This window comes from Vulpes lagopus, chromosome 8 (genome assembly GCF_018345385.1).
Source record: "Vulpes lagopus strain Blue_001 chromosome 8, ASM1834538v1, whole genome shotgun sequence".
Classification (NCBI taxonomy): Eukaryota; Metazoa; Chordata; class Mammalia; order Carnivora; family Canidae; genus Vulpes; species Vulpes lagopus.
Window position 1 is genome coordinate 65,846,997 of NC_054831.1, and position 72,089 is coordinate 65,919,085.

General features: G+C 36.7%; 2 protein-coding genes across 5 annotated transcripts; one reads left to right on the forward strand and one right to left on the reverse strand.

Annotated features, from left to right (window-relative positions):
* Window positions 1-8,891: 8,891 nt before the first annotated feature.
* On the reverse strand, window positions 8,892-33,866 carry ENKUR (enkurin, TRPC channel interacting protein). Of its 3 annotated transcripts, XM_041764891.1 has the most exons (6): window positions 33,627-33,742; window positions 31,312-31,437; window positions 26,292-26,437; window positions 22,324-22,547; window positions 18,523-18,669; window positions 8,892-10,140 (listed from the first exon to the last, which is right to left on the reverse strand). In XM_041764891.1, exons 3-6 carry the CDS (start codon window positions 26,398-26,400, stop codon window positions 9,967-9,969), a joined length of 654 nt encoding a protein of 217 aa, XP_041620825.1. In that variant the 5' UTR covers window positions 26,401-26,437; window positions 31,312-31,437; window positions 33,627-33,742; the 3' UTR covers window positions 8,892-9,966. The 3 variants fall into 3 exon arrangements, with proteins under 3 accessions (XP_041620825.1, XP_041620822.1, XP_041620824.1); XM_041764888.1 differs by lacking the exon at window positions 31,312-31,437 and having other exon boundaries at window positions 33,627-33,866; XM_041764890.1 differs by lacking the exon at window positions 31,312-31,437 and having other exon boundaries at window positions 33,619-33,748.
* Window positions 33,867-34,353: 487 nt separating this feature from the next.
* Window positions 34,354-43,979, forward strand: THNSL1 (threonine synthase like 1). 2 transcript variants are annotated; one of them, XM_041767540.1, is made up of 3 exons: window positions 34,354-34,577; window positions 40,261-40,432; window positions 41,629-43,979. In XM_041767540.1, exon 3 carries the CDS (start codon window positions 41,677-41,679, stop codon window positions 43,906-43,908), a length of 2,232 nt encoding a protein of 743 aa, XP_041623474.1. In that variant the 5' UTR covers window positions 34,354-34,577; window positions 40,261-40,432; window positions 41,629-41,676; the 3' UTR covers window positions 43,909-43,979. The 2 variants fall into 2 exon arrangements, with proteins under 2 accessions (XP_041623474.1, XP_041623475.1); XM_041767541.1 differs by lacking the exon at window positions 40,261-40,432.
* The last annotated feature ends 28,110 nt before the right edge of the window (window positions 43,980-72,089 follow it).

Below are 72,089 nucleotides of genomic sequence, written 5' to 3' on the forward strand. Positions count from 1 at the left end.
TCTGAAAGAATACTAGAAACATAAGACTAAATGATGATAGAATAAATGTATCTTTTACAAAGAGCATGTTCTGCTGAAGGCCCTTGGCTTACCGTTTATTTTTTTAGAATTCTCCATTTCATTTAATTTTTAAAAGCACAAGGTCAATTGTCATCAATTTCTTGGCTCATACTGGAGTAACTAGAAATTGTGAACACTTAGAATCTTGGCACATTCTTTATTTTACTTTGTATGTTATAAAATATACTTAGGCAGAGTCTTTTAGGCTTTACTACTGTATTTTAATTCTCTAAAGGGTGTGTCAAGGAGATTTTTTTTTTTTAAGCTTTGGGTGCATTACAAAACTACAGTAGTTTAATGCTATAGTAAGTTGGCAATCCAAAATCTAAGATAATGTTATAATTAATAATGCTATAATTTCACCAGTCTCACTTGTTTATACCACCCATACCCTGTAAGGCACTCGGTTTAGTGCTGGACATCATATTACTACGTGGGTGGCAACTGCCTGTCATCTCAGAAATTTTGATGAAAAGCCAAGGAATTTGTTTGAAAGTATTTGTCCAGATGAAACCACATGTGGCCTCCAGGGTGCTCTGGGCCTGAAGCCTAAGCCTGCTGGCTACGTAGAGCCACAGAGCTCATCCAGAAGAAAATTTGATGTCTCCTCAAAGCCAGTAAAGATAAAAGAAACCTGCATTAGTCCAAAACAGCACAGTTCATGTGTGGGAATTGCACAAGATTAGGGTTTGTCCTTTTTGTTGGCCTCAGAAAGGCCAGGGAATAGAAAGGAAAGTAGGCAGCTGCTGAGTCCCCTCTGTTGTGTTGTTTTCCTCCCTTACAAGAAACTTTGGACAGTTAACTTTGTCTTGATTAACTTTATTAGTGAATAGGGGGCCTTGAGCATATAATAGCAAACTCTGGCTGTTGTGTCCACTTAGGTGATACAGCCACATCATTGGAACAGAATCCTAGGAAAGTTAAGACTTGATGAGCTTTCTGTGCCTTAGAAAGTTCTGATTTCTATTATTGGTGATTGTACTGTATGGCACATAAATGATAGGAAATATTCTTGCTCAGACTAGAAAGCCATAAAATTGTCACTTGAACTGTCATAGAAGAGATACCACTCGCTTAACTGCCCCCTCGAGGGAAATTGGAAGAGTATTGTGGTAGGTTAACTGCTCCTTGTTGCTTTTATCAAGATATGATAAGAGAAAAGAAGTCAAGCAGGGGCCATGAAGTTTGCATGGAGAGATGGAAGTGAACAGATTTGTGTTTAAGGAGGGGTTCTTGGAATGCAGCTTGCAATCTAAAGTCCAAATGTGTAGGTCTCTGGTGTTAGAAAATACAATCAGAAAAGAAACACAAAACAAAGGGAGCAGTAGACTCAACAGACACTCTACCACTGAGAAGATGAAAGCAGATCTCAGATGGTTGCAGTGAACCAGGTTGGAAAATTCAGTATCCCTGGCCTCTCCTCCATCCAGAATGTATGCATAGGCTTAGTGAAGGTCAGTAGAACCATTGCTTTCCTGATGTAATCCACAATGTTGTTGGTGTATGAGTGATACAGAATGACAAGACAATAAAAAATCTATTCCTTACTTGAATGCTTACACTGGCCTATGATGCCTTTCTTGGCAAGAGTCTTCTGATTCCCACAGACTGTAACAGAAGGAAATTGTCTGTCAAACTAGAGTAATTCTACAATGGGTACACATATGATTGTTTTTATATTATAGGTATATATATGCATAGAATATTATTTGGAAACTTACACAAGAAGCTGGTCACAGTGTTTGCTTCTGGGAAGGGGGATTCAGTGGCTGTAGGAAACAGCATAGGGAGGCTTATCCCATTTGGGTAAATCGTGGGTCCATGTATATACATCACCTATTCACACACACACACAGCAAAGTAAAAAAAAAAAAAAAAGTTTTTAATAAAATAACCAGGGCACATACCTTTTGACCTAGTTATTTTTTTTCCTGGGAATGATTTCCTACAAATATAATCAAATGTGTGAAATGATGTATGTTTAAAGTCATTAAATTGTAGCATTGCTTTTAATAACAAATATTAAAAACAACTTAAGTGAAATCTTAAATGTCCATCAGTGAGGCACTGTGAAGTATATTATATATAGCCATACAATTTACTATCACACATCCACTAAAAGAAATCAGGAACAGTATATATTGATAAAAATGAACTCTACAATATCACTAACTGAGAGGCAAATATTACATACACTCATTTGAATCAACAAAATGAAAGGAATATATATGTATATATAATATGTGTGTATATATAGTTATGTTTATTTTTATGTATACATATGCATACATAAATTCCTTTGTTTTTATAAAATATTTCTGAAAGGTACATAAAAGTTGATAACATTGGCTATCTCAGGAAAGGAAAACTTGGTGGCAGAGGTTCGGGGGTGGGATAGATATATTTTATTCCAAAAGAATTCCACATCCATATTCCATATCACTAACAACATTTAGGTAAGTGTATATCCTTGCTTGATAGACAACATTCATTTGAGTGCCTAAGTTCAGGCATTTAAAATTTATATATAAAACATATATATACATATATATAATATATATAATATATGTATTACTCATCCGACCATTCTTTTTTTTTTTTTTTTAAGATTTTATTTATTATTTATTCATGATAGGCAGAGAGAGAGAGAGAGAGAGAGAGGCAGAGGGAGAAGCAGGCTCCATGCACCGGGAGCCCGACGTGGGATTCGATCCCGGGTCTCCAGGATTGTGCCCTGGGCCAAAGGCAGGCGCCAAACTGCTGAGCCACCCAGGGATCCCCCGACCATTCTTTATATAGGCAGCATCCTGTAGAATAAAAAGTGTGATTCTAAAGGCCATATCTGCATGTACAATTTTAAAAATTAATATATGCGTGGGTTTTTTACACCAATCTTGTGAACACAAGTATGTTCAGTTTCCAGGGATAATTAACATCAACTTAGTCTGTTGCTAATTTCAGTTATTTCTCACCAAGTACATTATGAAGAAAAAAATGCTCCTAATACTTTTGATGTCATTCACCAAGGAATGAATGAATCAATTGTTTATTGTAAAGACAAGATTCTTTTTCTATGTACTTATCTTTTGGCCACAGACATTGTTCTGAAAGCGTAGAGTCTGTGGCATGGTTGGAGAGAATGTTCTTCTATAATGGAACCACTCTTTCTAGTCAAAAGGACGTATTCCATTTCTTTTTTAAAATTTCCCTTCCTGGGCACCTGGGTGGCTCAGTTAGTTAAGTGTCTGCCTTCGGCTCAGGTCATGATGCCAGGGTCCTGGAATCAAGTCCCGCAGTGGGCTCCCTGCTCAGCAGGGAGTCTGCTTCTCCCTCTACCCCTCCCTCTTGCTCATGCTCTCTCCTATCTCTCTCAGATAAATAAAATCTTAAAAATTTTTTTCTCTTCCTATCCCTGTTCCCTTCCCTCCTCTTTGCTCTCCCCTTCTTTCCAGCTTTCTTTCAGTCTAGTTTCCTAGAAAGATCATTTATTTAAAGTCCTTAGACTAAAGAAGACCTTAGAGGAGTTGAAAACCTCAAGTGACTACTATTAGTAAAGTTTTCATCTAAAAAGACCTAAAAACTAGCAAGAGTTTTGCTTTAACATCCTTTCCAGTATGTCAAGTGGCAGATGGAGCTGGTGAGTATTGGTGAAAATCATCAGTTCTGGATCTTCTAGTGATTCTATGGGCCCTGATGAGTTTAGGGACCAAACTTCTACATAAGCTAAGTTGAAAATAGTCATATGCTTTTAGAGCGATGGACCATCGAAAGTGGAGGGAGGGTTGAACAAAACCTACTTCAGTTTCTTCGCTTTACAGATGAGGGGACTAAGGTCAAGGGACACAGTGACTTCCTAAAGAGCACATAACTTACTATCAGAGCCAAATTTTTTTCACCATAGCAGGTCTCAGCCAGGAAGAAACAAATCCTTCAGAAAAAAAATATCTTGCTCTTTTTTTTGCCCTTATCTGTGCTTGTCTTTTACTTGAAATAACCAGTGTTTATGAACAAATCACCCTCTGTGGGCTACTAAGAACTTGGAAATGAGAGAAGTTATATTGCCCTCTTAGGAGTTAATTGTGCTATTAACAGCAGTGGCCATCTTACCTACCAAAAAAAAATTCCTGGAGCTGTTGAAAAGCATCCCTCACTTTGGTGATTAAACTGTTAATGTGGGCTGTAATAACAGGTTAAGTCACATGTCAATGTTGTGACATTGGTCAATGATATTAGCATATCTAGAGAGATAAGAGGATTTCAGCATAAGAGTTTGAACTGCAAATATAAAACAGGAGCAGGACAGCCAAGGTAGGAGTTGACCTGTATCCTGCTCAGAACAAGGGAGAGGAAAGCCCAGCTGGGGTGAGAATTTCATTCCCATCATCAAGCATCTCCCTTGGGTGCTTCAGTTTTGCATTTCCTTGGCCTCCTGGTTTTCTTCTGACCTCTCAGGGCACTCACTCTCTCATCTACTTGCTCCTGCCTGCTCTCCCATCTGACTTCTACATAGTAGAGTCATTAAGACCTTCATTGTCTTCTCACTGGATACTTTGTCCCAAGGTGATCTCATTCACTCATGCTGATGAATTCCCAGATTTATAGCTCTATCCCAGGTCTCTTTTCTTTTCTTTTTTCTTTTTCTTTTCTTTTCTTTTCTTTTTTCTTTTCTTTTTTCTTTTCTTTTCTTTCTTTTCTTTTCTTTTCTTTTCTTTTCTTTCTTTTCTTTCTTTCTTTCTTTCTTTCTTTCTTTTCTTTTCTCTTCTCTTCTCTTTTCTTCTTCTTCTTCTTCTTCTTCTTCTTCTTCTTCGAGAGAGAGAGAGAGAGAGAGAAAGAGAGAGAGAGAGAGTGTGAGAGAGAGTGTGAGAGAGAGTGATAGAGCTCATAGAGGGACAAAGGGACAGGGAGAGAGAGACTCCAAAGCAGGCTCCATGCCCAGCAGTGCAGAGCCCAACACTGGGCTCAACACAACCCTGAGATCATGACCTGAGCCAAAATCAAGAGTCAGATGCTTAACAGACTGAGCAACCCAGGTTCCCCTCTGACTCAAATTTATCTATCTATCTATCTATCTATCTATCTATCTATCTATCTATCTATCTATCTATCTATCTATCTATCTATCCATCTACCTACCTATCTATATCATCTATCTCCAACTAGATGTCACAGGATTGTCATAAATACATGTGTAAAAGTCTATTTATATATCATCATCATTTATCATCACCTATCTATCTCCAACATCACAAGATTGTCATAAATGCAAAAGGCCTAAAATTATATTATTGATCTCTTTACCTGTCCTCCCCAGTATGGTCCACCTTTAGATTTCCCCAACTCAGAAAATGGCATCTCCATTGCCCAGCTGCTAAAATCATCAATTTGGTTGTCACCCTTGAAATCACCCTCCTCCTCTCCTTTCATCACCTTTCAATCCATCACCAAATGACATAGTTACATATATATATAAATTCATTTCTTGAAGCCAACAGCTTCACTTTGTCTTCACTACCACAGTCCTGGTATATGCCACTCTCTTCTTTACCTAGAAGACTATGATAGATCCTAGTCTCCCTCCATTCATTCATTCTTCTACTTTAATCCATGTAGTAAATAATCATTTAAAAATAGATTGTATCATCCCTCCTGTCTGCTTCGAACATGTTAACGCCCATTGCTTCCCTCTTCATCTTTAACTTGAATCCTTCTCCCTTCTTGTACATTCCAGCCCCAGTGGCTGCCTTCCTCCTCTGGGCTGAGGGTTTCCTGTCCCAGATCCTTATCCATCTTGTTCACTGTGCTCAGAATTATTTTCCTTCCACAATCCTTCTCTTCCCAATCACTCTCAACGTCTATTAATTCTTCAGTATATTTTTAAGTGTCATAGAGACAGAAAGGAGAATGGCAGTTGCCAGGGGCTGGGGAGTTACTGTTTCATGGGTATAGAGTTTGTTTTATAAGATTAAAACACTTATGGAGAAAGATGGTGGTGATGGGTGCACAATACATTGAGTGTGTTTAATACCACTGAACTGTACACTTAAGAATGGTTAAAATGGTAATTTTGTTATGTATTTTATCACAATAAAAAAATTGCTGTTCAGTTCAGGTGACAACTCAGACTCATGTGCCTTTTAATTCATGTGCACCAATCTCTGAGGTCCTGAGAACAGTGAATCTGTGCACTCTTAGACTTGAGGTAAGGGCCTGGGCACGTTAATTCACTAATAAATATCACCCATGAAGCTTTGTTGGAGTCAACCTTGCAAACCCTTTTTCCTTAGTGACACTTGGCAGCATTACTGACTTAAGCTTATCTTTTTTGGGGGAATATCTGTGTGAGTAATTCAGAAAGTATTGCCAAATTATTGCCAGTTATTAAAGATAGCATCTTCCAAATGCAGTTATCATCTGCATGTGCCACTAAGGATATTAGCCAGACTAGGGCAATTTCAGGCTAGGACTTCTAAACTGTTCAATCACATCCTTTCCTGCAACTGGATTTTATAAGCTTGGGAAATTTGATTGACAATATGCTAATGGGTCCAATACTTTTGGGCAAAACAGAAGTACTACAGAATTGAAGTGCTATTTTTTTTTTTTTGAGAGAGAGAGAGAGAGAGCTCAAGTTGGCAGGGTTGGGGGGGTGGGAGGGAGTTGCAGAAGGAGAGAGAATCTTGAGGAGGCTCCATGCCCAGTACGGAGCCCTACACAGGGCTCAATCCCACGACCTTGAGAATATAACCTGAGCTGAAACCAAGAGTCGGACACTTAACCAACTAAGCCACCCAGGGGCCCCAGATTCTTGGATTCCCAGATTCTTGGATTCCCAGATTCTTGAATCTTAATAGATTCTTGATAATAAACGTTAGCAATAAATGTATTGCTTTTCTACATGTCAGGGACTATGCTGTTATATACATATTGTTTCATTCCATTCCCATCCCAACTCCACAAAGCATGGCTACAGGTTATCAAACCCATCTTATAGACTAGGAAAACATATCTTACAAAGATTTTGAAGCAGTTAGTAAGTGCTGAGCTGGGATGTGAACCCAAGTCCACCTGACTCCAGTGCTTGGGCTCATAAGCACTAGAAGAGATGACCTTCTCCTGACTTGATCATGCAGCTAATTGCTGTGTTATCAATTGCTTTGTTTAGTAGCCAAAATCCCTATCCTCTGAGTCTAGTGTATGTCATGATAATAATGCCAATGGGTCATTAAAATATATGTTGGGACATCATTAATTTATTCAACAAAGATTTTTTGAGCATCTTTTATATACGAGCTATGAGGAAGATTCTAAGGATGCAGAAGAAAAGATAGTCCCTTTCCCCCCAGAAGCTTGTAGTTTTGTGAGAAATGGCAGATAATCACATACATACAATACAGTATGAGCAATTCTGGAATAGGACAGAGTCTGAGGAATCAGAAAGGGGTGTCAGAGAAATGTATTGTGATCCAACTCTTGAAGAGAAGATTTTCTCCAGGCAGATATGCAGGAAGAATAAGAAAAGGGCAGAGGAAACAATGTACAAAACTTTGGGGGTGGGGCATCAGTATTATAGGAACGCCCATCACAGTGGGGAGGAGGGGAGCATTTCAAAGAACTCAACCCAAAGAGTTCACAGGCAATGGGCCAGAACACATCAGATTTTTATTCTAGTCAGAGCTCTTTTAAATAGGAATAAAACTCAAGTCAAACTAGATACAAGAATGAAGTTTGACCTTTTAGACTCAAGTGCCTGCTCCCAAATGACTGTGGTCTCTTAATTCACATCCTCAAAAAAGAGAATCTGATCAGTCACTGACCAGTCATCTGAATTAGGTGTCTGTCTCTCCTCTGTCTGGTAGGGTGGTGTGTGTGTGTGTGTGTGTGTGTGTGTGTGTGTGTGTGTTGTGAATGTAGGTGGGAAATTAGTACTAGAATTTTTAAAGGTTAGGATCCCCTGTTAGGTGGAAGCATAATGTCCCAGGAATAATGGATGGGAGAGGTTCCCTAAGAGGCCTATGGAATGAGAAAGGCAATGAAGTCAATCTAGCATAACACTGTGGGCCATGGAGAAAAGTCTATTCTTTAGTAGAAATTTACAGAAAGCAAGAGAAAAACCATCCATTAAACCCACAAAGATATCATTTAAGGCAACTCTCATTCATGACTCCAAAACATAACAATCACAAGGCTGAAATAACTGGAATATTTTTTGCATAACTACTGATTTTGAATTATTTAAGAATGAGTATGTATAGCAATCATTTCACAAATAAAATACTAATCTAAACATCTTATCCTTCATTGTGGCAGATAAGGGTGGCTGTACCAGCAGAGCCACTAGACAAAAGGAGACTTGAGTCCCTGAGTGACTGCCTGGAACACAGTACCCCCTGCTCCATTCATATAGGACAGTAATATAAATGAGAAATCTATGTTTATCAGGCAAATAAGATTTGGGGGTGGTTTGTGTTTGGAGGTAGTTTGTGGAACTAGGGTTTCTGACTTAGAAAATGCAAACAGGAATGACATGCACCTTTTCTAGATTTGACCTGTCCCTTCTCCCTGAGAACTCTGGAGAGAACAAGGCCTGCCACTCCATAACCCTGGGTCCTTGAGCAACTGTGTGCAAAAGAGTTCCTACTCATTTATTCATAGCATGTTATTATTGTACATTTTGGGGTTTATTGTTACAGCTATTAGCTTACCCTAAATAGCAAGCAACATTCTGGATAATCACTATCCTTAGTTTTATATCTGCTCTAAGGTAATAAAAAATACAGAAATGATTTTCATAAAAAGATGTGAAAAAACTTTAAAGTGAGTTTTCAAAAACATTTGTATATAACCATTTTTATTTAAAGTTTTTCTACAATGCTCTCAAGTTCTGTTTGTGTGAAAAAGTTTTTTAAAATGCCATTTTTTATTGTCCATAAAAATCAGTGTAAGCAGCAGATATTATTGCTCTGATATTTTATATTTTGTGTTTTACTGAATTTCTCTAATTTAAAATTTCACACAAGGATATTTTCTTTTTAGACTTTCCTTATATGCTCATTGAGTTGAAGACAGCTCTACTCACAAAAACTCATTGCTTGATAATCTAACCTTAAAAGTGGAAACTTTAGAATTCACAAAATAGATACATAGGACCAAAAAGGAAAAGTAACAGCCCATTTTAGTGAAACACACATAGTGAATTATGGAATAAAGCATTTTGATTAGCAAAGTTTTTAAAAGTCGGTATGGTATGCCCAGAAGAAGGCTCTTCTCTTTCATCATCCTCCACGATGCATTTTATAAGTTGTCTTCTTGATTTTATGTTACTTTCTTCATTCCTCTCCCTCCAAATGTAAGCCTTTCGGCAGATTATGTACATGGAAAGCATTTGCAGTTGGGAAGAGCTGCAAATGACATGCACTATCAGAGTGTACGTGCCGTTAAACGTGTGGGAATATTAAGCAACATGGAGAAAACACTGGAGTAGTAAGAAAGCATACACCACTATGTGCAATTCAAAATATTTATCCATTTTTAATGTTGTGTTCTTTGTATCATGCAGTGCAGAATCTGAAGTTCTGAGTACTGAGACTTTATTCTTCAGCCTCCAGAAATTTATATTCATGCAAAACAAGTATGTAAAAATAATGGATCACACTACAGACTGGAACACGCCACATCCAACTTTCCTTTATATGTGGAAAACCTAATGCTGTGTTAAAAAACAAGTTTTCTCTCAGGTAAGTAGAATAATTCGATGACCCTTGAATCATTGCCTATGCATTTTGGTAAAGACTATTTGTATTCTCTTCACAGTATTTTCCTCTTTGAAAAGCAAAGTTTCATTTTGATCCTTTCCAGGGTTTTTTTTTCTCCCTATGTTAAAACGACTATATTTTAAAAAATCTATTATTACTTATTGGCAATATAAATAATTTTGTGCTTTTCAATAATGCTGATGTCATGCTCCAGCTGCTTCATCTCTTCTTCCAGCTTCTGCTTGCGGATCTTCTTTGGGATGGAATCGATGAATACCGAGAGGGACTGGAACTCCTTATGCACCTCTTCCCAGTTCTTCTTCAGCCCCTGCAAATGGTAATGAGAACCATAAATATTAGGTAACGGCAAAAGCAATGTAAATGGTTAAAAAAATAGTGTCCTTGTGAAGAAAAATGTAAAATAGGTAAAAGAAACTGATGAAAATAACTTTACAAAACGATTATGTATGTATCGAGTACTTGGCTCCAGGCACAGAAAATATTGTGCAGAGGCAAAATCCTGTCCTCGATTGTGTGCTCAGTTCCCAGAGGGAGTATTTATTTGCTGTTTTTAATGTTACCATTACTGTTGTTTTTGCCATTAAATATGCATATGCAGTTACGAGTAGTGTGAAACTAAGCTCATGGCAAATGCTTTGGTAAAAACAACTGAGAATCCGTGTCCCCCCCACCCCACTATCACCCCCTCCCCAAGAGAGACATGTTTTTGAATAGGAAATTATTTCTTTAATAATTTTAGTTTCTATATTTAGAATTTTATTTTGAACCACTATCCCCATTCATCAAAAGACTTGATTTGGACTTGCACGGCATATTTGCTTATATGCGACTAAATGGAACTGCACAAAATGCCAAAATTCAATTTAACAAGAGATGATCCTTTGTGTATTTTTTCAATATATTAGAAAGAACTCTTCATAGAGTCAAGGGGTCTATACTTCTCATTAATGTATACCAGAAATGACTGGGATGTCATTAAATGTAACCCGCATGCTAATTCAGTAATGTAGTTAATGTTTTATATTCTCAGAAACCGACCAATTCAAAATTAGGGATCTCTAAGGAGCAATAAAGGTTATTTTCATCTGCCTATTCCCCATTTCTTATCACAGTGACTAGAGGTCTCATTGACAAAATGGGCTGAAACCTCTAATTGAATTCAAGCAATGAAATTTTTGCAAAATTAACACTTCCTGTTATTCACTAAGGGTACACAAATCATTTCTTTTACATAAAAACAAGAAGTCAAACTGAAAGTAGAATTTAAAATATTACCTTGAAAAGATGGTCCTTGAAATCCATGGCTATATATTGAGGTGTAAGAGAGGATTAGAAGTGTCTTATATAATAACACCTTTCTAATAAGCCCTCATAGTACAAATTTACCTAGTAGAAACTTCTGGAAGATAATAAAATTTCAGTGGTTTATTCCTATGCCTAGGTAAAAATTATGATAGGGATAGGGCACACTGTATGTACTAGGTTGGCTGGGGCAAAGGGGAACAGAGTTTGAACTCTTATTGAGTGAGACTAGAGGAAAGATTTAAGGAAAGGATAAGACAGGGAAAATACCCAGGTTACATTTTGAAAAGAGGAGGATGGGTCAACACAGTTCTTAATAGTGTATGAAATGTATTCCAAAAAGATGTCCTCAGAAGAATTCTTTTTTCATAGCCTTTCATTATGAAATGAAAAATATGTTTCCACAGTGCTCCACAGGGGTGCCTACTGCAGAGAGGAAATCTATGCATTTATATACTTTCAAATATCAAAGGTTTTTCATAGCTACTTGAGTGATATTTCCACATTACTTGTGGTCACAGCAGCTACACTCTTTCACTGGAGCCTTTATCTTTTAAAGGATAGTTTGCTTTATCTTCCAATGTGTACAAAAATGTTTGGATCAAAGTCAACAGGCAGGAATGGGAACTAAATGTAACCAATATATTATATTGAAATAGCCTCTCTGCTGTTTTTAAGACTGATTTTTGTTATTTTATCTAAAAAAATCTTTTATTCATTACAGGAATAGTCATTTTCCTTTTTTTAAAAAATTAGCTTTTCATTTCATTTTTTTTTTATTCTTAGTTTGGTAAAAGCTTCAAATAAGGGAGAAGCAGTCATAAAATAAGTAAGAAGTGCCTTAGTTCCATGCTCCTTCTGTATCCACCATACCCTCATCCATTCTCTGCCTTTTTGTCCTGCCCTGGGACCAGGGCCAGGGTGTTGTGGGGTGGCGGCAGGGGTTCATCCTTGTAGGTTGGCTCCTCACATCATCCCCCAGTTCCGTTGCCCTCTAGCCACAGAGTTCAGCACTGGTGGGGGCAGAGAGAGGTTGGGGCATTTCTTCTTCCTCTCCCTTGACATTTCCTGGACACTAGTTCTGGCTCACCTGTCTGTAACTGCAACACTGCTCAGTGGCCTCTCTTCTAGGCTCCAGATCTTACCAGGCTCTGGTAACACTATTTCTTGCCTCTGCCCCTCGAGCCTAGGGTGGTGATGGATTCCCACTGTCCTTAGACCTGAGGTGCTTCATTGTTTTTTGTTGGTTCCCTTGGCCCTGCTTTACTTCTGTAAATAGTTCCTTCTTAAATACCCTTCAGAATCCTGGCTGATGGTGCCTGCATTTCTTGCTGGATCTCTGAGCTTCCTTTTGTTACTTCCATTGCACCTGTGTACAATGTAGTGGGAAAGCACTGGCATAGGAATTGGCCAATGTGGGGTTTTAGTCCTTTTTTAGCTACTAGATAATTTTGCGACCAAGGGCAAATGTAAACCAAACTCTGGTTTCACTGACAGTAAAGACTGCATTTGTCTTGCTCACAACATTATCCCCTGGACTGGATACAGAGCCTGTTCAAGTGAATGAATCGATAAATGAACAAAACTTAATAAACTTGCATTTTATATCCTCATATGTAAAATGAGAAGTGTGGAATCGTTAGACTACATGATCCTCCAGGTATAATGAGACAATTATTTTATGAAGAATGAGCAGAATGTGGCCTACTCAGGAACATACAACTATATTGTCATAGTGATGTGTGCAACTCTTAACCAGGGAGGGAAACATGATTCAGGGCTTCTCAGGAGCATAGCTGGTGGCTTTGTTACCATGGCAGCTATATTTCCTGGCTAATAAGGCATATAAGGAAGGGTCTGCTATTGTCCTTTCAAACTCTGCAGTGACCATATTAGGAAACCGAGGACTGCTTATCCACTATAGCCAAAAAGACATGGGACAGAAGAGCCTTTCCTTCTGAGGGAAGTTCTTCCTCTCTTCTTCTTCTTTTTTTTTAAAATATAACATTCTATCAGTTTCATATACATAACATAATGATTTGATATTTGTATACATTGTGAAATAATCAGCGTGAGTCTAGTTACCATATCACTGTACAAAGTTACAAAATATTTTTTTCTTGTGATAAACACTTTCAAAATTTATCTTTTTAGCAACTTTCAAATATATGATACAATATTACGACTACAGTCACCAGAGCATACATCTCCAGACTTATTTTTATAAATGGAAATTTGTATCTCTTGATTTCCTTAACCCATTTCATCTACTCCCCAACCTCATTTCCTTCTGGCAATCACCACTCTGGTCTCTGTGTTTATGCTTTTTATTTTGTTTTGTTTGTTTTTCAGATTCCACTTACAAGTAAAATCATATAGGATGTCTTTCTGTGTGACTTATTTCACTTAGTATAACACACACACACACACACACACACACAGAGATATATATGCCACATCTTCCTTATCCATTCATACATCCATAGGCACTTAGGCTGCTTCCATATCTTGGCTACTGTAAATAATGCTGCAGTGAACAGAGGGAGGCATATATCATTTCAAATTAGTGTTTTTCATCTAGATAAATACCCAGAAGTGGAAATCACTGGATCAATTGGTAGTTCTATTTTTAATTTTTGAAGACATTCCATACTGTTTTCTGTAGTGGCTGCATCAATTTACATTCCTACCCTTTTCTCTACATCATCACCAACACTTGTTATTTATTGTCTTTTTGATAATAGACATTCTGACAGGTATGAGGTGATGTTTCATTGTGGTTTTTAATTTGCACTGTCCCAATTAGTGATGCTGAACTTCTTTTCATGTGCCATTTGGCCATCTGGCTGTCTTCTTTGGGAAAATATCTACTCAGATCCTCTGCCCATTTTTTAATTGGATTGTTTGAGGGTGTTTTGTGGTGGTGGTGGTTATTGCATTGCATGAGTTATTTATATATTTTGGATATTAACTGCTTATCAGGTACATGATTTGCAAATATCTTCTCCCATTCAGGATGTTGCCTTTTAATTTTGTTGATGGTTTCCCCTGCTGTTCATTTTTGTTTTTGTTGTGCTTGCCTTTAGAGTCAGATCCAAAAAAACTATTGCCAAGACTGATATCAAGGAGTTTACCACCTCTTCTAGCAGCTTTATGATTTCAGGTTTTACATTCAAGTCTTTAATCAATCTTGAGTTAATTTTTTGCATATGGTGTAAGATAATGGTCCAGTTTCATTCTTTTGCATGTGGTTGTCCAGTTTTCCAACACCCTTTTTGAAAAGAGTGTTCTTTTCTCATTGTATATTCTTGTCTCTTTTGCCGTAAATTAATTGACCATATATGCATGGGTTTATTTCTGGGTTCTTTATTCTTCCTCTGATGTATGTGTCTGTTTTTATGCCATTACCACACTGTTTTTTTAATTACTGTATCTTAGTAATGTAGTCTGAAATCAGGGAGTGTGATGCATTCAACTTTGTTCTTCTTCCTCAAGACTGCTTTAACTATTTGGGATTTTTTTTTTTTTGTGGTGCTATACAAGTTTATTCCATTTCTGTGAAAAATGCCATTGAAATTTTGATAGGCATTGAATCTACAGATTGCATTGAATCTGTAGATTGCTTTGAGTTATGTGGACACTTTAACATTATTAATTCTTTCAATCCATGAACATGAAACATCTTTGAATTTAGTTTGCCTTCTTCAATTTCTTTCATCAATGTTTAATAAGTTTCCTGTGCACAGATCTTTCACCTCCTTGGATAGATTTATTCCCAGGTATTTTATTCGTTTTGTTGCACTTGCAAGTGGAATTATTTTCTTAATTTCTGTTTCTGATAGTTGTTAATGTATAAAAACATGACAGGTTTTTTTGTATTGATTTTGTGCCATGCAACTTTACTAAATTTGTTTACTAGTGCTAAGAGATGTTTGGTGGAGTCTTTATATATAAAATCATATCATCCACAAATAGTGAGTTTTAATTCTTTTCCAATTTGGATGGCTTTTATTTGTTTTTCCTGCCTAATTGCCTTGTCTAGGACTTGCAATACTATGTTGAATGAAAGCGGTGAGAGTGAATATCCTTGTCTTGTCCCTGATCTTAAGGAAAAGTTCTCAGTTTTTCGCTCTTCAGCATGATGGTAGCTGTGGGCTTGTCATAAACAGCATTTATTATGTTTAAACACATTCCATCTATATCCACTTTGTTGAGAGTTTTTATCATTAAACTGATATTGAATTTTATCAAATGCCTTTGCTGCATCTATTGAGATTATCATATGGTTTTTAATTCATTTTATTACTATGGTATATCATGTTGATTGACTTATGGATATTGAACTATCTTTTTATCCATGGAATAAATCCCACTTGATCATGGTAAATGATATGTTTAATGTACATATGAAACATTGAAATTGGCTTGCTAATATTTTGTTGAGGATTTTTGTATGTATGTTCAACAGGGATATTGGCCTATGAATTTTGAGTGTATACAGTGTCCTTGTCTGGTTTTGGTATCAGGGAATTCAGGCCTTGTAAAATGAGTTTGGAAGCATTCCTTCATCTTCAATTTTTTGGAAGAATTTTAGGAGGATAGATGTTTAAATCTTTGAATGTTTGGTAGAATTCATCAGTGAAGCCATCTGGCCCTGAAGTTTTATTTGTTGGAGGTTTTCTGATTACTGATTAAATCTACTCACTGTACTTGGTCTATGCAGATTTTCTACTTCTTCATGATTCAGCCTTGGAAGATTGTGTGTTTCTAGGAATTCGTCCATTTCTTCTAGGTTGTCCAAAATGTTGGCATAGAACTGTTCATAGTAGTTTTTTATGATAATTTGTATTCCTGTAGCATCAGTTGTAACTTTTTCTCTTTCATTTCTGATTTTATTTATTTAAGCCCTCTCTTTTTTTCTTAGTGAGTCTAGCTAAAGGTTAAATTGGTTTTTTTTTTTAGAGAATCAGCTCTTAGTTTCATTGATCTTTTCTAGTCTTTTTCGTTTCTATTTCATCTATTTCCACTCTAATCTTTATTGTTTCCTTTCTTCTAGAACCTTGGGCTTCTTTTGTTCTTTTTCTAATTCCCTTAGGTATAAAGTTAGATGGTTTACTTGAGATTTTTATTGTTATAAAATTCCCTCTTAGACTGTCATCCCATAGATTTTGGTTGCATTTCTATTTTCATTTGTCTGAAAATATTTTTTTAAACAATCTTATTTATTTATTTATTTAGCATGAGTGGGAGGAGGGGCAAAGGGAGAGGGAGAAAGAGAATCTAAGTGCAGAGCCTGATACAGGGCTTGATCCCACAACTCTGAGATCGAGCCAAAACCAAGAGTTGGACACTTAACCAACTGAGCCACCCAAAGTATTTTTTCTCCTTTTATTTTTTCATTGATGCATTAGTTGTTAATCAGAATATTGTTTAATCTTCATATGTTTGTGAGTTTTCTAGTTTTCTTCTTGTAATTGGTTTCTAGTTTTGTGCCATTATGTTTGGAAAAGATGCTTGATATGATTTCAATCTTCTTAAATTTATTGAGACTTGTTTTGTGGCTTCACATATGATCTATCCTGGAGAATGTTCTGTGTACACTTGAGAAGAATGTGTATTCTGGTGTTTTGGGATGGAATTTTCTATATATATCTGTCAAGTCCATCTGGTCTAAAGTGTTGTTTAAAGCCGAGGTCTCCTTATTGATTTTCTGTCTGGATGATCTATCCAGGTGTCTTTCCCTGTTTTTCAGCATTGGTTAGATATAAAAACCTGGCTTTCACAAAAGCATGTACTTTTTAAAAATGGTAGAATCTAAACTGTAGAGAGATAAAGTGGGAGAAGGAGGGAAAGAAAGAGGAAGAAACAGGAAGAGGGAGGAGAGAGAGAATGGACCAAAACCCAGTACTCTCTGAAAATGACATCCAAAGTCCCACCTCCATGTATACCAGCCTTCTTCCTTTCTTCTGTCCAGCACACACATATAAATATCTGTGTTTATAATGGGCACTGGGTTAGATATGAGGGAGACTTCTTTCAACAAAAAGACACAGTCCTTGTCCTTAGGCCTCTTCTGCTGTCTGGAGTACTCTTACTGTGCAGTGTAGAGCCCCGCTAACAACATGTACCTACATCATTCAGTGGATACTCTGTCTTAGCACCTGATAAAACTTACAGTCTCTACACACACACACACACACACACACTTATATCTACATATGTACATCTATACTTATTACCTTACATTCATTATATTACAACATTGTCTACAGTAGAATCTTATTTTATGCCTTTTTTAATATTCTTGAGGCTTAGCATGATAGTCTTTGCAAAAGAGGAATATAGTAAATGTTTACTAATGATTATGACATTGATAAATGTTAAGAATTTATAACAGCATACAAATACATTTTCAACAGAAGTTAATGTGGAAAAAATTTTCTGTTTTTTTAAAAGGTCACTAGAAATGACTTGGTAGAAATCTTTTAAAATAACAAAACAAGAATAAAGTACCATTTTTACCTCTGTAAGATATAGCATGATTATAGAAAAGTACAGTTAGGTGCTTAATAAATACTCTCTAAAGATGATGACAGAGCAACCCTGCTCACATCCCCCAATATTCGGGTAAAAGTCTTACATTAAACACCTAAGGTCATATATCTTTAGGCCTATTTAACTCAAAATAAGGAAAATATATTTTAAAAACTCCTAACACTTGGATATTTTAAAATTTGGACATTTGGTTTATAGGAAAGAAAGAAAAGTTGGTCTCGGAACAGTTTCAATTATTCTAGAGCTCCATCTAGTGAAAAATATCTATTTTATGGGTATTGTTTTTGAAAAATTCAGGAACATGACAATGAAATAAAAATGCCTTTTTGCTTTCCTTACACATGTTCACAAAGGAGAAGGTGGGCTCTTTACAGCACTAACTACCCCCAGGAAAAAAACAAAGCTCACAAACTTGGAAACAAAATATTATTCAATAATTCCTTTTTTTAAAAAAGATTTATTTACTTATTCATGAGAGACACAGAGTGAGAGAGAGAGGCAGAGACACAGGCAGAGGGAAAAGCAGACTTCCTGCAGGGGGCCTGATGGGGGACTCGATCCGGAATCTCAGGATCACGACCTCAGGATCACGACCTGAGCCAAAGGCAGGCGCTGGACCCCTAAGCCACCCAGGCGTCCCTCAAGAATTCCTGATTACAACTTTTGCTCTCCTCAAACAGTCAATGTGCTGTACTGTGAACGTTGCCATAACCCAAAGAGAGTGTTCTGATTTCAAAGACAAGGTACAGGCTTTCATAATCATTGATGATGGGCTGTTCTTTCAGAGATGTTCTAAAGAGCTACATATGAATATAAATTATAGAATACTTACCTGAAGAACCGCCTCCCTTTCTTCATCAGAGAGCCTTTTCATAGCTGCTTTCCGAAGGTTTTCCTGGATATAATTATCATATTCTTCTTGGGCTTTCTTTATTTCCTCATTTCGCTTACATATATATTCAGGTGTGACACCATAATCCTTATAAGGATTTTTCAGAAAAAAAAAATCAATATCCTGAATGCAATCTTAGCATGTGTACATATCAACTAATGACAAGGAGAAAAAGAAATGTTACCAATTTAAAGCCTCGGCTCAAAATATGGCAAATTGACAAAATTCAATGTTTGTTTGTTTTTTTCTTTTACTATTGGGAACTAGTTGATTCTCATCTTTTAAACCATCTGAATTGTTACTGTGGCTGCTTGTTTGTTCTCTTCTGAATGTTTCCAGCACCTGTTCCTGGCTAATGACTGTCCTTGCTTTACCTCTAAGAGTTAGCTTTTCTTCATTTCTTTTAGGTGCTTCAGCTTTTACCTTTACATATCCTAAGTATCTTAAGGTCTCTTTTGCAAAAAAAAAAAAAAAAGATCTTGTTAAATAAAAGGAGATAAATTCTTCCAAAGCATTGTAAGAAACAAATACATGAAGCTCGTCTACTTTAAGTGAAAATTGACCTGGAACCCATAGGTTGTTTTTGGAATACAAAATCCATTTTTAAGGCACCTGGGTTACTTGCAAAGACTGACAGTAAAACAATCTGCTGTGATTCTTTCAGATCAACTATGATATCACTATGTACAGTAACAGAACTACTCCTTGTTTAATTTTCAAAACATTGAGAATTTACTTGATGCCAGGTATACTATAAATAAGAAGGGCAAAGTTTTTGTCCTTATAGATGTGCATTCTATGGTGGGAGAAAATTATCAAAAGTAGAGTATAAAATAATATATGTATAAGTGCTCCAAACTGAAACAAAGAATAGTAAGGGGAAAGAAAGAAATAGGATCTACTTTAGATAAATAAGGAGGTCCAGTGAAAAACTCTGAGGAAGCAGCTGTTAAGAGGTATGATAGTCATTTAAATTATCCATAAATATTCTGGTTCTTCTCCTTCTAGGCAGTTGATAGGATAACACTTTCCTGATTCTCTTGAAATAAGTAAGATGTGATCATGTGATCTGACTTGCCCAAGGAGAGAGAAAGTGACCTCTGTCCCTTTTGGGTAGAAACCTCAAGAATTTATGGATGACTTGCCATGTTCTTTTTCTGTCTAATATAATGATAGGAAATGTTTTAGGTGGCCTGGGTCCTGGAATGAGGACAAGAAGCAGAGCTTCCAACCCTTAATGGACATGGAGAATAAACAAACAATAAAACTTAGTTGCTTTTAGCTACTAAAATTGGGGGTTATCTGTTACCAAAGCATAACTTAACCCATCCTGGCTAAAAAAAGGATAGATATCCTAGCTATAAACATGTCCTGGCAAGTTGCAAAACACTCTACAAATAAATTCTAAGAGCACAGTATTCTGGTAAGTTAGTGCAGTGGTAAACAGTCCAATTCATTTCAGGAAACACTGAGGGCAAAACGTCGCTATAGCTCAGTAGTTACTGAAACTCATAATGATGATTCTGAGTCATCACAAATTGTTAAATTATATTTGGTATACTCTATTTAATAAAGGGAATAATGTAATACATTTTAGGAAAAAGAACTATCTTACAAATGGGTGAAAGCTTCAGTGCAGTGATCCCCGTGTTGGATCACTGAGGGCTAATACAGACTATTGACATTAATAATTAATAATATCCCTCTCTATTGAACTTTTATTAGGTCTCAGATATTTTGTCAAGTGCTTGATAGATTTTATATCATTTAATCCTCACTACAACCCTGTGATAAATATAATGTGTGAAAAATCACAGAGTTAAGTGGCAGAGGCAGAATTTGAAATGCTGTCTTACTACCAGCGCAGTAGACCTCAGGCAATCATCAGTGCTTCAGTTTGTTTTCACAGATGGTTTCCTGTGGCACAAATGGGCATATCATATTTTACTTGTAATGAAAACACTTTTTTAAAAAAAATGGCATTGCCCTTTAAAGACTTGCTATCTCACTTACCATTAATAGATTTTAAAAACTTAACCCCAATCAGTGGAGAGTAAGTTGAGAAAGTCCTTCATGAACACTGAATGCCTCGCCAGCAACACCAAGAATGTAATATGTACAGAGCGTTTGCATGGCTTGGTAAACAAGCACAGGGAGATTAACTTAATATTTTTCTGTCTCCATGACGAATGCTCAATTTTCTGTTCAGGGCAGAGAATATATTGAAGTGGATAGCTTATGCAGAAGGCAGCCAGAAGGAGGGGCACAGTGTGGGCACTTGGTAGCATAACCCATAACTGGCAAAGGAGAAGGGTTTTTGCATCACAGTGGAGAAATAATGGATTGGAAGTTGTTTTAAAGAGCCAGACAGAAGAGTGAAATTTCTGTTATTCCACCCCCTATGGGACAAGGGCTATGAACAGCCTTCAGGGCACAGGAGGACACATTCCGAGAAGCCTGGAATAACTTTATCATCATGTGCTGCCAACCCTAGATACCTGTTAAGGTCTTCCAAACTTGTCTCAGCTTATTGAGTGACAAGAGTTTCTAAGAGAATAAGTGTGGTACTCTGACAACAGCCTTGAGGTTCTCATTTTGATTTTAAACAGGCATTGGATTCATCTTGGTATATCACTGGACTACCTCAATGCAAACCCCTCATACATGACTATTTTTCCTCTTCTTTCCTTTCTTCCTTTTGCAGTTCCTTTCTTTTTTGCCACAACTTATTATTATGTATTATTATTCTTTAGGTTTTACACTCATATTTTACGTGTATTCCAAGCAATTTTGCACTCTCTAAGTATACAAAGTAAAATAGGTTTTCTCTAAGGTATTTTTGTAAGCTTTTTAAATTTTATTTTTATTTTTTAAGCTTTTTAAATTTTAAATATCTTCTATATTTAAACAAACTAAAGCTCCTGTAATTTTCAACATTGAAATTGTATGCTGACCTGATAAGCATTTTTTCAGATATAGAGGAAGGCCCCCAAAGGACGAGATTATTGTACAGTACTTTCAAGGTCTGCTTTACTCTGAATACATTCAAGTTGAAATTGTAATCTGAATTATTTACACTACATTGATAGGATGGATGGCTCTAAAATTATTTTCATCTTCATTTTTCCTCATTCCAAGTTACTGCTACCTGATGACTAAATCTTAGGACCTTTCTGAAAGGTTCTTTCTTTCCTTCTTTTTTTTTTTTTTAAGATTTTATTTATTTATTCATGAAAGACACACAGAGAGAAGCAGAGACACAGCAGAGAGAGAAGCAGACTCCATGCGGGGAGCCCAATGTGGGACTCGATCCCGGGTCTCCAGGATCACGCCTTGAGCCGAAGGCAGATGCTCAACCGCTGAGCCACCCAGGTGTCCCAAAGTTATTTCTTAGTAATGACTCATTGTAATGACCACGCTATTCATGAAATTTCCACCACACTAAAAATTAACATCTTTTAGAGAATGTTTGTTGAAATTGTGAAACATATTAATAATTGAAATTAAGGGAAACAATTAAAGCTTTCCCCCCTATTTGACTACATGGTGTTATTCATTCCAAATTCTCCATAACTTCATCACATTAGATTTGGACCAAACATAAATTGGAGAGGAATGAGAATTGGCAATCTAGATAATTTGCCCAGCGAGAACTCTATTAATAATAATATGGACAATCATTATGAACACCATACTTAAATTATTTGCATTTTAGGTCTCATTAATATACCACAAGGCTACCTTTTTATTGATGTATTTTGGAACTAGTCCTGAGGTTTCAAGATCATGCTTGTCTCCAGTTCTTTTGTCAACATAAATTGGTTTAGGCTTTTTAGCCACTCCCATAATGACATCGGCTGCATTTGTGTTTACAAAATTTTTTTCACTCTGTATTCCCATGACTGGATGATCAGTCCTCAGTGGCACAGGAGGTTTTCTGGGCTCATTCCGATCAAACATTTTTTCTGTTAAATACAACATTTCCTTGTTAATATTAAATGATAAACACTGCTATTCAGTACTATTTATAATATCTAGATATTTTACCACTAGTATGTTAGAGTTTTATTAATAATATATTCAAATATTTGGGAGAAAAATCAGTAATCATAAATCCCAAAAATCAAGCACAACATAATTAATATGTTGAAGAACAGTATACCAATCTAAGAGAAGAAGATAAGCACCCCAAATCATTTGCTAGCTAATTAACATATTTTTACTAGCTATCGTGAAAATATTTTCTTATAAAGATATCAACAACAAATGTTCAGCTTTTCCACTGAAAAAAATTCAAAGAAATATTGAAACTCTTTTCTGAGTACTAGCAATATTACTAAGAATTATTTCTTCAGAGGAAAGTTACTATAAAGTCACCAGTAGGTCAAACTTGATAAAAGTCCAAGAATTATGGACTTTTTTCAGTAGAACTCTTGTTATTATAAGGTATGAAGATCATAGAGTAGCTATGTATCTAACATGCAGCTTAATGAATAAAAATTACACAAACACAGTTGAAGTTTCCAATTCACTCCTCCCTGGTTGCATCTCACTTCCTGAAATTCCTACTATCCAGAATTTATCTTATTTCTCTCTACCACATTCTCTTCATCAGCAGCAGATGAAACTGGCCATTTTTACACAACCTCTTCAACTTAACCTTTCTGACTCATCTATTTTTATATAGCTACATCAAAATGGTTTGTCAGAATGCTAAAATGTAAAATAATTACATTCTATTTTCAAGAACTAAAGGCAATAGCCTGAATCTTGGGCAGCCCTGGTGGTGCAGTGGTTTGGTGCCTGCCTTTGGCCCAGGGTGTGATCCTGGGGTCCTGGGATCAAGTCCCACGTCAGGCTTCCTGCATGGCTTCTTTCTCTGCCTCTCTTTCTCTCTCTCTGAATAAATAAATAAATCTTAAATAAAAAATAGCCTGCATCTTCACAAAACCTTACTCAAATCTTAGCCCCACACAATTACTAGATACTTTGATTTTATTCAATTCTGTACTGCTTGAACTTTTTATGAGTTTGTGTAACTTTTATTAGCAGGAAAAAAGATACTTATTATTAAACGTTTAAGGATTGGATTAATCTCTTGCTATGGGCCAAACTGTGTCCTTCTCAATATTCATATGTTGAAGCCCTAACACCAGTGCCAAATACACTTCTGTTTAAGCTACTGGGTCTGTGATACTTTGTTATGGCAGCTCTAGTAAGCCAATACTTCTATTAGTTCTGCACACCCAGAAATATAAAGGAGTTTTTGGATATTTATTTATTCATTAATTCATGCAATATGTTTTTGTTAAGCAAATACTATCTCCCCAGCTAATGCTCTAGGAACTGCAGATACAGTAGTGAACAAGAGACAAAGTCCCCGTTCTCATGGAGTTTACATTATAGTGGGGAAAGAAAAAATAAAATTTAATACGTAGAATATAATGTAAAAACTTGCTTGAACTATTTGTGAAAGAGGCCATGTTTAATTATAAATTGAAAGTGCATGCAAATGTAACTATAAGGAAATCTGTAGCTTTAGAAATATATATGAGGTAAAAATGAATTCTTAGAAAATGAGGAAACACTTTAGAAAGGCTGATAATTTATTCTTAGATGAGTAAATAGAATAACTTATAACCCTTTGTTGGTTGTGGTTGTCCACTGGATGATGCCTAGAGCTGGCCCATCTTTCTCTTATGTTATACCTATTTAAACATGATCTTTTCTCTCATCCTAGGGGCAGGGGTTGGCAGTGGGTGAGGCTTGCAAAATGGGATGAGGATCTTTTCACAAATCATTGTTAGTCATAATTATAAATCTAAACACCAAATGGTTTGTTTTCTTAAGGTTATATCAAAATGGCAATGTCAACATAGCCTTGTAGTCATGCAGATGTTCTAACAATTGAATTTACATAAATGTTCATGCACCTGTTAGGTATTGTTCAGTGTGTCTAGCAAATTATTGTCTTCAAAACTATTGTATTCAAAATGACAGAACATGCAAAAAGAGCCAGGAAGCAGCCTTGGTCTATATTACCTTTAACTCATTGGACTGAACTCTCACAACACCCCAACCTTCTTGATTATTCATAGGTCAATATAATTATGTGTTTGTTTTGTCTTGTTATAAGGGGAGAGATAGACTTCTTCCCTTATTTGATATTTAGGATTTATTTATTTAGCTTGGTAGTTATATAACTTGCTTAACTCTAGAGAAGATACATGAGAAGTTAAATAATATCATTAAAACAGACTAGTTCCATTTTAAGATTTTCCAGTGTTCTCAAGTGATTGGGGGTCACAAAATACCAAAACTCCCCTTGAGAAAGATCCAAAAGAGACTTTTGAAAGACATGAATTTATGCATGAATGTCATAGTTTTAGATTTGCTTTTTCCATCTTTCCTGATAATATCCTCAGCCTTTGTCATGGCATTATGGGTATGAGAGAGGATTGTAGGATATAAAATACGGCCACGGGGAGAAGTACTTTCACCTTTGTTTGTTTGTTTGTTTGTTTTTAATAATAAATTTATTTTTTATTGGTGTTCAATTTGGTACTTTCACCTTTGTCAAAAGGTATACCCTAGCTGGATTTGAGATGTTGCATTATTTCCCTGATGCCAGGTAACATAAAAAAGCTAACTTTTCAAAAGAGCAAGACAAATTTTCCTCTCTCTATTGTCCTAAAACATCAGGAAAGACACATCAGGGATAGGAAGAATCTGTTTCCATGCATACATACCTGTCCATTTTCCAGACAACTTTCTTCCTAATATCTATATACTCTATGACTATGATTGATTACATGATTTGCAAGGCCTCCATGACAACATGGAGCTCCTTGATCAAAAATTAAGAATTTCAAGGTGGCAAAAGCAGTGCATTAAACCAAGCTTTTAAGCATGAGGCCCTGTGTGACCACACACAGTATGCTGAAGAAGCTGGCTTTGGGGATCCCTGGGTGGCGCAGCAGTTTTTTGGCCCAGGGTGTGATCCTGGAGACCCGGGATCGAATCCCACGTTGGGCTCCCAGTGCATGGAGCCTGCTTCTCCCTCTGCCTGTGTCTCTGCCTGTCTCTCTCTCTCTCTGTATGACTATCATAAATAAATAAATAAATAAATAAATAAATAAATAAATAAATAAATAAATAAATAAAAAGAAGCTGGCTTTGTCTCCCACTCATTCACGAAGGCCCCTCCATTACACCTGACTCATTTACTGTCCTAACGGTCTTAGAGATCTGGGAGGCTTAAAGCCCATGCCGGATAGTTGCTTCAACCAGTTTTAATAGTTGTGATTCTCATCTCTTGCAGAAAAGACCAGACAGAGTTTAGATGCCAGGTACTCTTCTTACTGGGGCTTAGGACACTTCTTATCATTGCTATTTTTACTGAAATTGCATGGCTATGGACAAAGATGGTGAAGCATGTGGTACTAGAGGTGGGGCTTTATTGGATAGTCCAAGATGGTAGTTCAGATGCTTGCACCATCACAGGGAAAGCCTATTTGGGAGACAACTTAGCATTCTCCACTTTCTTTTGCCACTGCATTCTCTACTTCTACTTTCTCCTAGAATTTCAGATTCTCTTAAAAATGAGGAAAACATCACTTGTGAATATTTAACATTCATTGACAGTAAGATAATTCTAGTTAAATGATCTGTTAGCACTTTTAATATTTAAAAAAAATGTTAAAACCTACTGGGTGGTAGAGTTTTTTCCTTTGAATGTTTCTTCAGGAAATCCTTTGGAGAAGGTACTTCAACTTTTGGTGGTCCCATAGACTTCATTGCCATTTTATGTTTTTGCATGTTGTCTTTTATAGACGTCTTAAAAATAGATATGTACCTAAAATTTAAAAAAAAGTTGTAACATTTGTATTTCCAGTAAAAGTGATTTCAAGTTAAGAAATGCATACATTTTGGGCAGCCCAGGTGGCTCAGCAGTTTAGTGCTGCCTTCAGCCCAGGGCCTGATCCTGGAGACCCGGGATCAAATCCCGAGTCGGGCTCCCTGCATGGAGCCTGCTTCTCCCTCTGCCTGTGTCTCTGCCTCTCTCCCTCTCTCTCTGTTTGTGTCTCTCATTAATAAAATAAAAACTTAAAAAAAAAAGAAATGCATACATTTTAAATACATATAAGCCTATATTCATTCAGAGATAGATGTAAAGTGTAATTATCTGAGCCCCTATCAAACACCCTTGATGGAAGCTTTGCCCTCAGAAAGAGGTGCCAGGGTAAAGATTATAGTATTTCTTTGTTAACATGTGTGGCATCAAGAGTGATGTCACTTCTCTCACTCCTAATATTGGTGACTTGTGTCCTCTCTCTCTCTCTCTGCTGCTGTGTTTACTTCATTGATCTTGTCATTGTGTTTCTCTAATGTTCACATGTTTTCCATTTCAATGATTTCCACACTTTATTATTTCTCCTTATTCTGGCTTACTTTGCCCTTTTTTGTTTTAGTTTCTTAAGGTGCAGGTATTTGACTTTAACCAAATAGTTTTCTAACAGAAGTATTTAAAACTGTAGAATTCCCTCTAAGAGCTGCTTTTATGGCTGCATCCCACAAATCTTTCATTCAGCTCAAAATATCTTTTTAATTCTTTTTTGACCTCTTCTTTGACTGAAGAGCTTCTTCACATGTGCTTTGTTTGGTTCTCAAATATTTGGGGATTTTCCAGGTGTCTTTCTGGTTTCTAATTAATTTCTACTATGGTTAGAGAATATATTTTGTACAATTTCAATTCTCTTAAACTTTCTGACACTTGTACAATGACACAAAGTATGGACTATCTTGGTAATTGCTCTCTAAACACTCAAGAAAGTGTACTTGGATGTTCCTGGCTGGAATATTCTACAAATATTGATTAGGTAAGACTGGTAGTGTTTTCAAATGTTCTATTAATTATGGAAAGATGATGAAATCTCTGTCTACAATTGTGGATTTGTTCATTTCTTCTTTTAGTTCTATCAAGTGTTGTTTCATATATTTTGAAGCTGTTTGAAGGTTCATAACATTTAAAATTATATCTTCTTTTTAAAGATTTTAATGTTTTTAATGTTGGCAAATTGAATTTAAATAAAATATATTTTTCTAAAATTTTATTTATTTAACAGAGAGAGAGCACAAGCAGGGGGAGCAGAGGGAGAAGGAGAAGCAGGCTCCCCACTGAGCAAGGAGGCCGATGTGGGGCTTGATCTCAGGACCCTGGGGATCATGATCTGAGCCTAATGTAGATACTTAATCGAATGAGCCATCCAGGCACCCCAAATTTTCATATATTCTTGAACTGACCACTTCATCATTATAAAGTAATGCTCTTTATCCCTTTTAAAACTCTGTATAGAGACACCTGGGTGGCTCAACAGTTAAGCATCTTCCTTCAGCCTAGGGTGTGATCCTGGAGACCTGGGATCGAGTCCTGCCTCAGGCTCCCTGTATAGAGCCTGCTTCTCCTTCTGCCTCTGCCTCCTGTGTCTCTGCCTCTCTCTCTCTGTGTGTGTGTCTCTCATGAATGAAATCTTAAAAAGATAAAAATAAAAAAATTAACTCTGTACTCTAAAATCTACTCTATTTCCTATTAATAAAATCACTTCAGCAATCCTTTGCTCTATGGCAACAGTGTTTTTCCATTCTTTGAGATATTTGCTCTTTCTTCTTCTGTATGTGATGTTTCTTTTTCCTTTGGCTGCACTTAAGTTTTTTTTTTATTATTATTATTACTGGTTTTAAGAAATTTGATTGTAATGTCCCTTGGTGTGGTTTTCTTCTCTTCCTCCTCCTCCTTTTTCTTCTTTCTGCTTGGAATTCATTGTTCTTGTATTTGGAAGCTTCATTAAATTTGTCAAAATTTTGGATGTTATTCAAATACTTTTCTTGTTTACCCATCTCTCTCCTCTCCTTCTGCAATTCTAATTATAGTTATGTTAGGCTGCTTGATGTTGTCTACAATGCACTGATTGACTATTTTCCTTTTCAATTTTTTTCTTTCATTTTGTATTGTTTTATTACGATGTCTTCAAATTCAACAATATTTTCTTCAGTGTTTTAGCTACTGTTAATCCCACCCAGTGATATCCTTTATGTCCAGAAGTTAGATTTTGGTCTTTCTTTTTTAACTTTTTTTTTAACCTTTCCATTTCTCTTTGTATCTTGCTCATGTTTTCCTTTACGTTTTTTGAATACATGAAGAATATTTAAAATAGTTTTAATGCTCTAGTCTATCAAATCTCTCATTGATGTCATTTCTTTGTCTGTTTGTATTGAATGATTTTTCTATTGTTTATGCATTATATTTCTGGATCCAGAAGAGCTTTGAGTCTAGTTCTAATTTGGCCCCATTACTGAGGCAATATACTTTTGAGTGCACTGCTCAATGCCCTGTGTCTTAAGAGGTGTTTCCACTCCGGCTGGTGGAAATTTGAACTTTATCTGGATCTATTGACTTCTGTTGGTTATTTATCTGGCCTCAGTAGTTTCATCATATACATGTACTGTCAACCAACAACTTCAGAAAAATCCTCTTGCATATTTCCATAGCATACACTCTCTCTCATTTTCTTTCTCTCCAATTCTCTTCTCTCTGGTACTGTGTCTCTGTGTTGTGAATTCTACATGCCTTAACCTCTCCAGACTCTGAATTCTGTCTCCTTTAACTCAGAGAACTGATGGGTTTTCTTTAAATTCCTCTTCCCTGGATTTTGGTCTAGAAACTTTCTAGGAAGAGTGTTGGGGCAATCCTAAAGCTTGTTTCTTTCTCCCAGGAATGACTGGTGTGTGCTGTCTCTTGTCCATTTTCTGAAAACTATTGTTTTACACTTTTTTTTCCCTGGAATTTTAGTTGTTTAAGGTGAGAGGTAAATTCCATCCTTGATTGGAAGAAGTTTAGCTATATCACTTTTAACAGCTAGTATCCTCTTCTTATACGGATAAATTTGTTTGAAGAAACATTGAATTGTTTCTTGCTTTTAGGGGCCTTTCCTTAATCTTGAACTCAATGTCTAGGGATTAATTATGGTCTAAACTGAGTTTATTAGATACTTTCAAAAATAATGTTCAATCCAACCTTGTGCCTTAAATTTCATATGCAAGTTGGACCTGGTAAATATCCCTTGATTAATAAAATAACTTTCCCTGTGGTAAGAAAAAAGTGTGTATATGCTTATTTCTTTTTAATTTTCAAAATCTTGTGATTCAATACATTATTTTGTGAGCTGAAAGCTTACCCATTTGTTATACAAAACAATACATTTTATTCTATAGGAATAATTTTTTACTTTTCCAAATTATAAAAATAAGAAAATATGAAACTAATATAGCAGTATATGCCAATCACAACTCAACTTTTAAAAATGAATAAAAATATAGTTTTCCTCTATCTCCTCAATCCATTTTCCAAATACATTTTCTATATTTTTATTTATGTATGAAATATAACTTGATTTTAAAAACTTAATATGATGATCTCTTCCCATATTAGTAGTTGTAAAATTTACTTTCTTTTCTTTACAAGAGATGAAGAGAAGTGTTATTATTATGAAAGTCTGCTGAGACTAGACAGCCAAATTAAAATCTGAATAGCAATTTCTAACACTGTTATAAAACTCCAAGACCATATATTGGAACAATGGGAATTTTAACATAAAATTGAAAACATACTGAAAATAAAAACTTTAGAATATTTTTTTTACATTCTTTGAATATAAATTAATTTTAAGGGACTACTGCTTTCCCCAACTTAATTATTAGCTACAAAATATCAGCAAAGTAGGTAAGACCCTCAGGAGAAAATGACCCTGTCATCTAAGATTTCATAATAGTCAAGATTGCTTAGCAAAGTTAGATACATAACTGGACTTTAAACAAAGAGATGTTACAAAGCCTCAGAAGATATAGATTTAACAGAATGGAAACTGAATAAAATAAAAGGTAGTCCAGGAAGGATGAGAACCTCTGAAAATGAAATTCTGACTACATGCCATAGATAACACCAATGAAAGCCGGAAAGCCTTAAAAAACCCCAGCCAACTAATGGGTAGTTAGACTGTAAATATTCCCATTTTTAAAAAGCATGCATCCAGAAATTCCACAAGGGTGAGCCTGATGTCAATTTTGGAAATCATCTGAAAGCTTGTAGAGAAGTAATGATTAAATGAGCCATTTGGGGTTTCAGGTCATTGAAATGAACATCATATTTTTTACAGATTATTTGACTCATGAATCAGGCAACTACCTTAGACGTAATACACAACTTTATGTTAGCAAAGCCTCTTATCCTTACTTATAAGGTAGATAACTATGAATTGATTAATGGATGCATATGGATGACTGACTGAACTCTTAAAAACAGTATTGCTGTCAGCCTAGAAAAAGGTGTCTAGTAGCCTACTAAAGTGCAAAGTATTTGTCCTACTTAATGACAGATGGAGATATAAAAGACATTAGATTTGCAAATGTCACAAAGCTGGGAGGGGTGTTTGAGAGAATATATGAAAGAGTCAAAGTTCAAAACTATCTCCATAGATAACAATGAATTTAGATCAAAAACAATCAGTTACATTAATTATACGATGGGACAGATGACCTTAGCCATAATTTATGAGGGAATTTCAATGTGAGGCAATGGGAGAATATGAATGTCAAAATGCTAATAAGTACATTAATAAAAGTATTGCGCTGTAATGAAAGGTATAATGGTCCCATGGCCTATTCAGTACATACCTGGAATATTACCTTAAACAAAAGGAAAAGACAGAATGATTGGTGATGTTAACTAACCGGAGCCATCAATGGAAGGGTGACATATTTGGTGAACATCTCGGAAACCACCTCATGCATCATGAGCAACTGAAATTTTGAAAACGGATTCATGGCTTCTCACTGACTTTCACACTGTCATATCTTGAGTCCCAGATCATTAAGTTCAACTGCAAGAGGATGCCCTTCACCCCACTTTGGTTCCATATATCCATTTTCTACATTCTCGTTTAGTTACTTGCATCTCTCAGTAGGACTTCCAATAATAAATGGTTTTATTGTTAGTCAACTTGTTAAAGTTTATATTGTAGTGTCCCAAGGAGACTGGAACTTCTGAACTATGGGAATTTCACAATGCAGTCAGTTGTTGAGGAATAGACCTCTTTGTGAAAGTTGGACGGTCATCTTGCTGGTCTTGCACAGAACTGCAATGAGTTTTCTTGAAGCTGAATTTATAACTCAGTAATGCAAATAAGCCTCAGAGGTTAATACATTTCTTTCTTATGATTAATTCTCACTATTAGTAAAGGGATTGGGTCAGAGCAAGTTAGTGTGGTGAGAGGAATTTGTTAAATGTGTTAATACACTCTGTTTTTATGTATTACTAGTTTGCTTGCATGACATCTTGTCAAATTAAAACCCCCTCAGGGTTGTTGCAGACAATGTAGATTGTTGTCTTCTCACCCTAACAGAGAGAGTTCTTTGGCACTACATTTGGATGCCTTCTCTCCCCTTCACCACGAGGTCCTTTTCTCTACTTATTCCTTCAGAATCAACCAAGGAGTTTGTGCTGTCACTTCCAAAATTCCCCAAGAATATTCCCCAAGGGCAATGTTATACATATTAGGGGCTCAGTTATTGCTTGCCAAATTAATAAAGATTGTTCCTATAAAATTTCTTGAAAAAATACTTAGGTGCCATAAAGGTGTGCATCTTTTTAATTTACCAGTAACAAAACGCCTATCTAATAAAATATCTTACCATTCAAATTCAGTACTCAATAAAAAATACAATCTACCAGTGGTACAGAAAGGTTACAGGAATTTCTGACCATAAATTCATTCAGCAAGAGTTAATTAGAATACTCATAAATTCTGCAATTCCATCACATCTTACTTTACATTCCTCTTTCCATTCTCAACTAGATTTTGAGAAGCTAATGGAAAATAATATGGGTACTGCTCTTGTTAAAATTAGACACTTGGGCTTAAAATGGAAGGATTTTCCCACTTGTTGATGTTATGTACCCCAAGTAATTACTAGTAAAAATAATTGACCATTAGATCTGAAAGGAATCTAAAAGATTAGCTGAGTCATTTAGTTTGTTTTACACATCAGAAAACAAATGAAAATTTATTCATGATTCCCAAACCAATTAGTTTCAGAGCCTACTTTTTAGCCTGGTACTCTTTCAGTGTGGTTTTGACTTGCATCAGCAGAAGAAGAAAGGATTAAAAAAAAAAAAAACAGCACATATTTCAAGTACTAGGAGGAATAAGATTTTCTGCACTGGTTATCTTCCATTCTCCCCATGGATTACATAAATTCTAAGCCCCTACACAAGTGAGTGACTGAGATATTTACTTGGGGGTTAGCTTTTTGGTTTTTTCCAGTAGGGCTAGCTTTTTGAAATGAGGGGAGTTTAAGGGGTCCTAACACCTACACAAAATTTTAAACTCAATTACGTATTTTGGGGTCTCCACCCATCTCCTCTTCCTTCTATCCCACTATCAGATTTGAAAGAGACTTTAGAAGCTAATCTATTTTGTTTCACCTACAACTGAGCCTCAGAAACACAAATTTACATTTGACTATCATCTCCGAAATAAATAACTACTATCCCTTTGGGGAGGGAGCGGTAGTGTAGTCAGAAATAAAACAATGAACTCCTGAAATCACATAACAAGTATCCTAACACAGAATAATAAAACTGTGATTTTCCCTTTTCAACAGCAACAAGAGATTTCACGCTATTTTGTATGCCACATCATGTATGAACAATTAGATAAATTAGAAAACAATTACATACTGTATTAACAGGCAGCTAACATAATAAAATGGCCCTCTGACAGCACTGGGCGGTCCTCTCTGTGAATTGGGAGATGATAAATACCTAGATTTTGCAATCACTTCTTTAAGAAGCTGACATTCAAGTCTACTTCACTGAGACAAAAAAAAAAATACATATTTTCAACGTTATATGATGCTTAGTTAATCCTGAAATGGCATAATTATTTCCTATTCTAATTTCAAGTGATAATCTTTGCTTACCCACATACCTAGGACGGTGGGGAGGCTCCTTCCAGTCACTGGGTATGAGGTTATAAATGCTCTCAGAAAAGCAAGTTGTATCCATGGCCACCAAAACGACTCCTTAAAAATACTCAACTTTTTTCCTCACTATCCCAATATCTGTGTCTCTTTCTTCACTGTTCCCCTTTCCTTTTCCTACTCTTCTCACGGAACTAAAGTTTCTCTCTTTTGCCTAATTTCCCTTTGACCTCTTCTTAGCAGTCCTCTCTTGGGACGAAAATAAAATAGCCCTTCTAATTCTCTTTGGGGTTGCTTAGCGTTAGTTGACGGCGTGGTTGCCTTGGAAACGGTTGCTAGGCTACGGGGAAGTGGAAGGCAGCCCCGCGCACGAGGTTTCCTCTCTTCCCTCTGCAATTTTTCTGCTTGAGTTCAATAAGGAAACCACCGTTTATGTGTGCCTTTGGGAATAATGAGCGGAATGGCGACCCCTTAAAGACATTGCTCGTCTCTGTCTCGGCGGACTTGGACAGAAAGACCCACTAGAGAGTAGGGCGCGCAGCGGGTTCGCAGGCGTCACACAATGAGTCTCTTGTGCGCAGGCGCCGATCCCTGAGTGGGCGGGGCCAGCCGCCGAGGCCTCCGCGGAGAGCCGCCCCGGGAGCGGGGGGAGGAGCCTGAGGAGCAGGGAGGATTCCGGTAGGTGGAGCGCGGCCCGAGAGTCACGTGCCCAGTGTGCGGGCGCTCGGGGCGTGGGTGTGGCGCGCGGGCGCGCAGGCCCTCACCGGCGCAGGCGCAGGCGCAGAGGCCGCCGCGCGGGGCTGGGGGCCGGTCCGGCCTGGCGGAGGCTCTGGGCTGTGGGCGCGCAGGTGTGAGAGCCCCAGAGGTGCGGGACCCCGTCCCGAGGCGGCGGTGGCGGCTCCTGGACGCTCCTCCCTAGTTTCTTTCCTTTCCCCCGTCTTCTCAGTGTGATTTTCTTGGTGAGTGATTTGAGGAGAAAGAAATGGAACCTGTAGACACCGGTCCGTCCCGTTGCATGCCCTTCCCCACTGCGTTCCTTGTTCCCCTTCCCGCTACTCCGTCGTCATCCCGCCGGTGCGCTCGTCTTCCCCGCCGCTTCTGCCGGGCTTGCGGGGAGCTCGCTGCGCGGCCCTGCTCGCCACCTGTGGGAGGCGCGCCCCCGCGCGCCCCCGCCTCCCCGTGCACCTGCCGCACCGGGCTTCGCTCGGCCTCCCTCTTTCTCCGGTTCGCTGCCCTCGGCCCCAGGTACCTGCTGGTCGGGCCCCTCCTCTTAGGTCTTTATCCGCAGACGTGTGCACTCGGTAATTTGTGCAAAAGCAGCCTAAACCAGGAGGAGCCTCTTAAATGGGCCCTTGAATTGTTACCCATTTTTATGGTGTCCCCCCCCCCTTTTTTTTAATTGTCCTCTCGGGAGCGGTGTTCCGTTTTAACCGTCTGCTCTTCCAGAAACCTCTTTATGCTGAAAGAAATTCGTACAGAAGCCTTCGCCATCGTGAGTCTCTAAAAGACATTTTGGCAATATTTTGGAAAGACAGTTGGTCTGAATGAACCTGACAAAGGCCACTGTCCACAGGGCATAAAGATGGTCAAAGATAAGACACCACCAGTTTTGGTCATTTCACTGCCAGGGTACTCGGTAGAGAGAGAAAAACAGCACGATGGCTTCATTAACCATTAGTTCCTACTGAAAAGGCTGTGCAGAATGGGTGGGTCCTTATCATTTGGGACTCCTACTGAATTTCCTCAGATAAGAATAAATTTAGGTTTTTTCTTATCCAGTTGATCAGATTTTTATTTTTATCCCAGGCATTTAGCATTTTATTTCAGACAAGTGGCGCTTTGGTGATGATGCTCCTGCTCTTCACATCGGATTTTCTGTTTTTCAGAACTTTTTTTTATGTATATACCACTTTGTTGTTTTCCTTTCCCCTCTGAATATTTTGTGTTTTCGGTTTGGAGGTTATTTTGTTTGCTTTGCTTAGCATGTATAGAGAAAAACTCTCTTTATTCGTGCTAAGATTTGAACTAAGACTTAAAATCATGATACCATTAACCAAGCAGATGGTCATTGGCCAAAGCTTATAAACTTTCTAATGAAGAAGCAGCACTCTGGGACGTTTCATATGCATCATTTCACAAAAAATGATTAGGGCAAAGCATGATTTCTCCAATTAGTATCAACCAACCTTAGCTAGTCTTGACTTTCTGGTGTTATGGAATACAGTAGTTTCACTGATAATCAGTATATTTATTGTGGTTTTAAAAATACCAATTCATGATCTCCTCACTATTAGTATAGGTAGTTTACAGTCATGGTGAAGTTGTTAAAGCATTTAGAAAGGAACTTTTTTCCTTTCTAGATACTTTCTCTATAATTCTGCTTGCCTTTTGAAAGCATATTTACAAAGAACATATTTCTAATTTTTATAATTGCCTCAAAATGGCAGTACTGTTCAAGGAAATGTCTGTGTCCAATATGCCTACAGGGAATCAGCATTTGTCCACTGACAGAGGTCATGAACTTTATCTGTAAAGGGCTAGATAATTAATATTCTAGGCGTCTACAGGCCAAATGGTTTTGATCAAAACTGTTCAACTCCACTGTTGTAGCTCAAGAGCAGCCAAAGACCATACTAAACAGATTAATGAATAAATAAGTTGTGTTCCCATGAAACTTTATTTTTAAAAAGGGTAGTTAACAGTTTTGCACAGATTTGGCCTGTTTGTGCAGACCCCTGCTATAAATGGTTTTACATACAAGTTAGAGTGTTTTGCTGAATTCTAATTCTAATTTATATGAATAAAATGAGCTTAGGTAAGAATGTAAAAAGAGACAACTAGGAGGAAAATTAACCCTGGATAAGAGATATTCTTTATAATAATATAATTCTAAGTTACAGAATTAAAAAGGGTACTTAATTAAAAAGTCTTTTGAATTAAATACGCAAGACCATTAGGAGAATATCTAACAGTGAAAGATTAGCAAGAAGAAAGGCTTAATGAGCTTTTGGTACTAAGAGGCAAAGATGAGCAAATGAACTTGTAATTCTACGTTTGATTGTAAGATCCCTGTGATTACAGCATGGCACTAGGGTGTGTGGTCTTTCCACCCTCTCCACCTTGCTATTTCCAGGAAAATAATAGCTGACTAACAAAGGCTTGCTGAGAGGATTTTTGCTCAGTATTCCAGAGCAGCAGAACTTTACCTCCCCTGGTTAGTTTATGTCGTAGCAAATTTGCATTTTTTAATGTATTGGAAAACAATTTATTGCTGTAAGAATGCAGTGATTTTTAAGGATTTTTAAAAAAGTATCAGGATATCTTCATAAGATAATGGACCAGATTTAGTCATTCTTCTGAGAAATTTAGGTTGCATTAATATAGGATAACAAGCAGAATCATGGCATAAATATTTTTAGAAGTTCATTGAACCACAGCCAGTTCTCATGAAACAATTTTTTAGATGCTGTGTCTTACATTTTATTTTGGAATAGTATGTAACAAATATTTTAAATGGGTGACAAATGCTAAATCATCCTGACTAAATAGGATTTGGATAATTTCCCAAAGGAATTGGAAACTAGATAATTTTATAATGGAATTGAAAAATTTCTCTGGACCATTTTGGAAATAAAAATGGATAATGGGTATGATTTTAGTTGATTAGCAATCATCTAGTGGTGTCCTTAGGAAAACATCACTATGAATAGGTTGATAAAAATTAATATGCATTTCTGGTTTAAAAATGTAAGTTTATTAGTATTCATAAGAAATAATTTTAAAATAATTTAAAAAGTGATTACTTTTTTTTCTTGAATTCATTGTTCAGTTTTGATCAGCTTACTACAGTAAAATTGTGAAGTTTTGTGCCTTGAGCTCAAAGAGTACTTGAATTATTTTATTTATGTGGACATTCTGTTTTTGTGTTTTAAAGTCTGCTGTGACACTGACACAGCCTTTTCATTTGTCTATTTGAATGACAAGTGTCTATTATGTCTAAAAAGGAACCAATGGAGTTAGTGGATCAAAGAGCCCCACTATATGTGATCAACAGGAAAACCTATTTAAAAAATATTAATGTATAATGGAGCTGTGTAGATTTTACATCCTCTGAGGAATTAGAGAGTATGACTAAAATGTTTTCATGAAGAACTTGGCTCTACAAAAAATACTTAAGAACATTGACATAGTAAAACACGAGTACTTTATGGCCAAGAGATTTGGTCTTTAAATACTGCTTTTGTTTTCTGACTCCTGTGATTGACTTACATTTAATTTGAAAAAGTTTTGTCCTTTGGCCAAAGAAAAATTGCCTATTCATGACCACTAGACTGAAATACATACTAAAGTGAAAATAAAAGGAAAAGCATAATAATATGGCTTTCAATCATATAGGAAAATGATATGCAGTTGATCCTCCCTTTTCACGGGTTCCATATTTGTGAATTCTACTCACTAAAATTTATTTATAAGCCCAAATTAATACATGCGGAACTTGTACATTCATTCATGGACACATGCACAGTGATGAAAAATTTGAGTCTCCTGGTGTGCATGCTCTTAGCTGAGATCAAGCAAGATGATGCCTGCCTTGCTGTTTCAGCTCAAATACTCTAAACGAGTGTTCTCCCATTCTATTTAATATCACATTTTTCTCATTTTTGTGCCTCTAGTTGGTGATTCTGCTGTTTAAAATGGCCCCTAGATTGTTGTGTTGCCTAGTGTTCCTAAGGTAATAAGGCTGTGATGTACCTTACAGATAAAATGTGTGTGTTAGACAAGCTTCATTCAGGCATAAATTAGAGTGCTGTTGGCTGTTCAGTGGTAATGAATCAACTGCATATATAGGTATAAATTATATAATAAAAATGTATAAAATGACTTTAAACAGAAACATAAAATTGTTTGGAATGGAACAATTTGGAAGTGTGGAAGCAATGGGAATATTCACTATTAACTAATTCAGTATGCATGCTGACTTTATAGAATAATACCATGAATAATGAGAATTGAGTTTATTACCTCTGAAGTCAAAACTTAATTTCCAGATGAAAGTTACAATGGATATTATTCCATCCTGTCTATTGGTTTGCTTACAATGGATGTTGAAGCCCTAAAATTAATTTGTGGCTGAAATGTCATAAAACAAAATTTTAGGGGCAGCCCAGGTGGCTTAGCGGTTTAGCACCGCCTTCAGCTCAGGGTGTGATCCTGGAGACCTGGGATGGAGTCCCATGTCGGGCTTCCCTGCATGGAGCCTGCTTCTCCCTCTGCCAGTGTCTCTCATGAATAAATAAATAAAATCTTAAAAAAAAAGACACAAATTCTATTATGTTACTTAGAATTCATCTTCTTTATTTTTCTTTAAAAATGATAATACTTGTTACATTTTGTAGCCTTTTAACAACTGCCTTCTACTATTTTCAGGAAGATTTTTATTGTGAAATAATATTGATACCAAATTGCATTAAATTGTCATAATTTATATAAAGTAAGGAAAACTAAGGTTACAAAAGGTAAGGTGAACAATGCATAATGTTTGTGTCTAATGTTGTCTTCTACTTTTGATGGAATTGATGATAAGCATTGTAGCAACCAACACAAAGTGGAAAAGATCTGTTAAAAGATTTGATGTCCATACAAACCAACCAGCTATTCAGGTAACAAATACTACAGTTACTGCTAATACAGACATCCAAAAGTTACACATTGAGAACCAAAAAAGAATACACACTCCTAAATAGGAGGTAAGTCAGGTGGTTTTAGAAAGTGTTCCTCCTCCTCCAGGAAAACTAGCTGGTATTAAAGTACTTTATTAGAATACAGTTTAATAAAAGACATTGCTGATATGATTCAAGTAGACACTTCTCTGATCCTTGGTTTACTGCAGGCGAAGAATTAGACTGTGCATAACAAAACAATTTTTGATTCATGCTTAAGTACCACTATTTTCTCTGAAGGCTTAGCAACTAACCAAACCATAAAAACATACACCTACACTTGAGTCTAGATATTCTGATTCAGTTTATGTGTTTTTGGTCCATTGTCATTGAGTAGCAATAATTAATACTTCTATATATGAGAATATTCTTTGTGCCAGCCACTATGATATGTGTTTTGAATTTATTATAAACTCAAATAGCCAGGGAGTACCAGTGTGTAGCAGATACTGTATTTGCACTTTTTACAGCAACTATTATTACATACAAATCATGTAGTGATTCAGATGGATAAAACAACCTATAAGAGTAATTCAGACATTGATTTCATAGCTTTAGTCCACTGATTTAAATTTTTCTCTCATCACTAAACATCCAGTTAAAGAATTAAAATTTCAAGTATCATTGTGAGAGATTGTATATTTGTTCTTATTTGGTTATATTACTTTTGTATTGCTTGGTGGAAGAAATTCCTTTAGTACTGTTTAATGAAATTTATTTTCTGTTATAAGACACAGATGTTGGAAAAACATAGGATCTTAATATTTTAATAATAGATTTGGGGAAACTATTGAAAAAGGCCAATTCATTATTTTTCCCCTACTTTAAAATTTTCAGGTGGATATTTTAATAATAGACCAGTCTATGTGTGGGAATTTGTAACATTGCAGTGATGATTAACTTGAAAATTTTTCTATTATAGACTCTGTTTTTTCCAAAGATTGACTTTGCCTCACCATCAACAAACTCTTCATCTAAGATTGGTTCCTGGGTGTCATATGTTTACAAGTCAGTGGGAATTAAGCGCATCTCATACATGCTGAAAAGCCAAATAAGAAAATGTATTCCTTCTCTTAACAGTTCTAATTTAACTTGTAAGTTAAATTCAGTGTTAGTTTTCAAAATTCTTTAAATGTTTAATTACAGAACACAGTAGCAGAGATAATCAGAGTAATAAATGATCGAAGGTTTTTAGAAAGTATTTGAACATACCATCTAAGATTTAATATGACTTAATTGCAGAACGTGTGAAAAGCCCCAGTACATGTGTGTGGAGTTCCTTTAGTCGATTTAAATGAATGTTGCAGCAGTTACTAAATTGCATTTTACATATACTCAGAAAGAGTTTGACTTGTCTGGCATGCATTTGTGTTTTAATGGTGAGTATATTTCCAAAGACAGAGATTTGAGCAATATGGGGAATTGCAGAGCTTCTTTGGATGCCAGAATAATTATTTCCTCTCATCATTGGAAACATTCCTGAGGGTTTTTTTTGCTATCACTGTAGAGTCTGGAATTTGAGTTAAGTGTCTCCACTGATAATGTTTAGAGGACAGAAACAAAAGTGACGGTTTCATGCAGATACAGTTATAGATATGTAGCCTTTGACTTTGCTGTTAATTATCAATTTTCCTTAATTTGCATAATATACCTTTCATTTTAGATTTTTTTTTTAAAAGAAGGACTTAGATATGAAAAATATCTAAGATTGATTCTTTACGGTATGCATACAAAAGGCACATAAGAAAGAGCATGTCATACCTTTGCCCTATAGTTTGGAAAGTTATTTAAGTATTTTGTAAGCAAATATTTTACTCTACTTTCTGGTTGTGAATTTTATGAGAAATTTATGAATAGCATGATAGTCTGTCAGCATGTTCATATAACTAGAGTTAGAAATTAAATATAAAGAATAATGTTCAGCTTTTGTGAATTGCAAGTAAATAACATTCCAAATAATCCTTGTTTATAGGGATTATAGACCAAGAAACAATTTTCATTACAGGAAAACACATACTAATCTAATTTAGTTTTTTTTTTTAAGTATGATGTGGCATTTTCTGAGTTAAGTGTAGCTTTTAGAAATTGTTGAAGTTTTGAGTATTTGGTCTTGAGATTGAAAGATTATTTAAAGGGATAATATGTAGTATGTGAGAATTTTAAAAATGTCCCATACATTTGAAAGATTTCTAAATAGTTTATGATGTGGTTATTTTCAGTCCTATTTGGGATTTTAAGTCTGTTAAAATTAGTAATCAAATGTCTTTTTTTGTTTTTATGTTTTGAAAAGGGCTAAAGCCAGTTTTTAGGTTGACTTGGGCAGAAAAGTGAAAAGAGAATGCTCCACTTTAACCGATGTCCGCATCTGAAACAAATAGCCCAGAAATGTTTTTCTAGTATACATGTTAGAACGGATAAACATGTGCAGCTGTTTCTTTCAAGAACCTTTGCACTTGCAGAATTCAGGAAGTCATGGCACTCAACCCACTCTGTTGTTGGAGACAAAAATATTATCCTGATGGGACCGCCTGGTGCTGGGAAAACAACTGTAGGCAGAATAATAGGTCAGAAACTAGGTTGTTGTGTCATCGATGTGGATGATGATATCCTTGAAAAAACCTGGAATATGAGCGTGTCTGAAAAATTACAGGATGTTGGTAATGAGCAATTTTTAGAAGAGGAAGGAAAAGCCGTGTTAAACTTCTCTGCATCTGGAAGTGTGATTTCCCTTACGGGGTCCAATCCAATGCATGATGCTAGCATGTGGCATCTGAAGAAAAATGGAATAATTGTATACCTGGATGTACCTCTAATAGATATAGTCAGCCGTCTAAAATTAATGAAAATAGATAGGATCGTAGGTCAGAATGCTGAAATATCTCTGAAAGACTTACTTAAGTTTAGAAGACAGTATTACAAGAAGTGGTATGATACCCGTGTGTTTTGTGAAAGTGGGGCTTCCCCCGAGGAGGTAGCTGACAAAGTGCTTAAAGCAGTTAAAAGATACCAAGATGTGGACTCAGAAACATTCATTTCAACAAGACACATTTGGCCTAAAGACCGTGAACGGAAGGTTTCGACAAAATTCTTTAGTGAAGCAGTGATTGAGGGGTTAGCTTCTGATGGTGGACTCTTCGTTCCTGAGAAGGAGTTTCCAAAATTAAACTGTGGGGAGTGGAAAAGCCTAGTAGGAGCAACCTACATAGAAAGAGCACAAATACTGTTGGAAAAGTGTATACATCCTGCTGACATACCTGCTGCCAGATTGGGAGAAATGATTGAAACTGCTTACGGGGAAAACTTTGCCTGCTCAAAAATTGCCCCTGTCAGACACCTTTCAGGCAACCAGTTCATCCTGGAGTTGTTTCATGGACCAACGGGATCATTTAAAGATTTGTCTTTACAGCTTATGCCTCATCTTTTTGCACACTGTATTCCACCAAGTTGCAATTATATGATACTTGTAGCTACTTCAGGAGACACAGGGAGTGCAGTCTTAAATGGCTTTAGCCGTATTAATAAGAATGATAAGCAAAGAATAGCTGTGGCCACATTTTTTCCTGAGAACGGAGTAAGTGATTTTCAAAAAGCACAAATAATTGGCAGTCAGAAAGAAAATGGATGGGCAGTGGGTGTCAAGTCAGATTTTGATTTTTGCCAGACAGCTGTGAAAGGAATTTTTAAAGATTCTGATTTTACTGGCTTCCTTATTATGGAATATGGAACAGTCTTAAGTTCAGCGAATTCCATAAACTGGGGCCGACTGCTTCCCCAAGTAGTTTATCATGCTTCTGCATATCTTGATCTTGTTAGCCAAGGATTTATTTCTTTTGGAAGCCCAGTTGATGTCTGTATTCCCACTGGAAATTTTGGTAACATTTTAGCAGCCGTGTATGCCAAAATGATGGGAATCCCTATTCGAAAATTTATTTGTGCCTCTAATCAGAACCATGTTTTGACTGATTTTATAAAAACAGGACATTACGATTTAAGGGAGAGAAAATTAACACAGACCTTTTCACCAGCAATAGATATTCTTAAAGCTTCAAATTTGGAACGACATTTACACTTGGTGGCTGATAAGGATGGAGAATTAATGACAAAATTATTTAGTCAATTAGAAGAGCAACATCACTTCCAGATAGAGAAGATGCTAGTTGAGAAACTTCAGCAGGATTTCGTGGCTGACTGGTGCTCTGAGGGAGAGTGTCTGGCAGCCATTCATTCCACCTACAATACTTCAGGATATATTCTGGATCCACACACTGCTGTTGCAAAAGTGGTTGCAGACAGAATGCAAGATAAAACCTGCCCAGTGATTGTCTCATCTACAGCTCATTACTCCAAGTTTGCACCTGCTATCATGCAAGCTTTAAAGATTGAAGAAATCAACCATAACTCATCAAGTCAGCTTTATTTACTGAGTTCATATAATGCACTGCCTCCACCGCATGAAGCTTTATTAGAGAGAACGAAACAGCAAGAGAAGATGGAGTACCAGGTCTGTGCAGCTGATGTGAATGTCCTGAAGAGTCATGTGGAGAAACTAATACAAAGTCAATTCATATAAAATTTTTTTGAATAAAATATTTCTTTCTGGCGATAAGCATATGATAATAAATCCCAGATGTTGATTTGGAATACAATAGCATTTTCATTTTTTTTTGTTAATATATCTACATGTAGATCTTTTCTCTTTTCGAATTTCAATAACGTGATCTCTATAACAACATTGTACCTGCACTTGCCCATTGGAACCTTATAATCTGGAAGTGACAAAAGGGTACCATAGTGCATGGACCTTTGTGTTGCACTGTGCTTTGCACTCCTGAGGGATATATCAGTTTCCACTACCTTATCCCCACTTTTAAGTGGATCAAAATGTCTGGTATTCACCTGGAAATTAAATATTTAAGCATGGCTGTTAAGTAATACATGTGTAACCAGTACTAGTTTTCTATTGACTAGAAAGGTAATTTATCATTCAAATGGCTAACTTGTACGGAAGAAGTAGTAAGCTCACTCTTAAGATAGGGCGAGTGTTTTTACCTCTTTTCAAACTCCCGTTTTGGACTACAACTAACTACATATATCCTACACCATCCAAATTAGCTAAGTGCTCTGTCCTTGACTCCCCTTTGGATGGTTATAGTTAGGATGAGGTACTTTGAAAATCATGAAACATGATTTAAATCTAGGACGTAATAGTCAACATATAACTATTTAGTAGTGGATATAGAAGTAAAATTACTTATCTATTTCATGAGAAAAATTTTCCAAACTTCAGAGTATCTGAATAGTCTTAATAGAAGTATATTTATAGTTATAGGTAACAGTTTTTCTGTGTTATTTGGAGTCAATTGCTATATAATTTGTCTCTTTTCAATGAACATTGTCTTTTTTGACAACTGAAGTCACACAATTGATACACACATATCTAGATTTTCTTTCTTTGTAGTAATAATAATTTTGACCATGATTTACATTTATGAATTTACTGGATATTTTATTTCTGAATATAAGATTGTTGCTGAAAGGATCTGTAGTGTAATGGACTACTCCCAACCACAAGATGGCATTCCTAACATAATTTGTCTTTGTTGATAACATTCTGTTTCATTTTCTAAGAGAGCTACCTCCATGAAGAAACACATTAAAAGTTGTAAGGAAAAAATTTTTATTTTTTTATTTTTTTATTTTATTTTTTTTAAAAACACATTGTTTAAATTTTTTTTATTATTTATTTATGATAGTCATACACAGAGAGAGAGAGAGGCAGAGACATAAGCAGAGGGAGAAGCAGGCTCCATGCACCGGGAGCCCGACGTGGGATTCGATCCCGGGTCTCCAGGATCGCGCCCTGGGCCAAAGGCAGGCGCCAAACCGCTGCGCCACCCAGGGATCCCAGAAAAAATTTTTAAATAGTCTAATGAGTGGAAACAATGTGTTTAAAAAATATTAAAAATCAAGCCAATTTTGTGTTAACATTGGATCTCTGGATTGGCTTCTGCAAAGTTCTAAAACTAAAAATTGAAAACCAGAAGCAGTGACAAGAAAATAATGGAGGATTCAAAGTTCCCTTATTCACGTATTCTTATTTTTTTCTTTTGTTTTTAAGAATATCTGTTTAAGTGGATGATATGTTTAAAAAATAGAAGAGTGAACAGCTAAAAGTTCACCATGCATTTGAGAATGCACTATTTTTCTGAAAGGGGACCAATAGTGCTAAAAAAAAATAAAAAAAAAAAGATGAATTCTGTCCTCAAGCACTATAGCTAGGGAGACCACATGCAAAAATGAAGCCACGTACAACACAAAAGAGTTCCTGCAAGATAGTTTATGAGTAAGTAAAAAATGAGTGATACAGTTAAGTGCTGTAAGGATTATAACAAAAGGAAAGGATTGACCTGGAATAGAACAGGTTTCACAGAGGACATAGAACCTGAAGTGGGTCTTGAAGGATGGGAAGATTTTCTAGGTGAGAAAGAAGGGGAAATATATTCGAGACAGAGGCCAGAGAAACATGTAAGGTGATATGTCCAAGAGAGCACCTGTGTTTGTGGTCAGTTGTTAATCTCACTGCCCCAAATTGTCACTTGATGCCCTCATTTCTTCTCAAACCCAGCTTCATCCTTCCCCTCTAAGCTAATAACCTTGCCTATTCAAGAAAAATGAGCCACCATATCTGATGCATCTCCATTTCCCATCAATTGTATAAATCTGTGCACATTATTCTAGCTTTTCCTACTTCCAGCTGCCTGAATGAGTCGTGCTTGTCCTTCACATGTGCTATATCTCATCAGTTATCCCTGCTGTTTCTTCAGCCTCCAGTCTCTGATGGAACCTTTGTGTCATTCAGGTGCTCTCTCTTCATATCTTAAAAGCACAAGAGCAAAACAAAATTTCTGTAAACATTCACATTTCTTCCCATCTATTATTTCTTTATACTCAAGATCAGTGATCTTCAAAAAGAGTTGTCTATACAGTCACATTTTCTTCTCATTTTCTCCAGTGTGTAAAGTCTATGTAAAGTTTGATGAGTAATCAAATACCCATGTACTCACCATCTCGCTCTTAATAGTAGAGCCTTACACCTTTGATATAGTATGCTGTCTCCTCTTTGATGACATGCACTTCTCTCCCCCACAGGTAACCATTATCCTAAATTTTCATCATTCTCTTGTTTTTATACTTTTTCACTGCTTAGTTTTGCCTTTTTGTTTTGAATTTTATGTAAATGGAGTCACATTGTATGTATTTTTCCATGCCTTTGCATTTTGCTTGAAAACCTTAAAAAAAAAAAGAAAACCTTAAAATCCATCCATGCAAATGAGCGGAGTCACAGTTCATTGATTTTTATTACTATATAATATTCCATTGTATGAATACCACAGTCTATCCATTTACCAGTTAATATATATATAGACTAATTTTTATCTGTTCTTGTATGCTGTAGGTATATTGTTTTGTAAAACTTGTGTTGGAGACTAGTGAATATGGGCTTTCAAATGTTTGTGCTTATTTCCAAGAATATGTAAAAATAGATTTCATGTCTTGGTATTATTAAAAACTAGTGCTTTGTTTATGAAATGAAGAATTATTAAATTTCAGACTATAATTTCTAGCTTTAACTATCTTTGAGAAATTGTTTTATAATGTCATAGTGAATTTAAGATTTGGGGGGAAAATAAGATTTTAAAATTACATATTAATGGAAGTCAAAATATGTTTCTGTCAAATTAGATGGTGGAAGGCAATAAATTGTTTTTTATGAGGTTTTTGTTGGATTGTAATACTTCACTTTGAAAAACAATAACTTATGGCAAATACTGTTTGAATCCATCAAATAATTTATAAACCTTACATAATTCAAACTACTTAATGTTAGTTTTCTTAAAAAGGCTATTTTCATGTGACTCTCAAACCCATAAAATAATAAATAGTACAGTTTTTGTACCAATCCAGGAACATGAAAAATCTCCATATGAAATAGTTATCAGTATGGGCACCATGTATCTACTCCAACCATTAAATCATTAGTTTTTCTCTCTTCCAACTTTAAAAACAAATAGGCTCTTTCCAAATTAAAGTTACCATAAGCTCTTCTGATTCAAAAAAGTAGAGCCAAAAAAATTGCCGGTGTTAAGTGAAAGGGACTGTCAGAAACAAAAAAATCAGCATGATGTCTAGCAATATTCTGATCAATTGGCAATATTTTCATGAGAGCTCTACATCAAAAAGTTGAGTTTGCTTTCTACAGTAGGGTGCATTAATCAATTTAGCTTTTTTTCCTAAACTCTGAGTTGTTAAGACTTTCTTCATCTAAGTGGTAATAATTGTCTTGAGTCACTGCACTGAAGTTACATGTGGCGATATGACACTAATTCAGGTTATCATTAGACACTTATTGAGAGCTTAGTGGTTTATGAAATGCAGAGTTGCTAATGGCAAGTTAAACTTCATTTATAAATATTAGAGGAGTTATGACTTAAATTACTTAAATTTACAATGAATTTTTTAAAATAAATTCTCATATTTGGTAAATGAGTCCTAAAATTGTTCAATTTAATATCATCTCCCAGTAAGTTTGAGGTGTTTTTAACAAATGCTTTATTATTGTTTTTCAAAATGGAAACTTTGAGATCAATATTCCAGAGTTTATGAGAAATGCCAAAAAAAAAAAAAAAAAAAAAGAGAGAGAGAGAGAGAGAGAGAAGCCTCCAGGAACCATTTTGAACAGATAGAAGTTAATTTTTTTTTTTTGATAAAAAGGTATGTTCCTGGCACTCTTTATGGCACAAATATTAACACATTAATATTTAAATACTCAATAATTTTATTTCAGATTAAACTAGGCTTGTTTGTATAATGCAGCATTAAAATGTAATTTAATTATATGCTCAACAATAGGTTTTCTTTGAAGCCATGTAAAAAATATTGTTTTGGGTATACTTGGCAACATATGCCCCAGACTGGCAATCTGTGTGATAGTAAGTACGTCATTTTCCTTAAAATTAGAGGCCTTCTATACTTTGTTTTGTTTACAGCATTCATTATCTCATGTTCTTATTGAATAAAAAGTATTTTGGAAAAATTTATTGTATAAGATATAAAGTTTTTATTTTAGTTCTTTGAGGAAAGAACTTGAATACTCTCACCTGTTACCTAAGGTATCTATCTGCTCTTTGGTCAAATTAAATGGAGACTCAACTGGTAGGACCTAAAATTAACATAAGGCTTGGTTTTGATTTGGGTTCTGAAAAAAATTATTTGTCAAGTACATCTGTGTTTCCTTCAGCTACCTCAAAATTGGATTGACATTCCTTTTACCTAATTTGAGTTACTGTCAGTCTATGGTAACATATTGGCTACAAACTTGATAAGCTGTATAATATTTAAAACTGGGGTTCATAGAATTAGGAATTGAGGAAAGAAAAAAGAAAAAGAAAAAGGAATTGAGGAAAAAGTGCTACGTAAGCTGGCCTTGGATTCACAAGTGGAGATATGTGGTGTGGTGAGATTAGCTGGCAAGAGGAAGTTTCTGATCTCCATAGGTTATGAGGATGTCAGTAGTGATCTATGATGTACTCTTTAGGAGAATGGAATTCATCTTTGAATTTCTACTGTAGTAAACACAATATATGATAGTAAATGTTTATGATAGTAAATGTTTGCCTCAGTTTCTATATGTGTTCCAGACGGATAATATTTATAATTTTCCCCATTCTTTGGAGAACAGTGATTGTTGGGATTAGTAAATAACTAAGCCCACTTTGGAATTAAACTGCTATATAAATTTTTATATAAATTGGACTGTTCTATAGCAACTTGGGTATTAATTCCTCAGCTGGGAGTATATGCCCTTGATCAGGAATGCTAGAATGAATTGAATGAAAATGGTGGTCTAATACATTCAGAATATAGATGGTTTATCCCTAGAGCAGCAGATTTCAAACTATAATGCACATCAGAATTAACTTGGGTGCTTGTTAAAAATACTGTTTCCCCGGGTTCAGCCTTAGGTTCTGACCCATTAAGTCAGAAGTGGTACCTAAAAACTTGTATTGTTTTTAATTATTTATAATTATAGGAAGATGCACATAACATAAATTTATCATGTTAGTCATTTTTAGGTTTACAGTTCAGTACTGCTATTCACAAGGTATATTCACTTGTGCAACCAATCTCCAGAACTCCTTGCAGCTTGCAAAACTGAAACTCTATACACAATTAAAAACTCCCCATTTCCCCCACCTGCCAGGCCCTGGCAACCACCATTCTACTTTCTCTTCCTGTGGGTTTGACTAATCTAGGTGTCTCATATAAATGGAATCATATGGTATTTGTTTTTTGTGACTGGCTTATTTCACTTAGCACAATGCCCTCAGGTTTCCATCCTCATTGTACCACATTTTGTTTATCCATTCATTTACCAACAGCCACTAGCATTGCCTGCACATTTTGGCTATTATAGATGTGGCTGCTATAAAAATGGGCATACAAATATCTTTCCAAGGACCACTTCCAATTCTCTTGAATATATTTCCAGAAGTGGAGTTGCTAGATCATATAATTCTACTATAATTTTTTGAGGAACTGCCATACTGTGTAACACAGATGCTGCACCATTTCCTATTCCAACCAGTGAGGGGCTTGTATTATTTTTTAATTGTGTTTTTAATGACAAAGTTATACATATACTTAATTTTAAAAGTCAATTTTGTAAAACTGAGGAGATGGCAACTATCGTTCTAAAGAACCATCTCCTGGTGCATGAGATTTGAGCTGCTTCTGTGTCAGGAAGGGAGGAAGTGGGAGGAAGTCGGAGTCAAAAGATGACTCATGTCTGTAGACATCGAAGAAGGTTGAGTAACTTCTCTGTCCTTGGTCAGTTGGTCTTTGCGTACAGGAATCTGGTCATGTTGTTCCTGTAAATCTTAAACATAGCACAGTCATTTCTGTACATGCTTCCTTATCTCCACAGGTGAGGCAGATTTTGGGTAAAAAAGCACTTTTTGCAAATCTTAGCTATAACATGCATACATGTAGGGCTAAGCAGGAGTTTCTAAGGTATAGGTCACAGCAGCTAGGGAAATAGAAGCAACATGGAGTCAGACACGCTAAGTTTTTCCCTAATACACATAATAGCATATTAATCTTGCTTTCAGGAAACTTGTTTCAACTTCATTTAACCCTTTCTCCCCAAATTTATTTGTCAATCAAAAGAAAATACTTTGTAAACATTTTGCAGGACACACTTCAAAAAATGTCAGAATAGGTGAATATAGGCTGAGGACTTTGAAGAGGTTTCATGGTCATAAAGTAGTGCCTCTACACCATTTTTTTAAAAAGAGGAAGCAATTTAATCCAACCTATTTGAGAATGAAATAAAAACTAGACAATAATGAAAGTACAACATAAAATCTATAGGGTGCAGCTACAGTGGAAGTTAGACATGTAAGGTCTGCAATGCTTTTAATATATATGTACGTGTGTGTGTGTGTGTGTGTGTGTGTGTGTGTATAAGCTAGAAAAAACCTAATAAGCCCCCCAAAGATTTAAGAATTGAGGAAAATATCAATCAACACTCGTGACTGAATTACATGCCTACATTAATCATAACCATAGGTTGGCTATGGATGTAAAGGTTAGACAAAAATTAACTAAAGAATTATGTGAAAATCAGTTGGCTATATAGAATTACAGAAAAGTATTGTATATTTTATTATTCATAATTTTTCTATACACTGTTTAATCAGTAAAAGTCATAATAAATGTATACACACACTTTTTTTTTTTCAGAGAGGCTTTTACTACCACTGCACTGAATATCTGGCAAACACAAAATATTACTTTTCTAAAATCTGAAAACCTTTTAATTCCAAAATATATACCCTATGGGTTTTAGATAAGGGATTATGAAGCCATTCATTTTAGCACAACAGGGTTTTCTAATAGAACAGAAAATATGTGCAAGAAAATAGCATTTCTACTGGGTCAAGTGATGTAATTAAATGGTTTATGATCCTGGTTTGACAAAATTGAGGATTATTAATCCTTATTTTGAATTTTACAAGGCTCAAGTCAAGTAACAGTTTTCAAAAAATAATTTTACTCACCCTCAATAGTAGTTTTTTCTTTCTAACCTCCAAGCAGATTATTTCTCCAATCTGTTTGAGATTTTAAATATAATTGGTTGACATAATATTTAAAAAACTGCCAAATCAATATGAGTCGTTACCAGAAAATACATCATTTCTTGTAAATTCCACATCTGTGTAATTTTTTCTTTAGTAAAGCAATGTAACTTAATCCTAAAAGATCCTAATAGCTTATTTTTTCACAGTATTCTGTATATTTTCCAGAAGAACAGTCATCCGGTCATGGGGTACCCCCTTTTTTTTCAATGTTGTAGCCTACTATGAAGAAATACAGATCATCTTTCTCTTGAGAAAAGTTGAATAGAACAATATTTTACTGGCAACAGAAAGAAGGAAAATATTAGTTTAAATCAGGTCAAGAGCATAAAATTTCTACTGGTCAAAAGTAGTACCAAAATGAAATAAAATTTTAGGACAAAAATAATCAAAACTAAAATATCCTTTGAAATATGCAGACCATTCTTGTCAAAGAGGAGAAAATACATGTGGGGATTTTATAATTTTGAAAGTGATTACACATGTGTTATTTGATTTGATTTTCCCAAAACCTCAAATAGGTTGATGTGGTCCAGAATGAAAGGTCCAGAAATTATGATTTGTCCACATACACACAGTTGATCAGATTTTGAGATATCTTCTACTCCACTTTCAGGAGAACAATGTATAGACTAGAATGCAAATTTACTGATTTATAATGATAGATATATTTTTCTAGGAACTATAGACTTAATCTTCTCCATCGGGGACTCTCCATTCCTTATATGAAAGTAGAAAATGGGCAATCAGTATTATACTTGATAAGCATGAGGGCAAGTCAAAGAAAGGACAGTTTTAAGGGATATTTCACTCACAATTTTCTGTGCTTATCCCATAATAAAGACTGTCTCTTTAGTGAGCATATTATTCTTATCTGTTTGACTCAAGGTCATTCTTCTCTGGGCAATGCTGCTGTCTGGACACACTGCTAAATTTTGATCTTTGGGTGTCAGTTCATTGTATTTCAAGATCACACATTTGGGTGAATATGTTCCTCTTTTGGGCTTGTTACAAAACAAAAAGTCATAGTCTCAGCACTTGGGAAACTTATGGAGAACTTTGATAAGTCATTTAAGTTATTGCAAGATCAGGACCAGATAGAAACACGGTGTTTACTGAGAAAGCTAATTAGATCTTTGTTTTCCCTTCAGACTGATGTTCTTCAACTATCTGACCCACTTTTCTTTTGGAGAGAGACCACAGTTTCGTACAGACCCCTATGCTGCAAGCATGGTGCAGGGAAGGATGGAGGGGGACCTCTGCAGAGGATACCCTGTCCTATATTGTTCCAAACAGTTTAGCTCTGACTCCTAACTGGAAATTCCTAACCAGCAAAACAAAAACATGGGAACTAACCAAATGTACCTTCTTTGGAAGGAAAGCAGTTTAGAAAACATTTATTGCTATTCAAGCATATTCTTGGGTCTTCTCAGACTTCTGATCCTTAGAAGCATATCAAAGTAGTTCTTTTAACTACATAGAGTATTGATAAACACAATGTTCTCTCTGCAATGTTCCTACTGAAGACTTAGTCTTCCTTAAGATTGGCGCCCTGGATGAGTACCTGGCTGACCCTTCCCTCATCCACTTCAGGCGATGATCACGTTCTAGACCTAAGGCTATTGGAAGAGAGCCAAGAAGAGAGACAGACATCCAAGTGAGGGATTCAAGAAGGTGTTCTGGAGGAGATGATCATATGAGTCAAACTTTAAGAGTCAAGTGACAGTTACATAGGTAAATTGGTGGATGGAGGGAAAACAAAATGGCATGGAGTACACCATATGTATAGTTGAGTTTGCCTGGAACAAAATGTGTGAACGTGGGGTTATAAAGATGAACCTAGAGGGACACCTGGGAGGCTCGGTGGTTGAGTGTCTGCCTTCTGCTTAGGTGGTGATCCTGGAGTCCTGGGATCAAGTCCTGAATTGGGCTCCCCTCAGGGAGCCTGCTTCCCCCTCCGTCTATGTCTCTGCCTCTCTCTGTGTGTCTCTCATGAATAAATAAATAAAATCTTTAAGAAGAAAGAAAGAAAAAGAAAGAAAGAAAGAAAGAAAGCAAGAAAGAAAGGAAGAAAGAAAGAAAAGAGAAAGCTAGAAAATCAGAATCTATGAATTTACATTTTCTGAAAGCTAGGAGGTGTTACTGAGGGATTTTAAGTAGAATACCATAATCAACATTTTGTTTTAGAAAGATTATGCTGGCAGTGCTGGAGACAGGGGACAGGAGGGGTGGAGGGAATGACCTCGGGCCTGAGACCAATTAGGAGTCCAAAGCATGGACTAAAGAAGTGTTAGGAGTGAGCAGTTTCAAGAAAACCTGGGAAGTCGCTTTATAGGATTTGGTGACAGAGTCAATGAGAAGGGCCTGGAACGAGATTCTGATTTATAAATTAGATGGATGGTTTTATCATTCACAAAGATCATGAATATAGAAGAATGTGCAGATTTGGTGACGAATTGGGGGGGGGCATTGATTGTTTTGCACACCCAACTCACTGAACACTTAATTTGCACTTTTATTTTCCACCACATCTTAAAATAGTCTCCAATCTCTCTTTAAAGAAGAAAAAGGAAAATACCTCAATCACTAATGAAAGCCTGTGGGGATTTTCGAAGTTTTACCTCCAAATAAATGCATTTCTACTTTTTCCCTAACTTCCAAGTCTTTCTTGCTCTTTTTTCCTCCTTATCTTGTTTACTAAAATGACTTCATAAATCCTAGCCATCTATTTGCCAACATTTTTATGCTGTAACTCAGGGTTCTACTTTGTATCATTCTTCCCTGAGCCACCACCATACTTGGTCTTTTTAGCTTTAGTATTTATATGCTTTATAATAATTTCTAGAGTTAATTTGTTAAAATCCTAGATTTCTTCCTGCTAAATATTTATCAATTTGACAACTTATTTTTTTTTATTTTTAAAAATATTTTATTTATTCATGAGCGACAAAGAGAGAGAGGCAGAGACACAGGTAGAGGGAGAAGCAGGCTCAATGCAGGGAGCCTGATGTGGGACTTGATTCCAGGACTCCGGGATCACACCCTGGGCTGAAGGCAGCTGCTCAACCGCTGAGCCCCCCAGGTGTCCCACATTTTGACAATTTAATTACAACTCCCTTTAGTAGTCTAAATCCTTTGGTACCTGCCAAGGGTAACAGTATATTATTGTTTAAAGGATAAATTCTTAGTTAAGTGACTTCTTAGTATATGTCATTCTGATAAGTGACAATTCTGATAACTCAATTACTGTATTTGAAGCTTGTTGGGCAGCCTTCTCTGTATAATGGAACATTTTAACTTGAAGTCATTTTCCAAGGTACAGAATATTATAGGATATTTCAGATTCTCTCCGGGTGTCATTTTGTTCAATATCTACTCATTTATTATTATTATTTTTAAAATATATATGGGGTAAAGTATCACAGGAGATGATAGTTTCCCTTTAAAAGGAGCTATTGTTTTACTCTTTTGGTTATCAGGAAACATGACAAAAGTTTGATAGCTGTCTGAAAGATTCCCATGAAATTTATGCTTTAAATAGACAGGGAACAGGTTATGTCCCCATTTCCCCATCTACATTATCGTGCTGACTGCACCGAATGTCATGATCTCCAAGTGACAATAATATGTGAATTAAGCATTAGACATTTAACTCTTAGGGAACTTGGGTTTACAGCTTAAAAGATACTCTTATGACAGTGACAGTAAGCACCTATCTCATCTATACAGGTCCCTGTTTCTTAATCTATAGAACCTATTCTATAGGTTCTATATTTACCTATTTACCTATTAGGGGTACCTAATAAAATCATGCATGTGAGTAGATTTTTGAAAGACTACAGACATTATTATGGGTGCTGTTACTATTACTGTCTTAAATTTTGAAAGAACTTAGAAAAAGAGCAATGTCTTTATTTTTTTTATTTTTATTTTTTGAGCAGTGTCTTTAGTAGCAGCTTCCTATTTGGAATGATTTTAACGTATTCATGAAGAATCCTTGTACTACTATATTAGGCAGGTTTCTTAAAGGAATGACAATTATTGACACTGCGATAGAATGGATAAATATGATTTCAAATGCACACTTTTGTTTCAAATTGTGTTTTTTAAAAAATATTTTATCCATTTATTCATGAGAGACACACACACACACACACAGAGAGAGAGAGAGAAAGAGAGAGAGAGGCAGAGACACAGGCAGAGGGAGAAGCAGGCTCCATGCAGGGAGCCCGATGTGGGACTCGATCCTCGGACTCCAGGATCACACCCTGGGCCAAAGGCAGGCACTAAACCACTGAACCACCCAGGGATCCCCCAAATTGTTTTTTTAAAAATAGCTTTTGAGTAGTAGCTATTTCTCACATGTCAACTCTATGGAATGATGGACCTACATTACTTGCTTAGGACTTGGAATGAGAAAGATTCAATAGTTGTCAAAGGTAGTATGACTTATTTAAATAGGGATGTATATACTGAGAGTCACTGAGATCACTTTGGCAATTTGTTTGCATAGCAGATGTCTCTACAATGAATTCAAAATTTTCTCTGCCATGAATTTTGATAGTCACTTTAGCAGAACATTGCTTTAAATGATTTATTCTGTTACTGTGAATTTTCAAATATACCTTGGTGAAATGAATTTAATGCTATATTACAATTCTAAGTGCCAGAATCATAAAGCTTAAAAAATGTGATGCTTTCCTGGAAAGAAAATTCATCAAGCTTTGCCTGAATACCTAAATTTGGTCTTTTTAATAAAAACAGTTTTGCTCTTGCATGCTCACTCAAAATGGTCACCATATTATGTTCTGGACATTTTCTTACTCTCTACCTGTACGCAGTATTTATGTTGGTGTAATGATTTCTAACTGAATGGTAATGTTTCCATTACCTATGCATGACAAACTACTACAATACTCAGTAGCTTACAAGAACGATCATTTATGCTGACTCCGTGGATTAGGAACTCAGGCAGCACTCAGTGGAAATGGCTCATCCTTTTTCCACGTGGTATTAGCTGGAACAATGTCACTAGACTTGAAGGATCCCAAAAAACTTCACTCCCAAGTCTGGGCCTTGGTGTTGGCTGTTGGCAATGGTGCCTTCATTCTCCTCTGTGTATCCTCTCTCTTCCCACAATCTCCCATCCTTCTGGGGCTCACTCCTCATGTGACTTCTCTTCCCAGTAGGATAGCCTTTACATAGTTGCTGTGCTCCAAAAGCAGAAGCAGAAACTAGCAGGCTACATAAGACATGGGCTAGATAATCCCAGAATCCCACATTCAGGAGAAATACACTCCACTTCTAATCAGGAAGAGTCGAAAAGTGACATGGCAAAGGGATGTGGACTCAGGCATAGTTCATTGAGGACCATTTTAAACAATTTACCATGGTTATATTTAAATGTTCCTCTTAAAATTAAATTGAAGTTCCTCTTTTTAAGAGGAACTCACTTAAATCCACAAGACAGAGCTTCTTGGTCATGATTTGGGAATCTTAACACACAGATAAAATAATGTTGAAAATAATAATAATATTTGAAGCTAAGGGTAGTTTAAACATTTAGTCTTTCTTCCTTAGACAAAGCTGTGATATTGTCTTCCTTGATTTGGTGAGAATTTGTGTTCATAAATTCAGAAAATATGCCATGCATGCCTTTTTAAAAGCTTGCTTTCCAAATTTGACAAGATTGGGGGTATTTTCCTGTGTCGATAAGTATATTAATAGAATTTTAAATGACTAGATAGAAATTTCTATAGCACCTGGGTGGCTCAGTCAGTTAAGCATCCAAATCTTAATTTTGGCTTAGGACATGGTCTCAGGGTCCTGAGATCAAGCCCCACATTGGGCTCCACACTCAGGAGAGAGTCATCTTAAGATTCTCTCTCTCCCTCTCCCTATGTCACATGCTGACACATGCACACTCTCTCAAATAAAGAAATCCTTAAAAAATGAAATTTATACAGATGCACAATAATATATTTAATCTCTTTTCTGCTGATATTTATTTATTTATTTATTTATTTATTTATTTATTTATATTTTTTGGTGTTTTAAGCAACACTGGGATGAGCATTTTAGGTACTTTTTGATCATTTATTTATACCAAATTCCTAGAAGTGTAAATTGAGATGAAGGGTATAAACATTGAAAAATTTGATGCTGTTCTTCAGTAAGAAGTTATTCCACTGTCTTATGATTTCCAGGGTTTTGATGAGAAACTGCAGCAATCTGGATCATTGATTCTCCCAATGTAATCTATCTTTTTCCTCCAGCTGTTTCCAGGGCTTTTCTCTGTATCTTTTATTTCTAGCAGATTATGGTGTATCTAGTCACCACTTTCTTTGAATTTATTCCATTTAGAGTTGAACTTCTTGAGTCTGTAAACTTTTGCTTTTCACCAAATAAGGGTAGTGTTGGCCATTATTTCTTCAAATATTTTCTTCTGTCCTGATCTCCCTCTTTGTCTAGGACTCCAGACATTTTCATGATGTCAGGCAGGTTCCTGAAGCTCTGTTACTGTTTTTTTTTCTTTCCTGTTCGTTTCCTCAATGTTTTTTCTCTCTGTTCTTTACATTTGATCATTTTGATCGGTCATCAAGTTTACTGGCATTTCCCTCTGCACCTCCATTATTTTTATGAGCTCATCCAGTGATTTTCTTAGATTAGTTATTGTATTCTAAGTGTTCCATTTGGTTCTTTTCACTGTTTTCATCTATCTTCTGATATTTCCCATTTTTTGAGGGAAGTTATAAGATAACTGTCCTATACTATTAAAAATTCCAAGATCATGAAAGATATAAAAGACTATACAACTGTCCCAGATTAAAGAACACAAAACGGTTGTGACAACAAAATGCAACCTGTGATCCTGGATTGGATCCTAGAGCAGATATTATTTTTTCTTTTGAGAAAAAGAACATTAGTGAGTTGATTGACAAAATGTCTGTAGATTAGATAAGAGCATTATATTAATGTTAATTTTCTGAGTTTAATAATTGCATTGTGGTAATATAAGAAAAAAGCATTGTTAATAGAAAATTCACATTGAAGGGGCACCTGGGTGTCTTAGTGGTTGAGTGTCTGCCTTTGGCTCAGGTCATAATTCCTGGGTCCTGGGATCAAGTCCCATATCGGGCTCCCTGTAGGGAGCATGCTTCTCCCTCTTCCTCCCTCTTCCTGTGTCTCTGCCTCTCTTTCTGTGTCTCTCATGAATAAATACATAAAATCTTAAAAAAAAAAAAAAAAAAAGAAAATTCACACAAGTTTTCAGAAGTAAAGAGGCATCACAGCTGCGTTTTTCTCTGAAATGCTATGGAAAAAAGAAAGAAGAGGATCCCTGGGTGGCGCAGCGGTTTGGCGCCTGCCTTTGGCCCAGGGTGTGATCCTGGAGACCTGGGATCGAATCCCACATCGGGCTCCCGGTGTATGGAGCCTGCTTCTCTCTCTGCCTGTGTCTCTGCCTCTCTCTCTCTCTCTCTCTCTCTGTGACTATCATAAATAAATAAATAAATAATTTAAAAAAAAAGAAAAAAGAAAGAAGAAAAGCATGTTAAAATGGTTAAGATGTGGAGAATCTGAATACAAAACATATAGGAATTCCTGTACTCTGAAAATGTTGTTATTCTGAAATTAGTTCAGAATACAAAGTACAAAAAACTTCAAGGTCATGAAAATTAAGGAATGATCTATAAAACCTGTTCAAGACTGAAGAGTACAAAAGAGATAAAAATGCAATGCATGATCTGGACTTAATGGTAGATCTATAAATGACATTATTAGGACAATCAGCAAAATCTGAGAGAAATGTTTGGATGACACCATGGTGGCATATCAGTATTAAGGTCCTGATTTTGAGAGTTGTGCAATTGTTATACATGAGACGGTCATTGTTTTTCAGAAATACATACTGAAATATTAAGGAGTAATAGGCCACCGATACAAAATCTGGAAATTTGAGAAGGGAAAAATAATCACTCATAATCCTACCACTGTATTTATTTACTTATTTACTTGCTTACTTATGATTTTATTTATTCATGAGAGTGAGAGAAAGAGAGCATGAGCATGTGGCAGGGGCAGTGGGAAGGGCCAGAGAGAGAGGGAGAATCAGAATCCACAGGGAGCCCAACTTGAGACTGTATCTCAGGACCCTAGGATCATGACCTGAGCCAAAGGCAGATGCTTAAAAGTGAATGAGCTACTCAAGCGCCCCCCACTCTGATAATTATTACTACCTTTATTTTTCTGTATATTTTAAAATAGTTTATATGTTACATATAATAACCCTTTTTTACTCAATTTTTTATCTCGTTTTGATTGTCCTTTTTGATATAAAAAAAGAAACAGCACTTCTTTTTAGTTAATTTTAATTATAAAACCTTTTGCTCCAGAATTTCTTAAAACCACTGAAATGAGATAATAATGAATGTAGTAGAATTAGTTTAAAATCTCATTAGCTATATTAAAGGCTATTTATGCTCTAATTTTGACATTTTTAAAATTTGTTCAATTTATAATTTTTTAATCTTTTTTTAAAAAAATATTCCATGTATCTATTTGAAAGAGAGAGGGAGAGCACAAGTGGGGAGAAGAGGGAAAAGCAGGATCTCCATGAGCAGGGAGCCCAACATGGGGCTTGATCCCAGGACCCTGGGATCATGACCTGAGCTGAAGGCAGATGCTTAACTGGGCACCCCTCAACTTCTAATTAAATATCAGTCATTATTCATACCTTTTCCCATCATTGTTCCTCTGTATGAAACATCTTTTTCCCTGTACACAATATCTTTTTCCATTGGCTGCTTTCAAGAATCTTTATCTAGTTGGTTTTTTAAGGTGATCAATCCTTTACTTCCATTGTGTCCAATCTGCTGTTAACCACGTCTAATACATTTTTAATTTCAGATGTCGTATCTTTTTGGTCCTAGAATTTCCATTTGATCCTTTTTGATACTTCCCATATTTCTCCTAAAAATTCTCATCTCTTTATGCATTATAGTTATATTTTCCAATAAATGTTAAGACGTTTATTAGAGTCATTTTAAAGTCTTTGTTAACTTCAACATCTGGATCATCTGTGGGGCTGTTTGTATTAACTGATACTTCTCTTAAATCTAGGTCACATTTTCCTGTTTTTCTCATGTCTAGTACTTTTTTATTATATACCAGACATGATGGAGAGATCAATATAAAGATCCTGAATTCTACGATCTCTGCCTTTAAGAATGTCAAGTTTTGTTGTAGCAGGCAGGTAAATTGCTTCCAGTAATTTTTAAAAAGATTTTATTTATTTATTTATTTATTTATTTGTTTGTTTGTTTGTTTACAAGAGACAAAGAGACAGAGGCAGAGACATAGACAGAGGGAGGAGAAGCAGGCTTCCTGCAGGGAGCCCGATGTGGGACTCAATCCTGAGACTCCCGGATCACACCCTGAGCAGAGGGCAGATGCTCAACTGCTGAGCCACCCAGGCGTCCCACTTGACAGTCATTTTGAACTTGTAGAAGTTTGGTTTTAGATGTCACTAGTGTAAGTCTATTTTAGTATTTCTCTGAGTTCCCAGGCAAATCCTTTATATCTGGGATTTGAACTTCAATTTGAAAGTGTGGCCCTTCTGGGTTTTCAATGAAAATTTTTAAGTGTTTATCAAACTCCTCTAAGTTTTATGGTCTTTAATTCCCTTTGTCTTCTCTGCAGTAGACAGCTGTTAAAAATCTCTGCCCTTTGCAGCGTCCAGCTCCTGTTTTTCCAGAGGCATCCTTTAAGTCATGTCTTACATGTGCCCCATTCCAGATAAACCAAGTACTTAAAAGTAGCTTATGCTCAGATTTGAGTGCTTATCTCTACCACAGGTTCCCCTTTGCCCAGGAATTTGCCTCCTCAATTTCCAACCACTCTAGTAGCTCCTAATTCCATCTCTGACCTCTAAGGCTAATAAAATGGCTACTTCTTGATTGAACTGTGTCCATTCATGCCTTGCAGTCTGAAGAATACTCTCAAGGAAAAGTTGAATAAATATGGATTATATACAGTATAGTTTCCTTATTTCAAGTATTTAATCCCTTCGAGTTTCTGCCTCCGTTTATTCACCCTCCATTGTCTTTAAATGTCTGTTTTATTTGTATGTTGTATAGCTTGATAATTCATATTCTTATGTGAGTGGGTCTGATAGCCATTTGGCCATATCAGTAGATGGTGGAATGAGCAGGATGAGTCTAGGACCTGTTGGTCTCCTGCAGTGTATTTTTACTACATGATCTATCCTGCCCTGGAGCTTTTCTTTCTTTTCTTTTCTTTCCTTTTTTTTTTTTTTTTTTAACTTGATTTACTTTTTAGTAATCTCTAAAACACCCAACATGGGACTTGAAACCATGACTCCAAGATCAAGAGTCCCACCCTGTTCCCCCTCCAACTGAGGCAGCCAGGGGCTCCTGAAGCTTTGCTTTTGAGGGCCAGATTTCTATTCTTTACTACTTCATTGGAAAATAAGATGAGAATATGGTATTAGCATAATGATGTTTAGAAGTTGTAGTAATGAGGAAAATAATACATGTCTCGCTCAGTAATCAAACAGCTCAAAATATTTCTAAAATATAATATATGAGCATACAAATTGTAAACATATCACTAATAGGACTCTTATCAATGAACACGATTTTATAAATTAAACCTTATTTCCAGAAATTATTTAAATCAGTCTTTGGTTTGATTTAGCATTGATTAAAGCCTCAGTCATTTTCTCAGTCTTTTTTTTTTTTTTTTTTTTTTGTGAACAACAAAAGGGTTGGAAGAAAAAACTATAAGAGGATGTAGAGTAGTGCTTAACAAATGCTATGGAAGGAGTTTTAATTAATTATTACAATTCAATCTATTTCCTCTTCTTCACCAGGAAATGGAGTATCTCCTAGGCAAACAATTAAAATGATACTATAAGCTATGTCTTTGCAAAGCCAAAATGGTCTACAGAAATTTGAAGTCCATCTATCAAGTCTAGAATTAATCTCTCTGATTAAAAAATGAAAAAGAAGAATTAATGGTCAGTACTATCTATGAGGTTTTGATGAGAGCATTATGTTAATCATTAGAACTATCACCTTCATTTTCTTATGTGGGTGGCAAGCTCTAACTCTATAATTTTTTAAAAGAGTTACTTACTTTAGAGAGAGAGGACGCGAGCAAGCGCAAGTGGAAGATGCAGAGGGAGAGGGAGAGAGAATCTCAAGCTGACTCCACATGGAATATCGAGCCTGAGATAGGGCTTGAACTCACAACCCTGAAATCATAACTTGAGCCAAAACCAAGAGTCAGATGCTTAACCACCTGTGCCACTCAGGTGCCCCTCTAGTTCCATAATTTAAATGTTCTTTTTTTTTCTGTATCTTGTAATCTCTATAATATAGCATAGGTGAAAAAGTTCCCCATTGCTTTATAGAGACCATTCTGGGGTTAGGTCACCCCTAGGCAGCTCCTGGTGCAACACCAGCTTCAAGATGCTGGGAAAGTTATTATACCTTCTAAAATGTATGGATAAAAATACCTGCCTTACTGGGCTGTGAGAATGAAACAAGATAGTTCATCTAAAGCACTACAATCCTTTACTTTCATCAGACTTCTGTAGGATTAGCGTAATTTGTTCCATAAAATACTGAAATCTCACTATAACTTTTCTTAAACAGATGACTTTTTACCAAGCTCTGTTCCGTTGTAATCTAGCCAAAATATTTATTTACTGGAGTGCGCATAGGTCTTTGTTGAGTAATTACTGTACTTAAAAATAAGTTCTATATGTTAGTTTCAATCTTTTAGAAATAAACAATGCTTAAGTAGAGCTATTTTATTTAGATGGAAAAACTGAAAATTTGTCATTTGCAAGCTAATTTGAGATTTGGGCCAAACTAGTAGGCCTTCACTTTGCTTTTCACCAAATAAAATTAGTTTTTGGCAACAAGATTCGAGGTAATTGACTATGAAGCTGCTGGTGCTTTAAGTATTGTCTAACCAAATTTTTATAGTTTAGAGAACAGAAAAAAATAATCTTCCCTCTTACGAATTTAATTCAATGTAAACACTAAACTTTTAAGGTTTGTTCAGGGATGCTAATTACTTTCTTCTTCAATATTTCCCGGATGAAGCTTTCTTGGATGTCAGCAAGCAGGATTAAACCTCAGGAGCATGTGAGGCCACTGGGAAATGCGTCATTGTCTTTCTGTCTTTCTGGGTCACTCAGTATTTGATTATCCAGACTAATTGTAGGAAGGGAAAGCATGAATAATTAAATTGCACAGACAAGCTCTTGTACCTTATTTTGGCTGAAGACTCTTATTCTTAAACTATTTTCCAGAAGAGCTAACAAGTAAAGTAAAATGGTTTGTTTCTTGTCTTTGCTCTATTTCCTTCATCCTTTCAGAGAAGTACTGACAAATGACAAAATGTCTCCCTCCTAAGGACCCTATTTCCTCTGCCAGAAAGAAGCAGTATCAACAATGAGGAAATAAGCAGAGATCTAGGTAATAATTCCCTGAAAAGGTAGACTTGCCTATTCTAGAACTTTCTGGTTATAAAAAGAAAGAAAGAACTGGAACTGAATTTGGCTCCTGGCTTTTCCTTTTCTTGATCATTTTCCAATGAACTTAAAAAGCTATTTTCCTCTTCCCATTACAGGCTTTTCTGGCACCTCAGAAGTAACAATGGAAATAAACATTTAACAGATGGTCCCAGCAGTCTCATATACACATGCATACACACACATACACACACACACAGTACAAAACGGAAGCATACATAATGGAGTCGATTAGATCTTATTATAATTTATGTTATTTCCCACAGAATAATTTCTAGTCACAATTTGTTTGTTTCTGCCTTTTATCTCTGTGGTCCCTTACATACAGTTTCTGGACTGTTCTTCAAGGTCAGACCCTGTACCTGTTTTCACCACCTCTGCACCACAGAGAACAGTGCTGTTCTCATATCCTCACAGTCTCATACTGTTAGCATACATGGTTTGCCACAGCTCCCCTGCAGAAGTTCTTTGGGAAAAATGAGGTAGGTTTCCCACATCTGCATGTGGTTCTCTCGTGAAACCAGAGGTCACAGGGCTAGAGGTCAGCTGAGGAATATCAGCATGAAGAGGAAGAAAGGAAAGAGTTAAGGGGATATCCTAAGGGCCTTTCATTGATAAGTGGAGAATGAGAAAAACCTAGGGTGTGCACGTTAGCCTCAAAGAGGTATATTAATTGACCATAACTGGGAGTCTAACTTTTCCTCTTGGCCTGGAGATGACATATGGGTTCAAAGCCAGAGTGTTCCCAAATGTAAACAGGCCACATAGTCTTATTATAAAAAGCAAGGCCAAGTTCTGAATCCAAGCATTCCAAGGCATGAGATGACAAGCAACAGGTCACCAGGATAAGCTCTGTAGGAGGAAGAATAATCAAGCAGAAGGAAAACCAAGCCCAGGCCCCAGTCAGGGGATTCACAGCAAGCTGGAGATGCTGATAAGTAGAGTCCTGCACAGACAATGGCCCAGATCAGCAGCAAACTCAAATCCAGGAGTGAAGGTCTGAGACAGCTGCTCTGCTATGCTCTGCCCTGTGTTTATAATTCATCAAGGGGTGTGAGCAGGCCAGGCTTGTGTGACATGCTGGGGACCTGGGAGAGGCAAGGGATTCTCACAAAGCCATTCTCAGGCATTGCACTGCCTGTGGTCTTGCTCACCCCTGTGACTTGGGTAAGGGTAAAACTTCAAGGTTTTATCCTAAAGGCAGATACATATTGACTTGCAAATTCCTAGTGTTCTATGAGTGAGGAAGGAAGTGGAAATGGGTGTAGGGAGGGAGGAGGAGAGAGAAGGCGTCCAGTGCTTTCTGAGACGCTGTATCTAGAGAAAGGGAGTCAAGAAGGCCAGCTTCCCCAGCTGATGGATGTGTTAGCTGTGGTGATCAGTTTGCAGTATGTACATAAATCAAGTTGTTATGTTGTACGCTTAAAACTTATACAATGTTAAGTGTCAATTATATCTCAGTAAAGTTGGAAAAAAAAAAAAAGAGAAGTCCAGTTTTGGAGTCACAATACCTACATGGAAATTCTATCTCTGCCATTTGCTAGCTGAGTAACCAGGGCAAGTTGTTGAACATCTTTATGTCCCACCTATAAAGTGAGGATACTAAAGTCTCCTTCTTCATAAGGTTATTGGAAGGATTAATTATAAATTGCTTAGAAGAGTTCCTTGTACAAAGTAGGGGTCTCTCTCTCTCTTTAAAAAAAAATATATATATATATTAAAGATTTTATTTATTCATGAGAGACACACAGAGAGAGACAGAGACATAGGCAGAGGAAGAAGTAGGCTCTCCGTGAATAGCCTGATATGGGACTTGATCCCAGGGTCCTCAGATCACGACCTGAGCCAAAGGCAGACGCTCAACCACTAAGCCACCCAGATGCCCTGGTCTCAATATATTTTAGCTGTTGTGTTGTTCTTAAATATATTCTCAGCAGATAGTTGTTGATTATCTATAATTGATCATCTAGGCACCTTGCCAGGTATTAGGAAAACTGTGCTAAACAAAATACACATAATTCTCATGATCTTAGGAAGTAATAAGTGAACAGAATTTGGAAATCTAGGTATGGGTCTGTAAATAAAACATTATGGAAAGTAAAAAAAGTTTGATTTGAGTGGCATGAGATGTCAATAGATAGTTTTTCCACTAATTAAACTGTGGAAATAGCAAAGAGTATGAGTATCTTGGAGAGACCAGTCAGGGAATCTGTGTCATCATGAGAACCATGTTACAGTAATGACAAGGAGCAGGTGGTGATCAGAGTGTGCAGAGTGCACAGTAAAACCAGGGCTACATACTTGGGGTTTGTAGAAAATTTCTTGAAATGAGGTAAATGTGTCAAAACGAGCAAAGGAATTTGGTATATGAAACCAACCCTGTCTCTGAGAACTGGACTAAGCATTACAGATCTGCTTGACTGGAGAGCTATCACGATGGTGAGGATTTGCTGAGCCAAGATCCAAGAGAGAAGGAGCCCCCATAGAACCAAAATCACTTGTGCCATAGTTCTCCTTCCTGGCTTCACTGACTGTGGAAAACAGAGCTGAGAGGCTAGAAAAACTGAGCAAAGCTTTTGTTGGATTCATGGGGTGGAGAAAATAAAAATGGGAAAAAACAAATGCATGGGGTAAAGTTTAGGGCCGCAAGGGGAGAATCTCTGGTAAATACCCCCAACTTTTTAAAAAATATTGTACTTATTTATTCATAAGAGAGACCGAGAGCGAGAGCTAGAACAAGAGCAAGAGAGCATGAGAGAGAGAGAGAGAGAGAGAGAGAGACATAGGCAGAGGGAGAAGCAGGCTCCATGCGGTGAGCCCAAAGGGGGACTCGATCCCAGGACTCCAGAATCACGACCTGAGCCTAAGTCAGATGCTCATCCACTGAGCAACCCAGGCATCCCATAAATAGCTCCAATTTTCACTGGGACTCTCAAAGTAGATTTAGCTATTCACAGCCTTAGTTCCTCTATAGAAATTTCAGTCAGTCTGTTGAATTCCTTAAAAAAAAGTTCCATCAGAATTTGAATTCCATCTTTCCCATTCTTTGTGGATGAATAAATATTTTTATAATAAGAAGTTGCCCTTCCTTAGAACATGGAATGTGTTTCTGTTTATTCAGATCATCTTTTATGTCCTGGAGTTTAATAAATTACATACTATTGGATAAATTAATCTCTAGATATGTGTAATTTTTGTTGTCATTGTGAATGGTAACTTGGATATAATTAGTTATATAGTTGGATAGGACTGACAGAGAGAAATAGCATGGATTTTTGTTCTTTGATCTTGTATCCAGCAACCTTGCCAAATTTTCTTATTTTGTCGATTTTTTTTCCCCAGGTAGGTGATCATATTAGCTGTAAACGATGACTTTTTTATCCTTCGTCTCTATTTCTCTTTTTTTCTTTGTAATGTTGGCAAGGACCTCCAATACTAATGGGTAATTCCAATCACAATTTCTTTTTCTTTATATGGATACTGAGTTTTAATAGAGGTCTCAAAGTTGGATCGTAAGTAGCAAACACCTGAGTGGCTTTTTTAAAGTCCTGGGTGGTAATTAGTGAAGAGCATTGTTTCATGATCCAGCCTCAGACTTTACATTCTTGCAATCTCTGTGAAAGGGCTGGTTGACCTGACTGGACTGTATAATATAATTAAACCACTAAATTCCATTTTTCTCTGACTCATTTTTTCCTCTTACAAATCATCTTTCTTTTTTTTCTCTTCTAAAGATTTTACTTATTTATTCACAAGAGACAGAGAGAGAGAAAGAGAGAGAGAGAGAGAGAGAGAGGCAGAGACACAGGCAGAGGGAGAAGTAGGCTCCATGCAGGGAGCCTGACGTGGGACTCGATCCCCGGTCTCCAGGATCACACCCTGGGCTAAAGGCGGCGCTAAACCCCTGAGCCACCCAGGCTGCCCATCTTTGTTTTTTTTTGAGGAAATTGTACCTATATTGAATCAGTATCATTTACATCTATACCCTCACTCACATCTCTAACTATAGAAGGATCAACATGAAATTTATAGTTAGGATTTAAAAAATCATATAAGATTAAAAACCTTAAATTCATAACTTTGTAAAATAGAGGTGGTGCTCATCTGGTTTTGAAATTAGATCAGTTGGCAGTTCTATTAGCTTATTGCTGCACCGACAGCAATGTAAACTATGGGGGAAGTGAGGGCCTGGTGAGGGCTATATTTGTGTCGGGGTGCTCAGGGCTAAAGATTAGCTGTGCTATACAGCTTCGGAGCTCTCCTACTTTTACTTCTTTTTTCAGCAGGTAAGACAAATAATGTAGACATATATTGCAGAATAAAGCTTGTAAGTCAAGCTGAGTCAAATGATCAAACTATATATATGTATCTTACTTAACTTTCAAAAAGGACATAGGGCATTTTATGATAAAACAGGGATGCTTCATTAAAATTAAGATAAGTGGTGAATCATGGTATAATTAAATCATTTCTAATTCGGCTCAAATTTCATACTTACTCTTTACTGATGATTTACATTCCCATATGTGCCTTTTAGGTACAGACTTTGGAAACTAGACATTTTATTTATAAGTTGAATTTACAAGCTTACTTACTAGCTTCTGTACTACAATAGTATACAAAGGCTACATAAATAAAAGTATAAAAATGAATGTAGTTGCAAGTCTTGCCTGGAGGATGAGTGATTGAAATATTTCCTAGTTCATCTCTCTTCTGAATACACTCCTCTTGCTTTTGGTTTATTAACAGAGAACCAACCTTTCAACAATTTGAGATAAAATTTGAAATGCAAATATTCTAGAGTAGAAGACTTACATATGCTCATATTCCCATGAAGCTCTGTTAGGAAGCTTTCTTGGAAATTCAGGAGAGATCACCAAACTGTTGAAGTGAACAGAGCAGAAGCGGGGGTCTGGCAGGGCTTGAACACAAACCCAGCTCACCCTTCTGCTTGAAACCAGTCCTGTGATGCTCACAGATTCTGTAATTCTCTGTAGTGACACCTACTGGTTGGTAGCTAATATCTGCATCATATACATTTATAAAACAATGTTACATTTGATTGTTTTAAATGGAAAAAATTGTCACTCAGCTGCCAAATCACAGTTTAATCAGGGGAGAACAGAGCAGAAAGCCAGTTGTTTTTTAGCATTGATCTGAAAGCTACATTCCTTATAATTCTCGGGTGGGGATGGACAGAAATAATCAAATCCCTGGCAAGGTCCATTCTTATATAATATACATTGTAGAGCCTAATGAAACAAGTGAGAAACTGTCCCCTGATTTGAACAATCTGATAAGACAAAGGAAAGAAAAAATTCCACCAGAACCAAGCCTCCTCTTCTGGAAAGTCAAGAGGCGAGTATGCTAAAAGCTTATTGGGACACATGGGTGGGTCAGCGGTTGGTTGAGCATCTGTCTTTGGCTCAGGGGGTGATCCTGGGGTCCTGGGATCAAGTCCCACATCAGGCTCCGTGCGAGGAGCCTGCTTCTCACTGTGTCTCTCATGAATAAATAAATAATTTTTTTTAAAGCTTGCTTTGTAGATTATGGCAGTCTTTCAAATTTTTCCTTCTTCATACCTTCTTGTTCAAGAATTAAATACTCTTATCTGTTACGGGAAGATCATGTACAGTGCTGATGCAACATTTCTGAGCCCTCAGGAATACTCACCTAGTGAACGCATTTATACTGAACATGGACTTAGCAAAGTACTGGGGAAAGTAAAATATGAGGAATCAAATTTCCAATAAGGCACCAAGTTTCTGTCGTCTTCCACTCTACCTTTTAGATGCAGCAGCCAGCTTAATTAAACTAGGTGACTTATGTTCCTCAATCAGAGGAATATTAACAGCATCATTGTGTTGTTTTTTTTTTTTTTACTGTGTCATAACTCACTTAACCAATTTTCTCTTGTTGGACACTTTGTTTAAAATACTTTGCAGCAAATAGCTCTGAAATGAGCATCTTTGCACATATACCTTTGTATCCAGCATGGATATTTTGTTTAAAATATTATAATGAAATATGTAAGACACACAGAAGAGCACAAATCGCAAATCGTAATTTAAAAATACTTGTATACCCACTGCTTAGTTTGAGAAATTACCAATAGAGGGGTGCCTGGATGGCTCAGCAGTTGAGCATCTACTTTTGGCTAAGGGCGTGATCCCCATCCAGGGATTGAGTCCTGCATTGGGCTCCCTGTGAGGAGCCTGCTTCTCCCTCTGCCTGTGTCTCTGCCTCTCTCTCTCTCTCTCTCTCTCTCTCTCTCATGAATAAATCAATAAAATCTTTTAAAAGAGAGAGATAGAAATTACCAATAGAATTGGAACCCCTTTGCATTCTTCTGGACCCCATCCCCTTTCCTATTCTGGTGTTGACCTCGTCATGTGGGTGTGTGTCATCCTTCTGCATTCCTTTTTATTTTCACTACATGGTGTGTATCTCTAAGGCACATTTATATTAACACTTAATACTTATTTTCTCAGTATAGTTTGATACTAGGTACATGTATCTGTACACAGTATAAAGAAACATTTACACAGCAAATGTCATGGCAGCTTTTAACCCCTCCATGAGGTAGGAGCCTCATTCATTTTGTTCACTGCCTCATCCCCATCGCCCAGACCAGGGCTTGGCACACATCACTTGGCAAAATAAATGTCAATGAATGCTTGCTGCATGAAGCTACATTTCAGTGTAAATAGAAGGAAATGCTAGCTGGTGTTGACATAAGGAGAGACAGAACAAATTCAGATGAATTGGGCCTGTTTCATCACTTTGCCTAGGGCAGCCTTGTGTAAGGCTGGAAGTGATAAAAAGCCTATTACCAATACCTGGTTGTCCCGGCTGAGTGGGCGTCTAATGTATGCAACCCTTTAATCTGCGGGGCCTCTCTGCTTCCTGAAGGCGGGATGCCCGGGAAGTCTGGGAAACCAACCTGTCTGTACAAGGAGAAGCCAAGGTGCTAGAATGCTGTTGGATGTAATCCAAAGTGATACTAAGGAGAGAACCTGGAATGATTCAGAGTCTAAAAATGCATTGTGCAAATAGACCGGGTGCCAGGCTCCCGGGTAATTTGGCTGCGCTGGAAAAGGCTCTGGATGAGGAATGCAGGGCTCCATTCGCAACACATGCTCCAACAAGGAGCCAAAGTATAACCTCGGCCAGAAATCGGTGAAGGCTGCTCCAATTTCTCAAATGGATCGTCCTCAGAAACACACTTCTCCTCCTCAACAACTAAGGCCTAGTGAGGAAAACGAGCCCTGCCAAGCACCCAATGACGAAATGCCGCCCCCTCCCCACGTATTCTCCGCACGTGCACAGTCACCACGAACGGGCCCTCTCCCCAGAGGCAGTTTAACCTTCCAGTTTCCGTGGTCCTAGGTCGTGAAGCTTGGGGCGGCGGGACCTGAACTGGATGGCAGGTGGTTGGTTCCGCGGGCAGAGTGAACGGCGTCGGGCCGAGCGGGGGACACAACGTAGTGATGATGTCAGACCCTCATGTGTCTCTGGATGAGGCAAGACAGTGTCTCAGGGGCCCCGGGAGGCAAAACCTCTGAGCTCGAGAACGTCAGCAGGACCCGGGCGCCACCTCCAGCCACCTGCTCGGTTTCCAGCTCCTGGCAACCAAGCGCCCATGGAAGCTTCCAGGTGCCCGAGATGTGCTCTGAGGCCAGCCCTTGTTTGCAGCTGTGTGGCTGCCAGCTGCCAGGTGTATCCAGGTAAGGGAAATAAAGCTCGTCCCGGCCTGCCCCCAGAGCACCCCGGGGGCCCGGCCCGCGCCTCCCCAGCGCCCCTCACTTGCCCTTGGCGGCGGTTCGCTTGCTGCGCGCCCGGGCTCTGCGGGAGGAGGGCCCTGCCCGAGGCCCTAGAGAAGCCGACGACGAAAGGCTTGAACGTGAGCCTTGGGAGAACTCCCCTGGGGGAGTAGGAGCAGAGCCGCTAGCTCTGGAGCCCCGTCCCGGCTACAGCTGAGGGCCACAC

Bases quoted from the DNA above. Each gene is read 5' to 3' on its own strand.
- ENKUR (XM_041764888.1), bottom strand. From the start codon at position 33,703: ATGGATACAACTTGCTTTTCTGAGAGCATTTATAACCTCATACCCAGT. The intron at 22,548-26,291 runs GTAGGTTTTAAC...TGTATTTAACAG, and splicing joins GGAAAAAACTCTACCACCCA to AAAAAATGTTTGATCGGAAT. The intron at 18,670-22,323 runs GTAGCCTTGTGG...AATCCTTATAAG, and splicing joins CAAAATACATCAATAAAAAG to GATTATGGTGTCACACCTGA.
- THNSL1 (XM_041767540.1), top strand. From the start codon at position 41,677: ATGCTCCACTTTAACCGATGTCCGCATCTGAAACAAATAGCCCAGAAA.